The sequence below is a fragment of the Bactrocera tryoni genome, chromosome 4 (assembly GCF_016617805.1).
Source record: "Bactrocera tryoni isolate S06 chromosome 4, CSIRO_BtryS06_freeze2, whole genome shotgun sequence".
In the NCBI taxonomy this organism is placed as follows: Eukaryota; Metazoa; Arthropoda; class Insecta; order Diptera; family Tephritidae; genus Bactrocera; species Bactrocera tryoni.
This window is the reverse complement of record NC_052502.1, coordinates 60,479,028-60,551,116: the sequence shown is the minus strand read 5'-3', so window position 1 is coordinate 60,551,116 and position 72,089 is coordinate 60,479,028. Positions and strand designations below refer to the sequence as shown.

Here is a 72,089-nt window from a genome sequence, read left to right as displayed (position 1 = left end):
AATGGAACCGAAATAAAGCACATTGGTCCTGACGGAAAAACATTTGTACATCAAGAGAAAAACCAAGAAGTCAATCCAAGATATACCAAAAAGATCGTAAAGCACGGTGGAGGAAATTTAAAAGTTCCTGACTTGGACTTTGAATCCTACATATCTTAATATACTAAGAAATACAATGGAACCCTATGTTATCTTATGCCAGCAGATCGGATCTTTATGCACGATAACGATCTCTAGCATATTGTAAAGGTAATTTAAAAAAAACTTGATTACGCAAGGAAAAGTTCCACTTCAGCAAAATCCAGATCTAAACCCGATCGAAAACCTGTGGAATGAAATCAAAGGAAATATTGGGCAAAGAAAATTTACAAATTGCAACGATCTTTGGGCAGGAGTAGAGAAAACACGGAACTCTATTATTTTGAACAGATGGCAAAGATTAATATAGAGCATGCCTCGACGTTATGAAGCGGTGATTAAGAATAACGGTTATTCCACAAAGTATTAACCAGGGAAAATATAATATCAAAGAATTTCAGATCACTTGTTAATAATATTTATTTTGTCTTATAGATCTTTTAAAGTGCGGTTATTGTCCAAGTATATTTTGCTTAAGAATGTAAACTGAACCAAACATTATACATTTATTATAAGAAATAATTTTGAATAATTTAAGTTTTTAGTGAAGTAATAAATAGATTTTGTGCAATGTAACAGTTTTACTTTCTTTAACTGTGACGTTATTAAGTATTCAGGGGTGTTGTAGAACCCAAGACAGAATTGCTTAGCTGTTATACCATGTTCAGACCGACACTTAATCACACGATTTCGGCTGTTGAATGGATTATCCCACTAATCTTAAAAATTGATCAAGATTTCGCCATACAAAAATTACAGTTCCAAATCATTTCATTGAAATGATTTGAAACTGATCCACGCTAAATCTCTCTGTGCGACTCTGATTTTGCGCAATCTACTTGTCAGCTCTGGAAATCTGTTACATTATCACAGCTGATTTAGACACTACAAAGGGGGAAAAAAATGTAAAGAAACAAATTTTTTTTAAAGCAATGAATCTAATTTCATCTGAAAATCGACTTAACAAATGAAAAAATGCATCCATTATTTCTATTATATGGAAAATATTAAAAAAAAGCCGTCTTTTTATTTCAAAATACTATATGACAATCTTTTCTTTTGATAAATATTAAGCGATGTGAATTCTTGAATGACAATAACATCTGTTTTATGATCTTTCTAACGGCAGTGAGAACACTGTTGGGTTATGAAATGCTTAATGGTATCAGAATTGCTGATTTTCATTGGTGTAACGGAATCTGTTTGGATTTTCGTCTTTTCAAACATACGCAAAACCAATATTCGAATCAGCTGTTTACTAATGTGACAAATTTTGCAAATAAATACATTTGGAAGCAATTCTATTAAAGTTTTTAATGAGTTCCGATTTAAAGGAAGATTTTAAGAGAGAACATTTATGGAATGATTTTATCTGTTATTATATGCATACATATGTATGTATGTATATGTACTAAATACAAGTAGGGTCTTAGTAGCTTAGTAGTTGTCTAAAATTCACAATTATTAACAAATCGTTAAATTAATGAATTTTTTCTAACTTTTTATTGTTATTAACAAGCAAATAATTTGTTTTCCTTTAATTCCTTTCATGAATATATTTAAAATTTGAATAATAAGGAAAACATTCAAACGACGCAATTGTCTTTGTTCTGAAATTCATCTGTCAATATGGCGAAGCAAAATGTACCATACGAAATTTTTTCAATGTTACCGATTGGCAAACAGCCTTTAAAACAAAACAAATAAGTAGAAACTGATAGGTGAAGTGTTAGTAGATATAAAGGAAAAAATATAACCATAAAATTCATTATAAATCGGAAGAACACGCACTTTAAAAAGTTAAATTTTTGAACTTTAGCAATAACTTGAAATGCAAAGAAAGTTCAAAAATTTAACTAGTTAAAGTGCGTGTTTCTCCGATTTATAATGAAGGCGATACTGATTACGCGGGTAAACAAAAATATACTTGTTTTTTTGTGACAAGAACAGAACAACGTGTTTATTGTGTAAAAATTGCCACTAATGCAGAAAATAGCTACAGATTTCTTCTATCTCCTAAAGTTTTTTTTCTATGAGGGTTTTTGTTTAAAAAAAAAAGCATGTATATATTATTGTTATATTATTTTATTAAACAAAGAGTATTTTAAATTGTTAGTGTCGATGTTTTTCGACCATATTTTGTTTTTGGAGTATACCTTAAAGATGCCCAGCAGTAATCGGCAAGCAAACTGGCACTCCTCTTGCCTTGGTACTGTTTAGCAGAAATGTTTGGTGGAACGACCCCTAAATTTTCTGTGAAAAACCCAGTTGGGAGTCCAGAATGTGATTTTATGGGACATGTTGCAACCCATTTTTTTATAGGCTGTAAGTAGTTCATTCACAAGATTTGTAATTGTCAGCTTTCACATTTCCAAAAAAAATTTTAACAACGCTTTTAAAGGCCTCCAGGCTCGTATTTCAGTTTCATTGAGCATTTCCTCAAATGTTATATCTTTCATTAGTTCTCTTATTTGCCGACCCAGGAATATGCCCTCCTTAATTTTTCCTTCACTGACTCTTCGAAATTTTTGTTTCAGGTACAAGAACCCTCTTCCATTTCTGTCTTTTGCCTTAACAAAATTCTTCATTAAACCCAATTTAATATGCAAAGGTAGTAGTAATACCTTTTTGGGATCAACCAGTTTCACTGGTAATGTTTTTTGTCCCACAGTGAGTGCCTGACGTACTGCCTACTGCTCGGAATGGTCATGTGAATTTGCTGAATAGCCAGAAGTTACACGAAGGTAAATCAGGCGAATGCGGTGGTTTCCGCACGATTTTCAATGCAGAATGAGATGGTGCATTATCGCACTTCTTTCTTCAATAAATTCAGATGTAGTACCAATCGAAGAATTCACTTTTAGAGCCTCACAAAACGACCCGTATCTCAAATACTAATGAATGTTTTGATGAAATTTAGAATACATAGTACACCGACAAATCACAAAACCGAAAAATCGAAATACCTACAATCCAAAATGCCGACATGTGAAAAATATTTTATCTTGCCGCCCTTATTTCTATAGAAGCACAGATAGAGAATTCTACTAAGGGTTATGATCCTGAGCGTATTCGTGGCAGGAGGCCGCAGGGCTTGGACAACGCCAACATTTCTTGATTTGTCGGTATTGTGATTTGTCCCTGTTTTGATTTGTCGGTATTTTGATTTGTCAGTGTTTTGATTTGCCGGTGTTTTGATTTGTCGATGTTCTAAACTTTGAGATTTTGATTGTCGGCATTACGTTATACACCCTTATATATTCCTAATATGGGGAATCTAATAGACCGTCCATATACATTTTATCCTAATCTAAAATTTGGCGCAGAAATAATTTATTGAACTGTTAAGACATGTACATACATAAAAGCGAACAATAAAAGTGTAAGAATGTTTACAATTTGAAGAAATAGTTTACCCAAATTGTTGAATTTATGAACAATAATATTAGAGATCAAAAAATTTAAGTTAACTATGTTATTAGTATAAATCATGAGTCAAACCACAACTTAATTCTGGGCTTTTATTTTTGAATCCCAGCCATTAAGTTTTTGAACATTATAAAGATATAAGTAAATAAAACGAAAGAAAAAAACTAAATCCCAAAGAACATTTTCATTTGCTTCGAAGTTCTTACAGAATTGATGTAATGATTTGTGATTAGGCACAATAAGTAAAATGTAACAAAAAAGGACTGGTATCATTAAAAACAAAGCTAATTATATTTTAATGAAACACTTTTGTACATCAATACATTATTTATACATACATGCATTAGATTAAAGTTTTTGCCAAATACAAAAATGCATTTCAATTTCACTGGAAAAAATTAACAGATTTTGCCACTATGAAAACCCTAAACGTTTCGCCCAAATTTTGAGCTACACAAACCGGTAAATCAAAGAATTTCAATTATTGTAGAATTATCACACCAGTAAACAAGACATATATTTGTACGCTTTAAGTTAACACTAGAGAACAAACGATAAGAGTATACGCTCGATACTCTTCCTTCGTCTCGAATTATTTCCGATATCTTTTTATAAACACATCTCAGTAAGGAAGTGTGCCAATTGGTAGAACAATTTACTGAGCGATTCTGTACTGTCATAAGTCACAAATCTCTAAAATTGAGATTCCAAATTAGGGACAATTTTTGTGACTTGATACGATTTTGCAATTCTGTAGGCGACAGTAACAAAAATATGGTCGGCTTTAGTATACCATCCCACAATTTCAGGGTAAAAGTGGTATGGTTGGATAGGGCTGATGCTCCAGATTAAGAAAATGTAAAATTATAGCCGCCGCAAACTTATAGTTTTCGAGATATATGCATTTAAAGTTGAAAATTTCGCAAATTTAATTTTGCAATTTCTCGATTTATAGTAACTTACACTTCACTACAATATTTCTAAGCATTTTATATTTTACATAAATATTATTACACGCACAACAACAATAAGTGTTCCGTATTGTCAAATAATAAGTATTGCCATATCTACACATTTATCAAACGAATAAAAAACAGGGTTATATGTCAAATACATAAATCATTTACCTTTTCTTACTATATCATGAGTAAAAAGCAAAATAGGAGTTTTACTCGAAAAAAAAATCTGACACACCCTGATGTTGGCATACCCCGGTTTTGGATCGGCCAGGGTTATTTTTTTGAAGCGCGGCCGAAGGCCGCCAACGCAAAAGGAGTTCTACTCGAAAAAAACCTGACACACTCCGGTGTTGGTACACCTTGGTGTTGGATCGGCCAGGGTTATTTTTTTGAAGCGCGGCCGAAGGCCGCCAACGCAAAAGGAAGTTTTACTCGAAAAAAAACCTGATACACCCTGCTGTTGGCACACCCCGCTGTTGGCACACGCCGGTGTTGGATCGGCCAGGGTTATTTTTTTGAAGCGCGGCCAAAGGCCGCGAACGCAAAAAGAGTTTTAATCGTAAAAACCTGACACAGCCCGTTGTTGGATCGCCCAGGGTAATTTTTTTTCCTGCATTTGAGTTTTTCTTATTTATTTTTATTGTTTTCAATCGTTTGGGATATGGTAACACTTATTATTTGACAACACGGAACACTTATTGTTATTGTGCGTGTAATAATATTTATATAAAATATAAAATGCTTGTTTTAAGCAAATATCTAAATAATAAATATAAAATAAATATGTAGAAATACTGCAGTGAAGTGTAAGTGGATAAAAAGTACATAATATGAAAGAAAAAGTTAATTATTAGCGAAATTTTCAACTTAAAATGCAAATATCTCGAAAAAAAAGTTTGCGGCGGCTATAATTATATATTTTCTTAATCTGGAGCGTCAGCCCTATCCAACCAAACCACTTTTAATCCTGAGTTTGTTGGATGGTATACTAAAGTTTCCCCCAAAAATATTACATTTCATTATTTAAGGATGTATATACACTTGAAAAAAATATATATATGTCGATAACCAATGTTTATTTTTCTATATCAATATATCTATATTCGCTCAAGAAGCAAAATTACCAATAAAAATAAAACTATGTGTATAATATGAAATGTATGCTTTGAATTAGCAATCGTTATAAAGTTTATTATAATTTATTTATTATATTTTCATTTATTTATAATTTTTTTTTATTAATTATATATAAAAAAATCATAGAATTAGTATACTTTTTTGTTTATGTTATTTTTTATAATAAGTTTGTATAAAGATATGGCAAAAATTTTACCCGCCTGTTGAACAAAAACATGTCTTTTTGAGTTATTTTTAAATTGAAGAAATTTTTGCGAATTATATTTATGTTTAACTTTTTCGTGTTTGAGTTGTTTACAAAATATAAAAAATTGACAATCGACTAATATCTGTGATGATCTCTATTCAGTATATTCAAAATTGCAACCAAGAGCTCATTTTAGTTTTGCGATCTGCTAACTATGAGGTCACATATTAGAGACAATATATTGTGACTAAGGACTATAGACTGTGTTGTGAGTAGTAACTAGTCCCAAAATAAGACTTAACCTCAAAATGCCTCAAATAGTGATTAGAGACTACTTCCAGAATTCCACTATTAAATAATGGAAATTAAAAACGAAATTTTAACTTCAATTGTGAAAAATAGAACAGTTGGAATTACGCTCAGTATTTACCTTAAACTTTTCAAGTTTATGGTTTCTTAGATGTGTCTAAGAATTATAAAAACAGTTCGATCGAACTTCATATTCAGTTTGAAATAAATCTTTTTAATGAAAGTCTAATTTTAGAGATCGCAATCTATTTATTGAAACTTCTTTATGCCGCTTTTATATACTACTACATCTTATTGTTAATAGGAAAAAATAAATACATATATAAAATAGTATCAGCGGTCGCTCCTTTTAAAACGGCTCCTTCACCAACACTTTTAATTTAATAATATATTAGGAATAATAACTTGTCACAATTTGAGACTTTAATTCAAAATGTCTCAAATATTGACTAGAGATTGCTTACTGACGTCTGAAATGGCGTCGTGAATTTTTATACTCTTGCAACAAAGTTGCTAAGGAGAGTATTATAGTTTTGTTCACATAACGGTTGTTTGTAAGTCCTAAAACTAAAAGAGTCATATATAGGGTTATACATATATACAAAAGTGATCAGGGTGTCAAGTAGAGTTGAAATCCAGATGTCTGCCTGTCCGTCCGTCCGTCCGTCTGTCCGTCCGTCCGTCCGTGCAAGCTGTAACTTGAGTAAAAATTGAGATATCATTATGAAACTTGGTACACGTATTTCTTAGCTCCATAAGAAGGTTAAGGAGCTGCCTTTATGCCGCGATGTCCGAATTTGGTATCCCCGCAAAACTAATACGGCTGTGTAAGCTGACGTTGATCAATACGAAAAGCTCCGTCAGGATCGGGAAGGCCCTCTCCGAGCCGTTCGATACCAAACGAGGTTTCAGACAAGGTGACTCCCTATCGTGCGACTTCTTCAATCTGCTTCTGGAGAAAATAATTCGAGCTGCAGAGCTAAATAGAGAAGATACCATCTTCTATAAGAGTGTACAGCTGCTGGCGTATGCCGATGATATTGATATCATCGGCCTCAACACCCGCGCCGTTAGTTCTGCTTTCTCCAGGCTTGACAAGGAAGCACAGAAAATGGGTTTGCAGGAAACGAGGACAAAACGAAATATCTATTGTCATCAAACAAACAGTCGTCGCACTCGCGACTTGGCTCTCACGTCACTGTTGACAGTCATAACTTTGAAGTTGTAGATAATTTCGTCTATTTAGGAACCAATATTAACACCACCAACAATGTCAGCCTGGAAATCCAACGCAGGATAACTCTTGCCAACAGGTGCTATTTCGGACTGAATAGGCAATTGAAAAGTAAAGTCCTCTCTCGACGAACAAAAGCCAAACTCTATAAGTCGCTCATAATTCCCGTCCTGGTATATGGTGCAGAGGCTTGGACGATGACAGCAACCGATGAGTCGACATTACGAGTTTTCGAGAGAAAAGTCTTGCGAAAGATTTATGGTCTTTTGCGCATTGGCCACGGCGAATATCGCATTCGATGTAACGATGAGCTGTACAAGATATACGACGGCATTGACATAGTTCAGTGAATTAAAAGACAGCGGCTACGCTGTCTAGGTCATGTTGTCCGGATGGACGAAAACTCTCCAAAGTATTCGACGCAGTACCCACCGGGGGAAGAAGAGGAAGAGGAAGACCTCCACTCCGTTGGAAGGACCAAGTGGAGAAGGACCTGGCTTCGCTTGGAATATCCAATTGGAAAAAGAAACGACTGGCGCGCTGTTGTTAACTCGGCTATAATCGCGTAAGCGGTGTCTACGCCAATTAAGAAAAAGATAAGAAGGTTAAGTTCGAAGATGGGCAAAATCGGCCCACTGCCACGCCCACAAAATGGCAAAAAACCGAAAACCTATAAAGTGTCATAACTAAGCCATAAATAAAGACACCAAGTTTCTTGTGCATATCTCGGAAACTACTATAGCTATGTCATACAAACTCTATAGAGTCGTTTCCTTCAGGCATTTCCATATACAGTTCAAAAATGGAAGAAATCGGATAATAGCCACGCCCACCTCCCATACAAAGGTTATCTTGAAAATCACTAAAAGTGCGTTAACCGACTAACAAAAAACGTCAGAAACACTAAATTTTACGGAAGAAATGGCAGAAGGAAGCTGCACCCAGGCTTGTTTTTAAATTGAAAATGGGCGTGGCGTCGCCCACTTATGGACCAAAAACCATATCTCAGCCCCTACTCAACCGATTTCAATGAAATTCGGTATATAATATTTTCTTAACACCCTGATGACATGTACGAAATATGTGTGAAATCGGTTCACAACCACGCCTTCTTCCAATATAACGCTATTTTGAATTCCATCTGATGCCTTCTCTGTATAATATATACATTAGGAACCAATGATGATAGCGGAATAAAACTTTACACAACTACGGTATTTGAAAAATATGTAAATGACGGATAATGAAATCTCGATTATCACTTTATCATGCGAGAGTATAAAATGTTCGGTGACACCCGAACTTAGCCCTTCCTTACTTGTTCTACATGAACATTTGTAAGAAGGCAGCGACATAGCAATGGCCGGCATGTACACAAACAACACATCTGTCCATTTTGTATGTACACAATTTCGTTCTTACCATACCAATACCTTTAACTTCAATGAAATTTTAATATTTTGTTCAAAGTGAAATTTTTTTGCAAAAAAGAAGTAAATAGGTAAATATTTATGTTTTAAATTATCAATTGTTATTATAAATGATATAACGGAGCTATTTTATGCTTTTATTTGTAAAATAACGTCAAGATTGTTAGAGCTTTAAATAGTTTTACATTTTACATATTAGTGGCATCACTTCTCTCTACTGTCAACTCTACTGTCGTCGGCAAATATAAATATATTTTCAAGTTAGCGAGAGCGACATTTGACGACTTGCAGTCGTGTAGTCGTGCAGCTGTCTAAATAAATGTGTCCTTAAGAACGGGAGTGTTTTAATATTTGACAGATGTCGCTTGCGGTCTGTCGCGCTCTATGTGTTTAGCACTTGAATTGCGATATAAAAAATTTTAGTAGCCAGTAAACGGAAAAGATTTTTCTCTCTTCAAATCTCCAGATCAACAAATAAAATAACAGGCATTTGGGAGCATATTTCTCGAGAGGAAAAATTCTGCTGGCGACGTAGCATATGAAGATTGATAAAAACTAAAAAATAAACGATTCCGATTACTTTGGCGGAGGGGTAAAAAAACCGAATTTCCGTATAAATGGCGTATGTGCGGATAGGGGAGCTTCTCCAGAGAAGATATATCCAAAAATAATATAAAAATATCTTTTATTTTTTAAAATATTCACGATTAAAAGTTCAAAAATTTGCACTAATAACACATGGTATTTCTCTATGTTTCACTAAATTTTTTCACGTTTTTCACTCTGTATATTTAAATATACACTCTAAACATTGAAATACGTTCACATTTCGCTTTTATTTTGGTACATTTTACCTAAATTTATTAATTTAAAACTCACTTAGCACACTCATCGTTGAAAATGTTAGATTGTTTACAATTATGAGGAAAACAAGCCGTGCCACATCTTAAATAGCAAATATGTAGCATTTTTAACAAATTTTCTTTGTTTGCTTTTTCGCGTGATTCTTTTTTCTATATTAACTATAAAAAAATTCTGTCTACATATGTATATGTGTAATATGTGATTCATGTGACTGAAGTACTTTCGCGTAGTACTCCTTTCTGCGTTGGCGGCCTTCGGCCGCGCTTTAAAAAAATAACCCTGGTCGAGCGAATACCCGGGGTGACTGAAGTACTTTCGCATAGTACTCGTTTCTGCGTTAAAATAAAAAAAATATATTGAGTTTCGTTATAAAGTGGTTATATTTTTTGCTTATCTTACACTGATATTGAAACAAAATTTGAGTTTTCGTTATAAAATGGTTAAATTTTGGTTATTATATCTGTCAGCGCTTTCCATTTATTTTTACGTTAATTTGTATATTAGGTGACAATATATATAATACTACTAGCTGACCCCGCAGCCGTTGTCCTGCGTGAAATTATGTGTTTTGAAATGAAAACAAATTGAAATTATATTGTGTCGAAAATGATTTATTTTCGATTTTTCTACATTTTTTTTAATGTAGCGCAACTTAATAAACATCATTTTTTGATTTCTGTTTTGGTGCATAAATATACAGAGAAGATGGGTTTCCAACTCGTCAACACGCCACATATATCTGGCCGTGTGAAAAACATAGCATTTCCCGATTTCCTTGTGTCCTGTTGATTGTCAACGCAAAGGCAATTTCCCTGGAAATTTTATACGTTGGAACTGAAATGGCTGTCCCTTGTATTCGATAACTGAGTCATAATCAGTCGGGTTCCATTACACAGTTTCGGTGCATGAAGATTGTGAAACGTAATAATGACAGATCCAAATGTGAGACGCAATTTGGAAATTCCACTGGATAATTTACGGTTTCGTCTTCCTTGCCAAGACGATCGATGCACTCGTATATGAGCGCAAGTCTCCACCAATCTGCAATATTTAACATTGACATGAGTTCTGAATGTGAATTAGACAAAAGTGGCGAATATGGTACGATCCATGTGTTGTCAACTTCGATGTGTTGTTAACGTCGATATTCACGCCTCTAAATGCTAAATGTTCTACCATTGTCGTCTGGTGAGCGACGCCGATACAGTGAATATCCATCATTTCCCATTTCCGTTTCCGAAAGAAAAGCACATGAGTAGTGTTTCGTGCATTTATTGTCAGACATACAAACCAAAGTGGGATTGTAAGGTTCGCAAGATCCATGAACCATATTGGTTTTCACTACTTCGTATAATTCTGGATCTATCTCTGAATCAGAAATTTCCGCTGAAACGATTTCATCAATTTGATCTGGTGTAATCACCATCCGCATCCATAGAAGAATGTGTGCGTGCGGCAAACATCTTTTTTGCTACTCAACAGAATACATTCAGCATCTAACAGCACCATATATACCATAGGTTGCTTCAAGATAAACACCATCAAACATCGCAGCTATTGTTTAATAAGTCGTGCTGTGATATCGTTACAATTCTAGCTGATTGACCGCAATCCATAATTCCGCACGTATGTCATCGTATTTTGGGAGTACTTCTTGGCTTTTCTTGGGCTGCCATACGTTGATGACAAAAAGAACGCCGACCAATATTAGCGCGACCTCTTCGTGGCTTCTTAACAAATTTCAATATGCAATTGATCACATTGTGTGAAACACACCTAAAGTTTTCACTGAATAATTTTCAATAATTTTTCCTTTGGATAGCCGGAATAAAAAAGCAAGTGACCGCAATTGAACGATTCAAATAATTTACAAATCAAAATATTGAAAAAACAAAACAAACAAAAATTGAAAAAACTATATATGGAAAATGTTACTTTTTGGAATTGTTCAATTATCCGACTTCTCCTCAAGAAAAGTATAAGGTATTCTGTTTCTAAACCTTTCCCGATCCACAACAAACAACAACAAAGCAAGCTTTGAAATCGATAGCATTATTTTTTCTCAAGCTTATAAAATTTTTTTGAGAAATTCATAATTTTGTGAAATTATTAAATTGTAAATCTATAATTTTGAAAAGAATTTGTTCTTTTTTCAAACGTTAACTTTATAAGTATCTTATAGCGATCTCTCGCTCGCAGTTATGGCCGAAAGGCCGCCTCCTGGAGGAGGCTATTATGGGATTCTGGATATGGGTTCCCCAGCCAAAAAAAAGAAAAGCACGATGAAAAAGGACTTAAATCTAAACTACCCGAAGATTTTTCCTGCTCTAACTTCAATTACGGAAAATCTATATAATAATAAAAACATTGACTCTCAAAAATTTGTAACCATCAAAAGTACAAATAATGAAAAGCCGCTAAATAAATACAATATTTTTCTCTTAACAAAAGCGCTAAATGGTATAGTTAGTGAGAATAATAGAAAACTAACAAAGTTTACACGTGATGGAAATTTACTCGTTTTAGTTAACAACAAAAAAACCGCAGACTTTTTAATAAAAACAAAAAATCTATCAAATATATGCCAAATTACTTGTGAATATCATACAAAACTTAATACGATGAAAGGTGTGATTTTTTCTCCAGCATTAACAAACCTTTCAGAAAAAGACAACTGGTCTTACGGATCAAAGTGTAATCGAAGTTAATAAAATTAAAAAAATAACAAATAATGGATATGTAAATACTCCTTTGCATATTCTATCATTTGTCTTATACCAGCTTCCTAAAGACCTAAAAATTGGTTTCGAAACAATTCAAATCAAACCTTATATTCCTAAACCCATGCAATGCAAAATATGTTACGTTATCGGTCATACAAAAAACAGGTGTACCAACACTCCTGTTTGTCCCACATGTGCCTTACCAGAGCACTCAGAGGTAATAAAGTGCACTCAAATTAAATGTATTAACTGTAATTCTCAGCATAAATCAATAAATAAAAAATGTCCAACTTATCTAAAAAAGCAAGAAATCCTTAAATATTCTACAATAAACCGAACATCAATTAAAGAAGCAGTATCTTATGTGAATAACAACTTTTCACCAGACTACTTCACAAAAGAAAACCCAATAGAATCAGTCGACTTAACAACAGAAGAATTAATCAAAACGAATCCAACAACAACCAAAAACAACGTAAATTTACAAAACAAAACTAATAATTATACAAAACCTATTGCTGACAACACAACTACAAAACAAAAATCCTATAAAAATCAATTAAAATACTCAGATTTTATCCTATCAACAACTCGTCCCAGCAATCAAAATAAAGAAAATCAACCTGAAAATAACTCAAGAGTAACTTCTATTGGCTCAATAAACATACCCATATCATCAAATTGTCAGGAAGAAACCAAATCAACTATAATGCAGGTAAACAAATTTAAATACATATGTATAATTACATTGCCAACACCAGCAATTTTACCGAAAACAATAATGACTCACAGAATATGGATACAGACATCAATGAGATTCTTTCTCAATTTCATTACAATAATCATGAAAATATAATAACAGATTCTATTTCTGAATAACTATCCTCATATCTCTGTGTATATTTTATAATGAAAGTTCTTCAGTGGAACACTAAAGGCTATTGGAACAATTACAATAATTTGGAGATATTAATAGCGGAATATCAACCTCATATTATAGCATTACAAGAAACACATATCAATGCGGCTTTGAAAACAACCAAATGCCCAAAAGGGTATAATATTTATCTTCACAATACGAACATGTCAAATAAACAAGGTATTGCATTTCTTATCCGCAAAAATATTCAACATATTTATGGTGCAAATGGCACTAGTTCGAATTTTCAAATAGCTTCAATCCAAGTGAAAACTAGTGTAGAAATTAAATTACAAAATATTTACCTACCACCAAACATTAAAATTTCTTTCAATGAGTTGAACAATTCAATTGATACTAATTTTGCGAACAATATTATATTGGGCGATATAAATGGGTGGCATCCACTATGGGGCTCTCACAATACCAACTCCAGAGGAATAATGTTTGAAAATTTTATACTACAAAATAATCTGTGTATTCTTAACAACGGCAAATATACTCACTATTCCACTCATCATACTTTAACTGCGATTGACATCTCAGCATGTAGCCCCAATTTATCGAATGAGATAAATTGGGACACGGTGGACGATATGTCCGGTAGTGATCATAGTCCAATAATACTCAGTTATAGGGAAAATTATGCGAGTACTATCCATAACCCTAGATACAAAACAGCAAACGCAAACTGGCTTCTTTTTACTAAGAGATTAGAACTAGAAGTAAACCGATACCCGTATACTGATAACGTTAATAAAGAGGCGTCTAACATAACGAAAGCTATTAGGCGAGCAGCCAATGTAAGTATTCCGCAATCTAAACCATACAGGAAGAAACATAATACCTGTTGGTGGACAAAAGAGCTACAAGAACTTAGAAACGAAAAAATTAAATACTGGCATGGTCTAAAAACAACTTAACCTTACAAAATTTGCTCAATTATAAGAAATGTAATGCTCTTTTTCGCAAAAAAGTAAAAGAGACAAAAACTTGCTCTTTTGAACAATTTACGGCTCATATCAACCCAAACACTCCAACACAAAAGGTTTGGCGAACAGTAAGAGCTTTTAAGGACAATCCCACCTCTTGTTACATTCACTCACTTAAATCTTCTACTGGAATTATAACAGATGTACTCCAAATTGCAGAAATATTTGCCACTTATTTTGCATCGGCGTCTGCAGATGTACAATTTCCAAGTGAATACATTTCTGAAAAAAATCGTGTCCTCAAATCGGTATACAAGGTGAATAAAATTTCGAAGTCTGCTTGTAGTCTTGAAGAAGAAATTACACTGTTTGAACTGGAAAATAATCTTAAAAATACTAAAGAGAATTGTCCTGACCCGGACAAAATCACCTATGCAATGATTAAAAATGCACCTCTGGTTCTAAAAATTCGTTTAATTAGTTTATATAATTTAATCGTCAAAACTGATGTGTTTCCTCACTCTTGGAAAAAATCAAATGTCATTTGTATTCCAAAGAATATGAATAAGAAGGATGACTACAAAAATTACCGTCCTATCTCGCATTTATCATGTCAAACTGTTGGAAAAAATAATATCAAAACGTATACAATTTTTTTTGTTTCAAAACAATCTAATAAGTAGAAAGCAAACTGCTTTTAAACCTAGGTCAGGCACGTTAGAGGCAATAATTTACCTAGACCACTTTCTAGCTAGTAATTTATCAACTCGAAATCACTGCTCTGTCATAAGTGTTGATTTTACAAAAGCCTTTGATCGTATAGGTGTCCACTCTATACTCAATCAACTTGATCAATGGAAAGTTGGTCCAAGAATCTATAACTATACAAAAGCCTTTTTATCAAATAGAACTTTTATGGTCAACGTAAACGGATATAAATCAAATTTAAAGAAATTAGAAAATGGAGTACCACAGGGTTCTCCCCTATCGGTGACGTTATTTCTAATTGCATTTGAAAAAATAAATGCTTTAATGGGAAAAGTTAATAACATATCACACTATTAATACGCGGATGACCTCTATTTTGTTTCGAAGATTAATGATGTAAATACTTACATTCATGATTTGGAAAAGTTATCTACTTTATTTACAAATTGGCCCTTAACATCGGGTGCTTCTGTTAATTTTGAAAAGTGTTAGCACCTACATATATGCAAGAAGCGGAACTGCAATCTTCCAGATCCAGTATTTCAAAATCATATAATAGAAAATGTGCGCTATTTTAAAATCCTTGGAATAACCTTTGATCAAAAACTGACTTGGAAATACCAAATTGAAGACCTATGTCAAGACCTCTCAAAACGTATAAATCTACTCAAAATCATATTCAGCATGAAAAGTGGTGCACATACAAAGTCTCTATTAAATATTATAAAAGCTTTGATATTGGGCAAAATCTACTATGGCCTTATTATATATGGCAAAACATCCAAACGCTGTCTGCAGAAAATCAAAAAATATTACCACATGGCAGCGCGCATAATTTGTCTTGCGTTTCGAACAACTCCAATTGTAAACATACTTTTTGAACTGAAACTCCCTACTATTGAAGACTGCATTTTTAAATTAACTGGGAATAAAATATATAACTGCATACAAAACTCAGATAACATCCTGTACAAAGCCTTTAAGGCTTTAGCTCACTCGAAAAGATACTTAAAAATTAATTCTACAATCTCGGAAATCTTCAAAATGGCTAAGAAGATGGATATAGATTTTTCGAAGCTAAAAACTTACAAAGTTTTCAGTCCTCCCTGGAAATCTGCAGAATCTCTTTCCATCTCCAGTGGTTTTACCAAAAATAGCACGAACCCACTTGCTTTAAGGCAACTACATGCAGAGGAAGTGCAAAAATGGAAGCAAAAGAACTGGCTAATTTGGTACTGTGATGGTTCAAAGAAAGTTGAAAACACTTTTGCTATTACAACAGAATCTAAAGAACTAATCAAAAATGGACTTTTGCCTAGCTACACCGCTATATTCACCTCGGAAATTACAGCAATTGAAGAAGCTGCAAAATTAAAACCTAAAGGCTGTAAACTAATAATATGCACCGATAGTCTCTCATCTATAAACGCTTTAAAATCTGCAAATATTAGTGATATTCTCACACGTAGGGTTAAGGAGACTCTCATACGAGGCAAAAATATAAAAATTTTATATACGCCAGCGCATGTAAACATTACGGGTAATGAAAATGCCGATCAATTAGCAAAAGACGCACACTCTCATCCTACTTTTTTATTAAATAACTACACCGAAAAAGATATTAAAAGGTGCCTCGCAAACTTCATCAAAAAACAACGTGTCTCTAATTATGAAAACAAAATTAATGCTCATTATAAAACTATGCACCAGTTATCTCAACAGCATGGCAGTAAATCGAATTTTAAAACAAAACACCAGCAACTTGTTTTGATGACACTTAAACTCGGCCACACAAAATTAACGCACGGATATTTACTTTCAAAAGATTCACCACCACTTTGCATGAACTGCAATGATACCCTGACCATGCAACATCTAATAAACTGTTACAATGACACATCGCAAAATGTTGATTTGCATACCGCTATAGCCACACTGGACTACGAAAATATAAGAAAACATCTACCTGCTATATTATTAAAATTAATTTAAAATTGAAATGTTTATATAAGTAAATTAATATGTACAAAATGGGACGAAGGCCTAAGCAGCCAGTTCCTTTTTTTTTTTAGTATGTTTGTAAATTGATTTACAAGTCATATTATAATAAATAAATAAATAATTTTTCCTTTGGATAGCCGGAATAAAAAAGCAAGCGACCGCAATTGAACGATTCAAATAATTTACAAATCAAAATATTGAAAAACAAAACAAACAATTTTCCCAACAACAATTTCAAGACGAAACATCATAATATACACTCGCTTTCGCCTAGGGCACACACGGATAACGCACAAGTATCTTTTTCAAAGAGGCAGCCCACAAACTTGCCAATTCTGCAACGATGAGATACTTACTATCAAACATATCGTCACAAGCTGTACTGCAGTAAACTCAATAAGACAATCTATAACAAACCGCAAAATAGAAGAACTTCTTACAGAAGTAAACGAAGAAAACATGAAGAGATTTATATGCATTATAAGCAAAATTAGATTGTACTTTGAAATATAAATGTTTTACTAATATCAAACCATAATAACGTAAAGCTGATGGCTTAACCGCTAGTGCTATATATATAAATTGTAATTATATTACTCTTTGTATAAATTAATAATAATAATAATAAAAAAGCAAGCGACCACAATTGAACAATTCAAATAATTTACAAATCAAAATATTGAAAAACAAAACAAACAAAAATTAAAAAAAAATGTCTATGGAAAATGTTACTTTTTGGAATTGTCCAATTATCCGACTTCTCCTCATTAAAAGTATAAGGTATTCTGTTTCTAAACCTTTCCCGATCCACAACAAATAACCTTTCAATTTCAAGATTGGTTCAACCGTTCTCTTAGTGTTACTAACAAACAAACATTCATTTTTATTGTAACGTTTGAATGGGGAAAAGAAAAGGGCTGTTTTTAGGGGTTTTCCGGAAATTACTCGAATTTTTCTCGCCGTAAAAACCATCTTTGAGCTTCAACGAACATTTAAGAAAAAGAATTGGCCAAATTGGTCCAGGCGTTATTAAGTTATGAGCGTACATACATTTCGACGATTCATTTTTATTTATATACTTAGATTATATAATATTATTATACAATATTACTATATAATATTACTTATTTGTTTATTAAATTAAATAAAGAACATATCCACATGAATGGATAGAAGAATTTTTGGGAAAAAAAGGCATTTTAGCGAATTTCCTTTTTATCACATGGCAGCGCTCCATTTCGTCGTAATTTTTAGCACACACATGATGTTCATTAGGAGTGTAAAATATAATTTTTAAAATAAAGATTTCTTCGGTAAAAAGACTGTTAAAAGTGTAAAATGTGGATTTATTTAAAAGTTTATAGTTTAATTTAATTAATTTGAAATGAAAAATGTGAGTAAAGTGGGTTTAATGTGGTAAAATAGCTTATTGAAATGTTCGAATTTTGGGAATTTTTGAACTTTAAGATCGAATATCTCGTAAACTAAGCGTTTGCGGTACCTTCAACTCGCGGCGCCAAAGAAATCGGAATTGTGCCAATTTCTCTTTTTGATTTATCTTAAAATAAATTCACTCTTTTACAGCTTTTTTGTTATTATTAAGTTGACAAATAGCTAAGCAAAAAATCCTAACAACAGATTCGAAAGCTATTACTGGGCTAATATATTTCTCAATTGGGCAACGAAAAAATATCTCCTCTGACCAAATTGTGAAACACACAAGCTGACAGATAACGCATAGCACAAGAGGAGCTCCTACAGAGCCATCAATCACATAAGAGGGGTTGATACGCCCTACGCAGAAGTTCCTGGAAGGAACCTTGGTGGACGGCAACTCAGGGGACAGCATCCTGTAATGGTAGCTAACATATAAGTTGCCCAGGAGAACCTGCTCCATGAAGCGTTAACCTCGGCTGTCATCCCCTAGCGCTTCTATAGTAGTTCGGATCGATATTGATTTCTTCTGTATTTCAGAGCCCCTAGCCAAGCCTAGTGGATTACTGCAAGCTGCCCTTTATCCTAGGGTGCCACGCGAACGCTCACCACACGGAATGGGTCGGCATGGACGGAGTGAGTGTATCTAAAAAATATATTATTAGTAGTAACCTAGGTATTGAGAATGTGGGTTGTGTACCCAAAGCCGATCACCAAAAAGTGTAGTTGTCCTTGGTGGTCCAGTAGACTCTCAGAGCTTAGTAAAACAGTACTTAGCCTTTTAAACAAAGCTAATCGTTCTGCGAACTGGGAGGAGTACTAATTTAAACTAATTATCTACAATAAAGAGATTATGTTTGCGAAACAACATAGCTTTATAGCTTGGTTGTGTATTGTGTATTTCAGAGAGACAGGTCGGGACGGCGAAATTCAACCGCACATAAACCAGATCACTCGGATTGGGCAGTCGTAAGACATTAATTTACAACAGACTCTTAGGCTAATTAACTTACATCTTTCCTATTAAAAAGAATGGGAAAAAGGCGAAAGCGTGTAAAATAAGGTCGAAAGCGTGGAAAACCACACGCTTACATGGGAATCAGACGTTGCACGCAGGGTGGAATATTGTCCCCCATATTATGGAATCTAGTTGTGGATGAGCTTCTTGAGTTGCTAACCAACAATGGGATCCGTTGTCAAGGGTAAAATTTGCAAACAAAAATTAATAGTATATACTTGTATGTACTTGAAACGCAGATCTTAAAGTACATATATTTTTGTAAAGGTTTAGCTAGGTTAGATAAACAAATCACAAATAATCACACTTGGACAGCTAGGGACACTTGTCCGTAGTAATACTCATATCGAAAAGCGCTTTGTGTTTGCTACAAGTTTATATGTATAAGCGGCTAATATGGATTCCAGTCAGTTTTGGGGTCGTACGTGATCGTAACGCTTCTTTGTAATCTGCCATGATGACATAGGTTAACGAGTGTATAAACGTATTCGTTCGTTCAAAATGTCATTCGAATGAAAAATGCAAATTGTAATAGACAAAATTTACTAAAATATGAAATTTTTTTTTAATTTTATATATTGTTTTTTTTTATAATTTTTAGCAATAAAGAGCAAAAACAAGAAACCAATGAATGGAATATCTCATTAAAAAAATAAAAATTTGCATGAACAAAATTTGTGTATTTCAGTTTACATAAATAAATTATTTACAGGGTTAAAGATATACTATTTGCATTTTCAAATTAAATTTAATAACAAATACTTATTTTGCCTCTTTTCTTTTTTCCGATTGCCACGAGGCGGTTCCCTTCTCCGGTGTCTATTTCTTGTGTATGATCAGAATCGCAATTTTGAGGGTCATAACTTATTTTAAACTTTACGCATATTTTATGTAATGCCGCACAAACGTTAGTAAATCTTGCTATTTTCGTGGGATGATACCCTCCTCTCTTGCTATATCATATACTCCTCCATCGTCTTTTTAAGATTACAATGCTCCGTTCAATAAAAATTTTGTTATTGAGGTTTCATAATTTGTTGTTTTTTTTTTATACCCACGCTATTGCTACGTTCTCTTAAAAAAAGTCGGATCCATTTAGGTATTCAATTATTTTTTTAGTTTATTGAAAGTTTGCAACAGTTTCGACAGTTCCACAATTATTGTGACCTAAAAATACGATCCAAAGCAATGTGGATTTTAAAAAGTATTGTGAATAAAAAACAAATTACGATCCGTTTGTTATGGTATGCCATAATCCCAATCACCGTATACGATTGACGTATCACGGAATTTTCTTACGTAAGTTTGCCGATCCGTGCACGAATGTAACAATTCGATCCCTGGTTCGTAGAACGTGTGACAACCGAGATGCGTCAACCCTAGTCTGTTGAAATTTGGACAGTAGAAAAAAACCTTTCTAGACCTGTCATTTTCATCTTTGCAAGTTGCGTCCACCACAATTTTTAGCCTAAACAAAGTCTCTCCACTGGGACGAATGTGCGCCGAAAAGAAACTAATATTGGCTTTACCACGATAAGTTAAGGCTTTTGATGGGATCTCTCATTGCTTCACTTAAAGCAATACATGATAACTGACGCATTTCTCACTCTGACCCGTGTATTGAGCCTCCAGGACAGCTTTCGATCAAAGATGAGTCCCAAGTACTTACCCTTTTTGACAGTGTGAAATCCTCTATCTCTTCGTAAATAAGTTCAGTTTTATATGAATTGGCTGCTAAGCGGTTTCTTTCCACCCTGTTGACTCTAACATTGAGGTATTCTTGGGTAAACCGTAAAATTAATCGAGGAATTTTCGTTTAATCATTCCAGTAATTTCAACTTCATAGGCTATTACCAGATCCAGAGAGAAGAAGACAGATCCCACCATTTTTGTGATCTGCTGAGTTCAGATGATGAGTGAATGTTGGGAGTAACAAGTTTCCAAGTGTCTTGCTACTGAGGAAAGAAAAGTTATCGGGCATTCCTTCCAATTATCCACATGTGCATAACGACTATGTGAAGAGTGGTCAGTGACAGATTGAGAAACTTGGTGAGATATTTCCGTTGACTTGATCGAGCTTACACGTACCTGTGGAGAAGTTAAAATGATTCATGTGCTCCACGTATCAGTTTATACTGATTTACCATTTGCCAATCATTGAGGTCATCCAATTTAGCTTCATTAAAATTAATAAAAGGTGCCGTCGTCGTTAGAAATAAAGTCGGAGGATTTATGCTATTTACCAGACCACCACTAGCGATGATAATGGCGGGCGAGCTATTACAGGAGTGTATAATTCTGGATCATTGTACACAATATCGAATCGTTTATCTATTTTGCCAGCTCCATTCTTTTACGAGCGTTTTACAGGCTGGAATGTCAAAGATAGTGATGTATGTTTACACTAAACGGTTCTCACCACGAAGTGTTGCTCATATGTAAGAGTGATAACCTGTTAAGAAACATGTAACTTGGGGGATTTATATATATTAAATATTTCGCGCTGAACTTCCCCTGACAGCTTTGCCTTGAAATTCTAGGGTAGTACTGGAATTAGATCGGGAACATTTTCGCGCGATTATGTTTTACAACTTTTGACGTGCTTATCTCAGCAACAGTGCATCGATGAACTTAATTCAATTTTGGGCGATGAGGCTCCATCAAAGAAGCTTTATTAATGGTATTGTGTATCCAGTCCAGGACGTAGATCACGAGGCGAATTACTTGAAGGTCGTTCAAAATCATTTCCGGAAACGATTAAAGCTGTGCGCAAAGTGATATAGCAAGTCCGTCATGAGACCCATCGTGTGATCGAGACAACTATAGACATTCAATATTGCATGAACAATTCATTGTAGAAAAATATTTTTCTCGTTGGATCTCACACAATTTGTCTAACCCTCAAAAAGCTCGTGTAGATTGGTCAAGAGAAATTATAAAGGAATACGATATCGGTGATTCGAATCACGTCTATGACAAAATTATAGGTGATGAATCGTGATTTTACGTCTGAGACCGAAAGTAAACAGCAGTCGAATGTATAGTATTAGTGTTTCAAATTGGACCGAATCCAAAAAAAGCTGTTGGCGCCCGATCCAATTCCAAGCAAATGGTTGACTGTTTTTTTAAGAAAAATTGAACACGTCGCAACCATACCACTAGAACAGTGTCTTTCAAGAAATCAGGAAAACCAACCACCGAAGGCGGATCTCTCTTCACCACAACAATGCGAGCTCTCACACATCAACTGAAACAAATGCATTTTTGAGCACTCAAAATATGGATTTGATGAGTAAAGTACCGCAAAGTCCTGACTAGGCATCGAATGACTTCTTTCTATTCCCGTACTAATAAAATAAACTCAGAAGCCAACGTTTGGCGACATCTGAAGATGCGGTTGATCCGTTTAGTACACTTTTTGATAATTTTTATTTAACAATACAAATCGTGGTTTTTCCTTCAAGTCCAAGTGCAAACTTAATTTATTTCTTTCTAAGAAACCAATTGGTGAGTCTGACAAAATATGAAAAAGTCAATTACATTTTTCATATATAAAATAATGGCAACTAAAAGCATGGTTAGTTAAGCATTGCCTGCCTGGACTATGAGTTTATGATATACATAAATCAAACATATTTTATAATGACTTTCAAAAAATGGCATATCAAGCTTAGGTTCCTTGAATTAAGGGCTTACGGACATATGGAGTACCACTTCGGAATTTCTCGCACTTATTTATGGTACAGTAAATTGGGTATCATTGGTGGGAGTCTGAAATTGACTAAACTGTTAAAGTTAACATGTGAATGTGTTAGTGTTGAAGAGATTTCCCAATTTGCAAATGGAGAATTGCAAAGAATTCATTAAAAAAAACTAATTGAATTACTATTTTTTGTTATATGAAATACGGAATTAAAATCCAAATACGGGATTAATAAAATAATCTCTCTTACCAGATCAAAAATTTATTTTCCCAACATCTGGATTAAAAAATTAATTTTTAATCCAAAATTTTGTAATAACACAATTCGTAACCCTGGTTATATATGTACATACATATGTACATAAATTTTTATCTGTTCATAGACACCAAAGCATCTATCTTCTGCTACCGCAAGGAGTCAGGTTGATTTCATGTTTCGGGAATTTTAATTTGTCGTCTTGGCTTATATGAAATGTGTTTAAATTAGGTTAATATATTTTGGCCATATTAATATTGGAAGTTATTTTTGCGATTAACAACCGTTAGATATATCAATACACATATAATTCTATACAAAAATAGTATTTATGAATGCCCTTTGGGGTTATCTATCAATTATAAAAAAATGTGTTATAAATTTTGCTGTATTGCGACTCTGCATTGAGGCTGCTACAAAGGACGGACTTATCAAGTAACCTTTAACACTTTGAGCCCCGCGTGTACCACCGGTGGAAATTTATGTTTTGACGATTTGGGACAATGTGACCACCGGTGGTTACAAAAAAAAAAATGAAAAAAAAAACAACAAAAATGCATTTGGTTTATCAAAAATAAATATCACAAGGTCACCTCAATCGCAAAAAATCAATAAAACTAAGTAAACAATCAATAAAGCAAAAACAAACAAACCAGCTTGTCAACTAAAGCACAACCCTTCGTCAGCATGCGGTCCACCGGTACAGAAAAAAATTACCACGGGTGGGCACGCGGGGCTCAAAGTGTTAAAACATAGCATCTACATCTGCAATACACGACAAACTTTATTCCTCTCTTAAAACTTTCGGCGATGGTAAGATGCTAACTGTTGTTGCACATTTTTTATGTAATTTTCATGATAAGAAGAACAATTTTCTTTGAATAGTATTAGTATTTTATTATACAGAGAATCTTTTATTAGATAAAAGATATATTCATACTTTTACAAATATATTCAAAGAGTTCTTAATTACCTTTTAGTATACTCTTTAATTTATACTTCGTAAAAAAATTGCACTAAGTTTCATTTAACAAATCGGTCTTCTTTTCCTGCTTTTTTGTGTACTTCCTCAATATAATTTTGATCTAATGAGTGGGACATGCGGCAGATAAATTTACATTTTTAGAAGCTAACGATTTTTTTTTGAAAGGTTTAAAATTTGCTAAGATTTAACTTTTATTTCAGAAAAAATATTCTACTCATTTACGTAATGTAAACAACAAAATTTGACGAATTGACAAAAATATATACATATATCAGATCCGCACCAGAATTTATATAAATAGTTAGAATAGAGTAAAATAAAGTAAATACGGAATTTTAATATTCGGATTTTCACTAAAAAGTAAAAAACAGGATGCGAACTTTGGAAAATACTATAAAATATGTTACAGATTAAATTTTATATATTTTAAAATCGTTTTTCCATTGATGCTAAAGGCACTCATTGTTAGCAATTAGAATAAATTAACTTGTTGTAAAAGCATTTGATCAAATATAAGTATTGATTAGGCGTTTATTATTTATTTGTGTTAAATAAATACCTTAACATAATATCGGACAATCATATTACTACAATCGAATACACACGATTCGTTTATGCTAAATGTTCATTTTTATAAAATTGTGTACATAAATACTTTTATAATGATAGACTGGTATAACTTGTGATGTGCAATTACCAAAAACAAAAAATAAATAAATATACTCGAATGCGTTATAGCTCTCACGGAGTGAATTTAAGCTTTCCTGAAATACATTAAATATCTAATCAACAAGTGCAGTATTTTAAAGATGTCATTAAGAATGACTGGTATAGACCGAAAGCATGTATTTATTGTATTGAGCAGCATCCCTTCTTTGCATTTTTCTTTTCGTCAATTATGATATGACTAGCCGAAGATGGACCAGGTACTACTTTTTTTGAGACTTGAGCCGAAGATGTTCCATTACTATCTGTAGTTATTGGATGCTTTGCAGCCCCAGAAGCTTGTACACTACTTGATTTCGTTCCATTTTGTGCCGCTTGACTTTGAGTAATCTAAGAGATAAAGGAAATTAATATTTTTATTAATTTATCGTATATATATTATATGAGGTGAATTGAACATATTATCTAATTGCTGGAATCCTTTTTGTTAAAGAAGTGCAGACTCTAGATGATAAAATCTCGCACCCGAAATATTTAGATATTTTAAAATTATTTGATTACAAAAAATGTGGCGTTTGAAAGTAATATGAAGACAACGCTATAAGCAACACTATTTATAGGACTAGAGGAAGATGAAAATCGATTTTGTAAATATTTGAAAAATAGTTACTAGATATTAGTTATAAATTAATTTTCGATATCTTTTTTATTATAATTAAAAAAAAGAAAACGTTTTTAACTGAGTAAGAAAAAGTTTATGAAAATGTCATTAACTATATTTGGGTAATTGTACGTTTTGAAATGAAAATGGAACATCCATCAAGCAAGACTACGAATATTTTAGAACAAAGTTCAATGCATTAGGAAAAAACATCGAATTTGAATATACAATATATAAAACTTACTTTTATTTGATCAGAAACGTCTTCTATTATAGTATTGCTGCTTTCGTCTTCATGTTTTGAATCGCCATTTCTAACAATGTCCTCTTCTGTTGGTGTTATGGGTTTTCCGCCTACAAAATAAAAAAAAGTGATATCAATAAAATAAAATTATGTACTTCATATTGAATTTAACACGATTAAGATGTATACACAAATACCCGTCTCAGACTTATGATTTTTGAGATATTTGAATTTAAATATTAAAACTAATCAAAATTTTTCTGTTTAAAATATAAAGGGACAATGGATCAAATGGAATTTTGTTTCATTCGTATAGAATATATATCATATATTGTTTAATAAAAAGAGATAAGTTATGTATTATTTCGCGTATAATATTTTTCTGCATTGGCGGACTTCGGCCGCGCTTCAAAAAAATAACCTTGGTCGTTCCAACACCGGGGTGTTTATAGTTATTTTGTGGCAAATTTCTTTTACACACCTTAACGTATTTCCCTGTTTTTGATTCTTCCAAGTTGCAAGAGTATAAAATGTTCTGTTGCGCCCAAACTTAGTACTTCCTTACTTTTTTTTAGATTTTTAATTAATATTAGTTTCTTTAGTCAAATCGTTTGCTTTTATCATTTTAAATTTGCCAAAGGATGAACTATGAAAAAGTAAAAGAACCCTTATGAATTACTATTGGTTACAAATGTATTCGTCCAAAATTTAAGCCAAAACCTTTAAAATTTGTAATGGCTACTGGTTTCGGCAGGATTAAGATCAATTTTTTCAAAAGTTCACTTTAAATTAGATTCAAAAAGAGCTCTCTTTTAATTTCACTCTATTTAAATAAAATTTCTGAGCAAACGGTTGTATGGGAGATATATATGCATTGGGACAAAAAAGCACCCGAAAATTGTAAATAAATTTGCAGGTAAATGATATTTCAAAAAAATGTATTTTGCTAGGACTGTACTTAATTACTATGCCAAATATAAGCCCGATCTTTCGATCAGTTTGTTTACGTCAGCTGCTTAAGTCGGTACACTTCAGTAGTGCAATTGTTCCAAGTTTTGTATTTCTAACCAAATTTCGTGAACGGAATCATTGCGAATGTTGGAAATTGCTTACGGCGATTCAGTTTTATCAAAAACACAAACAAAAAGGCACAAAAGGCAAAAAACGAGCCGAAACCAAAAAAAAAAAAAAAACACGACAAAGCCGCTCAAAAATCAAGGTGGTGCTCATTGTTTTTTTGGATACTCGTGGTTTGGCGCATCATGAATTTGTTCCGGAGAGACAGACGGTCAATAAGGAGTTCTATTTGTTTGCGGCATCCGTCGAAGGCCATTCCAAAAAAGTGTTTCGAGGATTGGAAATATCGTTGACATATGTAAGTGTATTAAATCTGGTGGGGACTTCTTTGAAGGCGACAAAATAAATATTGATGAATTATTAAATATTTGGCAAATGTATGTATGTTAATGATTATGCTATCTTTCAGATTTCGACAAATAATCAATTCAATACAATATAAAAATACACATATGTTTGTGTTAAGATTTATTCAGAGTTCTCAAAAACTGACGAAAAAATGTGTATACTCTGAACAGGGTATATTAAGTGACCCGCGAAGTTTGCAATAAGTTCTGCTTGTTAAAACGTCGTGGATTCTATAAATTTTTGTTATAGACTACGCAATAGGATCACCAAATTTCAATTTTGCAAAGGCCGAAAAAAATGAAAATACTATATTTCATCTTAGTCTTCATTACAAGTATGAAAGATATTTTAAATTGAAATTAAAAAGAAAATTCATTTATCATATAGGTTAGAAAGGGCTAAGTTCGGGTGCAACCAATCATTTTATACTATCACAGTTTGCAAGAATCAAATCCGGAGAAATATCTTCAGGTGTTGGTCAAACTCTGTATACATAATGTTGCGAACAAATTGATTGTTCAACGAATTGGTGAATGAATTGAAATCAAATTTGATATCTTATTAAGTTTACGCCTTATAATAGTAAACTCACTTAGTTTAAGTACTACATTTTACTTCGCGTCAACACAAATTATTTTAAAATCAGTTTCAATGAGGCTAAATTAAATATGTGGTGAGTTATATGGAAAACGTCAGAGAAAGGTCTGTGCTGATTGCATAAACTTTTGAAATTATTCAGATATACTCGATAATATGGTTCAAGTAATTCAATAAATATATAACTCACACATTGGCCGACATTTTCGGCATATGCTTTGTATAGAATAACGACTTCGCTGATGACTTTCGGCATTAAACTTTAGTATTTGGAAATATATGTATATACAAATATATTATTTGGTTATTTTAAATATTGGCCAATATATACGGTACAAAGCCAGCCGGAAATTTATATTAGGTATATTGGAGATAGGGGTTGATTGAACCGATTTTATCTATTTATGGTATTGCTATATATTATTAATAGAAAAAACATGCTCTCAGAGTTTCAGGGTAAGTTTTCACACGACTTTTTTCATTTGAGGCATATATATATGTATATATAAAAGAAAGTCGTCTTAGTTACACCATTTATAACTCAAGAACGGCTGAACCGATTGGGTTAAAAATTTGTGGAGAGGTAGTTTAGCACCAGGGTAAGGACATAGAATATTTTTCATTTCTTTATATTAGAATCCAATACAATTCATAAATATGTACAAAAATTATATTTCAAATTATAAGCATTTGTTCCAAATTCATGTTTGTAGGAATCATTTGAATATTTAATATCTTAAAAAAAAAACAAATTACAAAAACAATAAAAAATTTTCACATCTTATATTCTTATATACATATAAAAATGAATCGCAAAATGTGTTGCTAAGCGCATAACTCAACAACGCCTGGACCAATTTGGCCAATTCTTTTTTCTAAATGTTCGTTGAGGTTCAAAGATAGTTTTTACGGCAAGAAAAATTCGAATAAATGCCGGAAACCCCCTAAAAACAGCCCTTTTCTTTTTCTCATACAATCAAATAAATGTTTAGTTGTTAGCTAATGCTCGAGAACGACTGAACCAATCTTGATGAAAATTTCAGAGGTTGTTCGCTGTGGATCGGGGAAGGTTTAGAAATAAAAAAAAATTATGCTTTTCGTGAGGAAAAGTCGGAAAATTGGATAGTTCCAAAAAGTAACTTTTTTTGCTTTGTTTTTCAATTATTTGAATCGTTCAAATTTGTCGTTTGCTTTCTTTATTCCGGCTATTCAAAAAAAATTATTGATAGTTATTCAGTGAAAACGTTATGTGTATGTGCGCTAATATCGCTCGGCGTTATTTTTGGCGTCAATATACATTGGGAACCCAAGGTACATGGCCGAGTACTCCCAGGATGCGATGACATACATGCGTAATTATGGACCGCGGTCAATCAGCCAGCGATCGACACGATGTCAGAGCACGACTTTTCAAACAACAGTTACGATGTTTGATGGACTTTATCTTGAAGCAACGTATGTGTGGTGCTGTTAGATGCTAGATGTACTCTATTGAGTGGCCAAATAGAGGTTTGCTGCGCGCACACATTCTTCTTTGGATGGTGGTTACACCAGATCAAATTGATGAAATCATTTCTGCGGAAATTCCTGATGCAGAGAAAAATCCAGTGTTATACGAAGTGATGAAAACCAATATGGTTCATGGACCTTGCGGACACCACAATCCCACTTCGGTTGTACGTCTAACACTAAATGCACGAAACACTATCCACGTGCTTTTCTCTTGGAAACACAAACTAGAAATCATGGATATTCACTCTATCGGCGTCGCCCACCAGACGACAATGGCAGAACATTCAGCACTCAATTTAGAAGAGTGAATATCGAAGTTGACAACTCATGGATCGTACTATATTCACCATTACTGTCTAATTCACATTCGCTCTAATGTAATCGATAAAATACGTTTGTAAGTACGTCACCAAAGGAAGCAACATGGCGGTTATTGGTATTGAACGATACGGTCGATACGTGAACTGCAATAAAGCTCTTTGTAGGACATTTACTTTTGCAATTCACGAACGTTTATAATACAGTACAGCCAGTGGAAACATCGCCAGAAACAAAATTAACATTGACGAGTTTTTTCTCAACTTTCGTCAGTGATCCGTTTGCGAGAACATTGCTCTATTCGGAAATACCCTGATATTATACATGGAATGCATCGTCGAAGAAATAGTTGCGCAAAAAGCTAGGCCAACCAGTAGATGGACATCCAGGTGTGTTATCAACTAATGCATTAGGATGAATTTACACAATCCACCCGAAAAACGACGATTGTTTCTACCTTCGGTTGCTATTGATTAAGTTTTGGAGAAGTAAGGCAGAAATTACAATTGCTGGAACATGTTTATCACTGGAATACAAATGAAGTTCGCACATTTTTCGCGATAATCCTTTCGATATATCAGTCTTCAAATCAATTATGGGATACGAACAAAAATGACATTGCCGAAGACATTTTACATCGTCTTCGCTAAAAATTGGAAATGGGTCGATTCCGGTTGATACTTCCGGTGGTTTGATATCAATGCCATCCGCCGTTTATCAATTCGCGAAAGATGTACTCATCACGAATGATAGGGCATTGGCAAAATTATCGTAACAAAGATTCCTTAAGTGCACGCGCAATGTTAGCTGCCAGAAATACCGATGTTGTTGACTTAAACCGGAAAATTCAAAGTCAAATTCCGGGAGACTTGCGCTCATACAAATCGATCGATCGTCTTGACAATGAAGATGATGCCGTCATTATCCAGTGGAATTTCTAAATTCTTTGCAGAGGAAACTGTGTAACGGAACCCGATTGTGACGCACCTATGGAATACAACGGGGCAGAATGCTTGATTCCACGAATTCCTTTGAGTTCTAACGATTTCCCATTTTAGTTCAAACGTATTCCGTTTCCAGTGAAATTTGCAGTTGAGAGGACACAAGGATAGTCGCACAGCGTGAGGCATAGGAATGCTATGTTTTTCACACGGTCGTGGCGTGCTCACGAGTTGGAAAACCATCTTTTGTGTACACCGGAACAGAAAACAAAAAATGTTGTTTATCAAGCTGCATTACATTGGAAAAAAAAAATTGTCAAAACACATAATTTCACACAGGACAACGGCTGCGGGGTCAGCTAGTATGTATGTATATAAAAGAAAGTCGTGTTAGTTACACCATTTATAACTCAAGAACGGCTGAACCGATTTGGCTGAAAATTGGTGGAGAGGTAGTTTAGAACCAGGGTAAGAACACAGGATACTGTTCATTTCTATATATTAGAAACCAATACATTTCATAAATACAAAAATCAGATTTTTCCTCAAAAATATTACAATTGCTAAGTATTTGGAATACTAGAAAAGAACTGCAACCAAATACGCAGTGAAATAGATTATAACTGGGTCAGTAATCAGTCGTTGAGTATGTATTATACAACGTGCATCCCAAAATACTGATGTCATAACCTTTCCAGCCGACTTTTTCGTCTTTCCACGCCTGAGAACCGGTTCATCATGTGCAGTCTGCAGAATGACTGTCTATTGGACTCCAGTGGGAAGTGATGGTTTTGTTGGATTATGAACTTGCGAGGCACCTATTTGCACAGAGCTTTCGCCTCTTTAGGGCGTCATTGTCCTCGGTGCTTATTTCGCCTGTTTCCAGCTTAGCAAATATCTTTTCAACGGTGGATTTCCCTGAGCTCAAATTCAACAGTATTTTACTCCAAAAAAGGCAATTCTTTATTAACACACGGAATGCTTTATGATCCATTTTTTTGTAAACTAATACACATTGCTTCACAAAAATGCTATATCTCATTAACTATTAGTTATAATCCAACTAATAGAAATCATATATAGATGGTAGTAGTAGTATTATTATCAAGTATCAGCCACAGTGAAGCGTGGACGGGTCCTCCAGTAAAGCAACAGGAATTCCGAAAATCTTTATTAACGCAATATTAAGGTTTGCCGCCATTTCAATTAATCTCTTGATAGTTGACTAACATTTTCAGACCATATTTTGTATGAAACTTTCGAATTGTGGCAGCCAAGCTTTCGTTATTTTTAAAAAATTGGTTAATAATGAAGACACGTGTAATCGTGCAACGCTCCATTTTTACTTTTAGGGTTGTCATCACTTTACAACATAAATGACGGCAATTCAAACCTTGCGTTAACTTTGGGACACCCTTAATTAAATACATAGGGACTAAGAGAAGTATTGACCCGACTCAAGCCATTTATGACATACGGCGACAATATTATTAGAAAATAAATTTTCGAACTGCAATAACATTTCTAACAAATTGACCTTTATTTTAAATAAAGAGTTCGCAATGAGAACTGGGTTCCCATATTCGCTATCTGGGGGCTTGAATGGTTATGGTTCGATTTTGGCAACTGTTAGAACAGAGAGGGGGAATACCTTAAAGACACTATTTGTGCAAAGTTGTCTCCCAATATACTCATTGGTGGTTTGTATACCGGAAAGTGAAATTATATGATGGAATCTAAGTTGTGTTATATGGGAAGTAGGCGTGGTTGTAATCCGTATCGTTATATAGGGAGTGGGCGGGTTTTGCATTCATCATCATAATTAGTACTGTGCAAATTATGGTGATCTAACTTTAATGATTTGATTGGATTTGGAAGATATATATTTAACTTTAAACTATAAACAATAATTTTATTTTTTATACACATTTGAACATTTAATTTATAGCATAAAATAAATACGGTGTTTGCTCATTTTACTAAATCTTTCTATTATTTCTTCTGGTTCCACAGTAATGTCCTAGTTTATGTTAAGGAGTGCTAAGCCGTTCAATTTTTTTGGTAGCCTCGTTGTTCTGAGCCAAGTCTTAATTCGGCGCAAAGAAGAAAAGAATCGTTCAGCGCTAGCGTTTGTGGCTGGCAAAGTGCAGAGTACGTGAAGGAGAATATGAATCGACGGATATATGTATGTATATCCTTATCGTAAGTGCTGAGGGTTTCTAAGGCAAAAAGCGTTTGTGTTCTCGTAGTCATTTTCGTCCATTGTTGTTGAAAAAGCGCTACTTCTGCTTTGAGCTTCGTTTTTTTTCAGTTCTTTGTTTTCGGGCAAGATTTTCCCAAAACGTCTAACTACGCATTCAATGATTACAGTTAAATCCTTTTCTTCCAAATTTAGGTTAAATTTTGGTTACACCGCCTTTTTTAATCTTGCATGACCGTGTCAATGAGTGGAATGTATGCAGAAACCCTGTAAAAGTCTTCACAGCTTTGAGATGCGTGATTGTTTCGATGACTCTGACGACCACATTTTCTGGTTTATTTCACTTCAACATCTAATTTTCAGCCATCAGTGTAGCATTTGACATTTCTTCGTGGGTTCAGTGTTGCAACCAATGTTGTTATGACGTTTGATGCTTTCGCAAGGTCGATTGATTCGTTCTGCAGAATCACACTATGTGGCTGCGTCAGTGACAAAACATCACTGAGACAGATAATTCAAATAATAAATTCGAAGTTGCACAGTACTGTGACTAGATTCAACGCTTTTACTGCCGCGTACTATTCTTCCATTCTGTTATTTTTGGCAGTACTTGAACGATTTCTTGAAGGTTGATTGTGAATTGAAGAACGGCATCATGTCTTTGTCTCACAAAGTTGCAAAACTTTTTTGGCCCAAGAATTGAGCTAAAACAGTGTTACTTTTCGGCCATGAAACTTGGAAAAATATTTTGTAACTTCTCTGAATATTTCAGATATCTTTCCAATTAAACAATTTGAACGGATTTCGAAATCCTCCTGTTCATTTCCTGTTTCCTGGGAAAAACATGGTATCATGGTTTGTTTTCATAAACATACAGACAAATGTGCCAAAGAAAGAATAAAGGTACATACATATGTATGTTTGTCCTGTGTAAGCATTGGTTTATTTTGCATGTCGGTCTGTAGGCAAGCAATAAATTTTATAAACTTTGTTGAAAATAAGATGAATCTGAAATCTCTCAAGCCTTGGGTGAACAAAACTATTACATATATTCTGTAGCATCATGTTGCAATAGTATAAAAAAAATTTCACAAGGGTCAAAATGAAAACAGATTTTTAATATAATAAATTATATTTAAAACAAAATTTAAAACTAATAGTATGTAAAACAACCAATTATGTCCATGCAGCGTTTGGGCAAAGACTCTACTAAAATTTGCATCTCTTTTTCAGCTCCTATACTATACACCTTTTACCTTTTACTTTTTCCTATATTCCATATTGTCTTTAGTTTTCATTAACGCGCCTACGTATTCTTTGAATACTTTCCAAAAATTTCAATCTGCAGATTGCGATTTAGATTACAAAAGCTCACAATATTGCCCAAAAAAACCTATTGGAAGTATAAGGATTGATACCAAAAGAAGCTCGACGGATGAATGCCATATGAATTAACGTAAACAACCTCATGGAGCTAGTTTTCATCTGCGAATCGATGCTATATGGTTACTGGTGATGAAAAGAAATTCACTTAAACGATAACGGTAGCGATATTGAATTCATATTAACCTTGGATTAAATTGCAAACGTAATTCTTCTCAGACGAAAGTAGTTGAAGTCCATAATACAAAATAGGAGTTAGATTGCCTAAGCTTAAATTCACTTGAGTAGAGATGAAATTCGTAATAGGCGTATAAATTCTATCGATTTGCGAGAATATACATATAGTTTTTAGCTACAGCCGAATATTGATCGACTTGGTTAATATTTTTCTGGAATATTTATTTACTTAAACAACGAAGGTAACAAAAAATGTCGTCCTAAACTGAAGAACACATTTGTTTCCTGATGTATATTGTATTATGAAGTATAAGAAGATTTAAAAGAAGACCAAATGAGAGTGAAATATCTGTAACAGAACTCTATTAAAATTTTTAAAGAGTTAACATTAGTGACCTCGCTAATGAATCATATAAGCTCTATCCATGTTGGTGGTATCAATACCTTTTCTTTCGCAACACCACTAATATAACGTCCTAAATTCATAATTAATTAGAGGTTTTAAGGGTGTATTCTGGTCTAGAAATTTAAAAAAAATCGATTTTTTTTTATATTTTCAAAGTTTAACTATTCAAGAATATGTGTACAAGAGGATTTTTCAAAATTCCAGTTATTTTCGGAGATATATGCATTTTTCTGACCCGGCATCCAAACTGGTTCGGCCGGAACTAATCGAACAAAAGACATTACGGGAAACTTTAAACGCATTTTTCTCAAACCTGACTTTTTCGGAACGATACCCACGATTTCTCATGTTCTACTGGACCGATTTACTTGAACTAGCCCCATCCCCAAATTTTTATTTTTATTATTTTGGTTTCAAATAACTAGGAAGGTTTAAATCATGGGTATGGTCACGTGGAAATTTTTAGAGACCCCCACTTCGTCAGCTCATAATTTTTGAAATTGTTTACTTTTTTTAGTTAATTTTTTTCTGTACTCTTCTAAAATTAACAAATAACTAATAAAAAAAAATGGATAGTAAAAATATTAATTGCCTTTTTTTACGACACTTTAAAAATTACCTGAAATTCATGCTTCTAGACCAGAATACCCTCTCAAACAACCATCTGTAGACTAGTATTTATTATATCAAAATTACAAAATACCTCTTATCATGTTGACTATTTCATCAGCTTCTCTAGATAAATCCCCACCAGGTCTAAAAGGATTATCCCAACCAGAGTCGGCACTAAAATTAGAATTTAAAACATTAAGTAAGTTTTATCATTTTTATTTTGTAATTTTTAAATCACCTTTGCTGTCGATTATAATTTGGTATTGTAGTTACAGTTGCCATTTTATCGATAAAATCAAAAACTGATTTAGTGTATTATTTAAAATTTTTTTTTGGTTCCAATGATACCAGTTGAGTCACTTGCAATGGTATTTCCGAACTGTGAACATAAAAAATAACATTTAAAAATCAGCATAATTGACATGTTACAAAATTTAAAGAAAGTACAACAGCATACATACACCCAGCGAAACAAAAAAAGCAACAGCTACAGTTTTTATTGGAAAATTCAATCTAAACGGTATTTGGTATTGCCCAAATTTCCACATAACGAGCATTCGGCCTTGCAGGGAAACTTTTTAGACATTTTGCTTTACATTTCGTCAATTTCAAAACATTCGTTTGTGTGAATAGCTCTTGTATGTAATTCATGTTTTCTTTTAAACGAAAAAAATTATGCCTAAGCAAACCCAGCTTTCTTTGTCACAAAAAATTATTTCGTTAGCTGATCAAAAAAAATATTCTTATATATAAAAATAAGTTGGGTTTTTTGTTTCTTCGCTATAGCTGACTAAACCGTTGCATGAAATGAAAAATGACGTGAACCACTTTGAAGGGAATCCAATGGGGATAATTAAAAAAATCAGCAAATGTTCATTTAATCGACTTACGAGCGTTAATTTCCAAAAAGTGACTTTTCCATAAATTTTTTTTTGTTTTCCAATTGATTTATTTGTAAATTATTTGAATCGTTCAATTTCGGTCGTTTGCTTTCTTTATTCGGGATATTCAAAAGGTAAATTATTGAAAATTGTTCAGTGAAAACTTTATGTGTGTTTCATAAAGTGATCAATTACAGATTGAAATTAGTTTGAAGAAGTCCGCATTCTTTTTGCCATCAAATGGCTGTGTATGGCTGACAATAAATACACGAAACACTATCAACGTGTTTTTCTTTCGGAAACGCAAACTGGGAATGATGAATATCCACTGTATCGGCGTCGCTCACCAAACGACAATGGCAGAATGTTCTGCATTCAATTTAGAGAAGTGAATTACGAAGTTGACAACACATGGGTCGTACCATATTCGCCATTATTATCTAATTCACATTCAAAACTCATATCAATGTTGAGTATTGCAGTTTGGTGAAATCGATGAAATACTTTTGCAAGCACGTCAACAAAGAAAGCAACATGGCGATTATTGGCCTTGAACGAGATGAGATCAGCAAGTATCAAATGGGTCGATGCGTGAACTGCAAGGAAGCATTTTGTAGGATATTTACTTTTGCAATTCATGAACGTTTTGCGACTGTTGTGCATCTCGCAGTTCATTTGAAAAAGGGCAAAATAATGTATTTCAACCCAGAGAATACAGTATAGCCAAAGGGAACACGTGCGGATAAACGTTAAAATGGACCCTCGTTAGGGCCCTTACGGTTAAATTGCGGAAAAATAAACCCAAAACAATGGTTGGATTGAGGCAAACAACAGATAGTGATTCAAAGCAGTAATCGCCGAATAATTCAGCACTTATATGAATCCATCCCAAAAAGAGTTAAAAGTGTCGTAAACGTTAAAGGTGGCTCCCAAAATTAATAAAGAGGTGTAAAAGTAAATTTCTGTTACAAAATTTTATTAATATGTGCATTTATTAATTTAAAGTAATGTATTACTCCAAAAAATTAATATATACATATATATATATGTATTTTTAGTAAAATATTAATGTCCATTATTTACGAAGGAACTGAATTAAACACTGTATGTTTTGATAATTTTGCATATATATTCGTGAAATGTAGTTCTTAATGTTTTTTGGAGGATGGAGTCATGTGTAGAAGTTCACGCAAGTGAGGAAAGTTCTCTGATTGCCATTCACTTGGGAGTGGCCAAAAACGATTCTTTTACATATGGCTCAAGCAGCTCACGACTTCCGGTCTTTGAGCAAATATCCTCTGGGTAGCTAAGAACATCCGTTTGAAGGCGAGCTAAAGTTAGAAGGCGAAAGATCCCCTCCGCAGGGTTGTGCGCTGGATTTGGGACATAAAAAACGCACCCAATGAAAAAAAAACAACAAGCCACGGATGCGCCACGCCCCGACGGAAGAGAAGGACGATGTGACCAAAGATGCCTTCTATGAGCGCACCTACTAGAGCTGCCCCCGCCACGATATAAAAATCTTGCTTGGCGACTTTAACGCCAGGGTGGGTAAAGAAGGTATCTTTGGCACTACGGTCAGTAAATTCAGCCTCCACGATGAAACATCCCCAAATGGGTTGAAGCTGATCGACTTCGCCGGAGCCCGAAATATGGTTATCTGTAGTACTAGATTCCAGCATAAGAAAATTCATCAAGCCACCTGGCTGTCTCCGGATCGAAAAACCACCAACCAGATCGATCATGTTGTGATAGACGGAAAACACGTCTCCAGTGTTGAAAATGTGCGTGCGCTCCGAGGTCCTAACATCGACCCGGACCACTATCTTGTTGCAGCTAAGATTCGCACCGGCCTCTGTGCAGTAAAAAACTGTAAACACAACAGATAGCCGAACGATTTTCTATTCGAGTTGTACTCCTGCTCGCTGAGAGCACTCGTCAACAACTCGGTATAAGGGAACTGTGGGACGACATTTCAAGCTCCTTACGTACAGGTGCAAGCGAAACCATTGGTTTTCGGAAAATGCAAAAGAACAGCTGAGAGAAAACAGACAGCCTACCTCGTAACGTTACGATCGACCACAACACGTGCGGGATGGGATAGATACCGACAGTTGAAGAGGGAAGCGAGACGCATTTGCAGACAGAAAAAGGAAGAGGCCGAAAAGCGTGGGTATGAAGAGCTTGATAAGCTGGCCGACAGAGGTAATGCTCGAAAATTCTACGAAAAAATGCGGTTTCAAGAACGGAGCATACTCTTGTAGAACCCTCAAAGGTGATCTAGTCACCTATGCCCAGAGCATACTTAAATTTTGGAGGGAACACTTCTCCAGCCTGCTGAATGGCAGTGAACGTATGACGCCAGGAGAAGGCGAACTCGATTCCCCAATCGATGACGATGGAGCAGACGTTCCGTTGCCCGACCATGAAGAAGTTAGCAATTACCCGTTTAAAGAATAACAAAGCAGCGGGGGCCGATGGATTGCCGGCCGAGCTATACAAACACGGCGGCGAAGAACTGATAAGGAGCATGCATCAGCTTCTTTGTAAAATATGGTCGGACGAAAGCATGCCCAACGATTGGACCTTATCAATGTGGTTTTACACCTGGCAAATCAACAGCCGACCAAATATTCACCATGCGCCAAGTTTTGGAAAAGACCCGTGAAAGGAGAATCGACACACACCACCTCTTCGTCGATTTCAAAGCTGCTTTCGATAGCACGAAAAGGAGCTGCCTTTATGCCGCGATGTCTGAATTTGGTATCCCCGCAAAACTAATACGGCTGTGTAAACTGACGTTGAGCAATACGAAAAGCTCCGTCAGGATCGGGAAGGACCTCTCCGAGCCGTTCGATAACAAACGAGGTTTCAGACAAGGTGACTCCCTATCGTGCGACTTCTTCAACCTGCTGCTGGAGAAAATAATTCGAGTTGCAGCACTTAATCGAGCAGGTACAATCTTTTATAAAAGTGTACAGCTGCTGGCGTATGCTGCTGATATTGATATCATGGGCCTCAACACCCGCGCCGTTAGTTCTGCGTTCTCCAGACTGGACAAGGAAGCAAAGCAAATGAGTCTGGCAGTGAACGAGGGCAAGACGAAATATCTCCTCTCATCAAATAAACAGTCGAACACTCGCGACTCGGCTCTCACGTCACTGTTCATAGTTCAGCGAATTAAATCATGTTGTCCGAATGGACGAAAACACTCTAGCTCTGAAAGTATTCGACGCAGTATCCACCGGGGGAAGGAGAGTAAGAGGAAGACCTCCACTCCGCTGGAAGGACCAGGTGGAGAAGGACCTGGCTTCGCTTGGAATATTGAATTGGTACCTTGATAAAGTTGATTGAAAAAGATAATGTTGCAAATCAGATATCACATCCTATTAATATGCTCACGAGAATTATCATGTGCTATTATACAAAAGAAAAGAAGCAAACAAGTATCGACCGCTTTTTATACCCTGAACAGGGTATATTAAGTTTGTCACGAAATTTGTAACACCCAGAAGGAATCGTCGGAGACCCAATAAAGTATATATATAAATGATCAGTATGTCGAGCTGAGTCTATTTAGCCCTGCCCGTCTGTCTGTCTGTCCGTCTGTCTGTATATATACGAACTAGTCTCTCAGTTTTTAAGATATCTTTTTGAAATTTTGCAAACGTTATTTTCTCTTCAAGAAGCTGCTCATTTGTCGGAACGGCCGATATCGAGTCACTATAACATATAGCTGCCATACAAACTGAACGATCGGAATCAAATGCTTGTATGGAAAACTTTCACATTTGACAAGATATATTCACGAAATTTGGTATAAAATAACAATATAAGGCAGCAATATAATCTCCGAAGAAATTTTTCAGATCGGTTAACTATAGCATATAGCTGCCATGCAAACTGAACGATCGGAATCAAGTTTTGTATGGACAACTTTTACATTTGACAAGATATATTCACGAAATTTGGTATATGTTAGTTTTTAAGGCAACAATGTAATCTCCGAAGAAATTGTTCAGATCGGTTAACTATAGCATATAGCTGCCATACAAACTGAACGATCGGAATCAAGTTCTTGTATGGACAACTTTCACATTTGACAACATACATATATTCACGAAATTTGGTATATGTTATTTTCTAAGGCAACAATGTAATCTCCGAAAAAATTGTTCAGATCGGTTAACTAAAGCATATAGCTGCCATACAAACTGAACGATCGGAATCAAGTTCTTGTATGGACAACTTTCACATTTGACAACATATATTCACGAAATTTGGTATATGTTATTTTCTAAGGCAACAATGTAATCTCCGAAGAAATTGTTCAGATCGGTTAACTATAGCATATAGCTGTCATACAAACTGAATGATCGGAATCAAGTTTTGTATGGACAACTTTCACATTTGACAAGATATATTCACGAAATTTGGTATATGTTATTTTCTAAGGCAACAATGTAATCTCCGAAGAAATTGTTCAGATCGGTTAACTATAGCATATAGCTTCCATACAAACTGAACACATAGTTATTAACAGAAATGCACCTGTGAAGGGCATTTAGCTTCGGTGCAACCGAAGTTAACGTATGTATGTATGTATAATGTGAAAAAGTACAACCTAAATATAAGTTTCAGTTTTGTTACAAGTAAAAGTGAGTCCTGCAAATAAATTGAACGTAGTATTATATAACCAAAATTATGTTTATTTCAGAGTTTTTTTTTCAAATTCAAAAACCCTTTGGATAAGTTAATATTTCGGAACAATAAAACACTCTTGGGACATTTTGGTTAACTTTTTCATGATTCTACTGTATTATTAAAATAAACTGTAAAAAACTTTAAAATTACATTGAAAGGGTTATTAAAGTTTCCGCGGACATTTTTCATTTTCGACATCAAAATTACAAAATATTTTGAGTGCGGCTTATTTTCGCTGAGTGCATGTATAATTTTACAGCTTTTATTTATTAGAAGAAATCGGCTATGACGTACATTTTATTTTGGAAGTAAGAAACGAAAACGAATAATAAATAAAAATAAGTAAGCTTTAGATAACACTGTGGAACATTTTTGGGATTATTGTCCGGGGGGTGAGAAATCCCAAGTCAGGGTGATGGTACTAGGTCAGTATAGTAAAACCCCCAAAGGGTTTGGCGTTTGTTCTAGTACCATCACCCTGACTTGGAATTTCTCACCCCCCAGATTAGCTGTTGTACTGTGTAATGATAGGAATATAGTAGTACCAGCATAGAAGTTAAAAGAATTGACAATGTTAGCAATCCTGTTATATGGTCCGTTCAACATGTAATTCTTTTTGTACGTCATTAATTGGACAAATGGTAACACATTATCTACATTGACTTCGAGCATACTAAAGAAAGGGATTGGATTGTTCATTCCAGTAGAGCGAGATCATCGCGAAGAGTTTTATCTCAATCGGCTCGGAAGATGCTCCTTGGTAAGTTAAAAGTGTATCTTGGCGTTATTAAATTATCATTAACGTATGTGACCGTTGTGCTAATGTCTCGTATGATGTAAGCGGCGAAATGTATACAGAACCCACATTAATATCGAATTCAATATATACTTTTGGTTTTAACGCTCTGATTAGTTCTAGGTTGCAGTAATCAATGGGTATTAAATCAACATGAAACATTTCATTAATAAAAATAATATACGTTTCACAGTGGCGGATTTATCAGCAGGCTAAGTGGGCTGTAGCCACCCTAAGGTGGACAATTTTTAAGAGACTGCTAATTTTGATCACACAGAGAAATATTGATTTACAGTCAAAGCTCTCTCAAGCGGACACTGACCGTCGCAGCGATTTTGTCCGCCTAAGGGAGATGTCCGCCTAATAGAGCGCTTTGAGGAAAATTAAAAAAAAAAAAACAAATATGTAGAATGTTCCCTCCACTAAGGAAATAAATATGTTAATACATTTCAAAACATTTTGAATAAATTTTTATTATTAAAGTAAAGTATTCATGTATTATATAAGAAATTCAGATTTATAAATCATAAACTTAAATGAAATTAGTATTAGATATTAGTACATATACAAAATTTAAAATTTGTTTTGTTGTTGTTTTTTTCCTTTAAGGAGAGCACATTTAGCGATGCCATTCTGATTAATATTTACACACAAGTGATCGTTTTCAACTAATGTTTATCAAAATAGTACAACATGAAAAAACCCATTTCTAAAGTAACGGTTAATCGGAGTAGCTGCGGCATTTTTTGTCTATGAACAAAATACGGGGAATCACAGCTTAACCTGAAAATATAAAGAACGACAGACTTCAAGCGACATCTGTCAAATATTAAAATACACACGTTCTTATGGACACAGTTATTGAGACTGCTGCACAACTACATAACTGTGTCCATAAGAACGTGTGTATTTTAATATTTGACTGATGTCGTTTGAAGTGTGTCGCTCTCTATGTGTTCAGAGTGTAACGCACATTACTTGTCTGACGCATGTTGCTAGCCACGACAGTGAAAAGCAAAATGTTTGATGAAGTATGGGAATATGATTTCTGATTTGCTTGCTTATAAATTTGTACATAGTTATGAGAAAACTGTATAACAATTTAGGAGAGGGAAGAGAGCAACTCACCCACACAAACTCTAAATTATGGTTGTATGCGTTTGCCGACCAATGATTTAAAAACTGGATAAAGCAAAACAAATGGTGAAGTTGAGAGAGTCGCTCATGGGAGATATTTCGTAATAAAAAAAGTGTCCGTCCAAGGGAGCGACCGCTTAAGGGAGCATGATTCCTTCCTGAAACAAGGCGAAAATTTTGGGAACAAGAAATTTGTCCGCTAAAGACAGCTGCCCGACGATAGTCTCTACATGGGTATTGCTAAACGCTTTGTAAAATATATTTTCATCATCATGCGCTTTTAGAATATCTACCGTTACTTCAGAACCAAAAACACTGATCATAAATATTGAAGACTGTCGCGGATTTCTTCTTTGTTGGCGTAGACACCGCTTACGCGGTTATAACCGAGTTTACAACAGCGCACCAGTCGTTCTTCCTATTCGCTGTTTAGCGCCCATTGGAGATTCCAAGTGCAGCCAGGTCCTTCTCCACCTGGTCTTTTCAACGGAGTGGAGGTCTTCCTTCTTATCACATAAGGCATACTTGATGGTAATACTGTAATCGATTTTTATTAGATTGGTAAGTTAAGAGCTTAAATCATGGATCTGAGATTGTTGGGCATGATTCCGATCAAGTTCGAAAGTTACTCATTCTTTAAGTTTTTTTAAACCCTTATCTATATACATATATAAAAGAAAGTCGTCTTATTTACACTATTTATAACTAAAGGACGACTGAACCGATTTGGTAAAAAATTGGTAGGGAGGTAGCTTAGAACCAGGAGTCGGACATAGGATACTTTTTATCTCTTTATGTTAAAAGTCAATACAATTGATAAATACCAAATTAATATTTCAAATCGTAAGCATTTGTTCAAAAGTCTTGTAAAAATCATTTGAATTATTACTTCAAAAAAGAAATAAATAAGTAAAAAATAACAATACAGAAGTAATGCGGGAGAACACTAATTTTCGTATGCATGCATACTTAGTATATGGGTTATACTGATTGTTGCTCCTGAACAAGGCAGTTTGTTTTTAGTACGAGCCCGTCAGATATTTTTATCACAACAAAAAATGCCATTGACATTTTGATCGTCAAGGCATTGCGGCTCCTTACTTGATTATGTACGAAGAATGCAATTGCATTCATAACAAACCTAGCGCAACATCCAACATAAAAAATAGCGGATTAACTACAGTGTTGATAAAAATATCTATTATAATTTGAGATATACAGAAATATTTTCGAAGCATTGCACAGAGCAGCGGAATATTTAAACGGAAGCGATTCACTGATTTGATTGCATTTCGCCGTTTTCCAATTAAGCAAATCTCTTTACAAAGGTTGATTTCCTCGGTCCAGAGCCCAGTATTCAAAAAGCAATGCTTTATTTAAATACGAAAAGCTTTTGATCCATTTTTTGTAAACTAACACAAGTTGCTTCACCCAATATGCTGTATCTCATTAACTAATAGTTCCTCAGTTGCCAAATTTGTATACCTATCTTTTAAAGATAAGGGCTGACTAAAAATCATATAGATGGTATTAGTAGTACCATCTTAGTATCAACCACAGCAAATCTCGACGGGTCCTCCAGTAATTAAAACAAACTTTGAATAATTTCGTTTTAAGTAAATATTTTACATAATAATTATTTGATACTTTAGTCTAGAATTTTAATAATCGCTATTTAAAAGGAAACATATTTCTTAAAAATAGATTATACTTAACAAAAGAAGTATGAAAATTTGGCAGAAGGCTTCCAAAAAAGAAATATGGTTTACTTTACTTAAAATACGTTTAAAGTTAACGATGTTTTTTGTTGAATATTCTTTAAAATAAATTTAATGCCCCTTTATGCCAAATAAAATTATTGTTTTTGCCCTTTATGTAAAAGCAAAAATTTCAGGACTAAACGTATTTTAGTTTGTTACGTCATAGTTAAAGGACTTAATTTTGGTAAAACTAAGCGTAGTAGTTCTATTCGTATTTGGACGCTTAGAAAACGTCAAGAGTTTTATATTTCAAGTTCATTAAGCATTAAGGTGCCCATTATATCCCCCCAAGTTGATTTGTTCCTTCAATTTTCAGGTTTTGCCAAAAATCATTTTACTTTTCCCATATATTTACAATGGGAGTATATACACTTCACTTTTTCCCATATTTCAGTATTGTGTTTTGTAACCGAACATTTTATACTCTCCTAATTTCCAATGATCCAGTCCGAGGAAATAACTACTTTACGGTGGCAAAACTTTATATCAAAAACTATTGCTAAGGGATTTGGCACTCATTGTTCGACGAAATCGAAAATGTGCCTGGTCCCTAATTGGGAAGGTGTCCAGCTGATTAATATGCACGTAAAATTAAAGGCTGACCGCCGTCCTAAAAGAATGCGATTGACGGGACGAGGACGGAGACGAGTAATTTTTTGTAACATTTACTACAGCGGCCTTATAGAGGAACGCAGATTCGGTTCGGCGAGCCCTGGTATTCACTCCGGTGGATAAACGTCTATCCACAATCCGCATCAGAGCTACATTTTTCAACATCTCCCCAAATGGGTTGGGGCTGATCGACTTCGCGGTTTTCTACTCGTCTTGCCCTCATACTCTCATCAGCAACTTAGTATAAGAGAACAGAGGGACGGCATTTAAAGCTTTTTACGTACAGCTTCTAGCGAAACCATTAGTTTTCAGAAAGGTCTACAGAATAGTTGATACGATACGTGTCACAGTGGAGAGAAAACAATCTGCCTACCTTGCAATGTTGCGATCGACCTCAACACGAGTGAGGTAGGATAGATACAGAGAGTTGAAGAGGGAAGAGAGACGCATATGCAGAAAAAAAAGGCAGCCGAACTGCGTGACTATGAAGTAATATATTGGCTGATGTTCAGAGTATACTGAAGTTATGGAGGAAAACTTCTCCTGAACAGCAGTGAAAGTGTAACAACTGAAGATGGCGTATGCCCGACGATTGGAACTTAAGTTCCCACGACAGCCGGTTCTACGCACCGGAATTGACTCGGATTTCATCCGACCAATGGCTGTTTATTCGGTGATCTAACCCCGTTTGGATCGGTAAGTGTTAATCTGTGTTTGTCGTCATTGGAGCAATGCCTTGCAGCTGCTCCGTATCCTCCTGAGTCGTGCTGGCATTGAGTCCAACCCAGCCCCGGAGGAATTTTTCTGCTGCGTTTGCGCAAAAAGGCTCCAACCAAACTCCACCTCGGTCAGGTATAATACATGCAATGGATGGAGCCATCTTAAGGCCTGCTCAAGCCTTAAGACTCACAGGGAGTGGACCACGAGTTACGTGGCCCCATGTTGCCTACGCAATACTACGACACTAGCCTCTATGGCTGTGCAATCTGAACATAGTTCGCGCCGCCATTCACCCCGAGTGACCAACAGAGGACCTCCACGGTCCCCAGGAGTTCAAACAGGCAACATAGCTCCCACTTTGACTTATCCTCCCCTCTCCAACCTTTATCCCGCTCCAATCCTCGTGCGAGAACCAATCACCAACTTTTGGTTCTTCGCACAGTCTGTTCCGTGTGTCAGACCGTCATACGTCGGAACGTCACATCGATTAAGTACAATTCCTACACTGGCTGGTGTCACTGACCAATCCTCTAATACCCGATGTGTGGAAAGTCGGGAGAGTAGTCCCACTACTGAAACCTGGGAAACCCGTCAACAAAGAGTCCTATCGTCCGATAACTCTCCTCTCCCAGTAGTGAAGACACTTGAGGCCTTGCTACTCCCGACCTTCACTCACCACCGAAAAGTGCACAGCACCACCACTGCACTTAGCGTCATAAACGCTCAGACAGTTCGTGGCCTCAACCACAAGCCACCCTCCGAGAGAACGGTCCTCGTAGCGTTGGACCTGTCAAAAGCTTTTGACACGGTCAATCACACAACTGGACTCAGGACTGAAGAGATGGACCATGAATTACCTGAGCCGGTCCTCAATCATCCGTAGTGTTTCGAGAAGAAAAATCTAAACTGAGAAGAATTGAACAGGGGGTTCCGCAGAGTGGTGTCCTCTCCTCGCTACTGTTTAATTTTTACATCTCGGAACTCCCGCAGCCACCAGAGGGGGTTTCCATAACCTCGTACGCAGATGATTGTACAATATTGACGTCGGGCAATGTAATCGATGGCATGTGTTCGAAGGTAAACAGCTACCTCTCCGACCTTTCTCGTTTCTTCACTGCACGGAAACTCACTCTGTCCCCCACCAAATCCACAGCGACCATTTTTATTAACTGGACGAAGGAGACTTGAACTTAATATTGCAGTCGATGACGTCAAAACGACTGTCAATAATCCTAAGATTTTAGGTGTAACTTTCGACGGTCTATGCTCCTTCTCTCCCCATACGACCGCGATTATCGCCAAGGTACAGAGCCGCAACAAAACCTCAAGTCGCTAGCCGGCAGCACATGGGTAAAAGACAAAGAAACGTTGTTGGCAACATACAAGGCAATCGGCCGGCCGGTCCTTAATTACGCAGCACATATATGGTCGCCTGGATGCAGTGGCACGCAGATGAGGAAACTTCAGACCTGCCAAAATACTGCACTCCGGACCACTACAGGATGTCTCTTGATGTCTCCGATTGAACACCTCCATAGTGAGACGCGCATGCTCCCGGTTAAGGAGCATAACGAACTCCTCTCCAGGCAGTTCCTGCTGGGATGCTTTCGCAGAAATCACCCCTGCAGCCATCTGCTTGGAGCGGAACCGCCTCCTAGGAGCATCAAGAGGTCATTCCTGGATTACGTCGACGACGTCGTACAGTACGCCGACCGGACTTCGGACGCAACTAACTTTCGACAGGTACTGACCGCCATTCACAGTGGAGCCATCAACACCTTCACCGACTCCCTTCCCGTGAATGGCGTTCTTGGAGTCAAACCACCACCCATCGCAGACGAAGAGCTCCAGCTGCCGCGAGAAACGCGAGTGACCCTAGCGCAGCTTCGTTCTGGATATTGTAGCAGGTTAAACTCCTACTTATCCAGAATAGACCCTGACATACCAAATGTATGTCCTGCCAGCAACGAGTCTCCGCATGACACTGACCACCTCTTTGCATGCCCCACAAACCCTACCCATCTAACACCCTCCTCCCTTTGGTCCGACCCCGTCGAAACAGCACGTTTCTTGGGCCTACCGTTAGATGACCTCGACGACAACACAAATGATATTTACCATCCCAACGGGGATTGAATCTCCGTTAAAACAACAACAACAACAACAAACATTCATTCGGTTGTATGGGAAAAAGAAAAGAGCTGTTTTTAGGGGTTTTCCGGCAATTATTCGAATTTTTCTCTCCGTAAATGGTTTTTACCTTGAACCTCAACGAACAATGAAAAAAAAAAATTATCAAATTTGGTTCAGTCGTATGAAAGTTATCGGTCGGACAAACACTTGGGTGTGCTCAGTTCTTTTGCTTGAACTCCTTTTAGTGTTGGCGGCCTTCGGCCGGGCTTCAATAAAAAAAAAACGCTTGGTCGGACCGACACCTGAGCATGCTCAGTTTTTTTGCGTTGAACTCCTTTTTGCCCGATCCAACACCGGGATTTATCAAGATAATGAGAATTCTGAAAGATTTTACATTACTCATCACACGATAATGAATTTAGTTATGACGTCATAATCTTTCTTTTTTCTTATTTTTATTCCATTACAAAATATGGTAACACTAATTTTCTTCTTGTTTACAACCACTTTCTTGTTTTATGAATAAATGGATTTTAATTTAAGTTTGATATAGAATTAAAGTTATTTTTGCACTATTTAATATAAAATAAATGGTTAGAAACGATTTAGTGAAGTGTTAGTGGATATAAAAGATAAAAAAAAATCATTATAAATGGAAAAACACGCATTTTAAATAGTTGAATTTTTGAACCTTAAATGCAAATAACTCAAAAACCATAAGTCAGCGGACACTATATGTATATATATTCTTGATCTGAAGGACCTCCTCTATCCGTACATACCCATTTTAACCCCGAAATCCGGGAATGCTATTCTAAATCGCAGCCATTAAATGTTTAGTATATTGTATAATATATAAAACAAAACACTTCTTTAATACCCCATTTAATTTTCGATTGTACAAGGCACCACCCGCTTTTTTTGCTAATGATAAAAGTATACAAATTCATACACACAAACATAATACGATTGTGAGCTATGACAACATCAGAAAGCTTGTAATTATTGCTCTAGGCTATGACAACATCATAGCCAATTGGTCTCATTTAATGCATAAATATTTACACACGCACAAACGACAATTTTACGCGTATGTACCATATAAAACATGCACTATTTCCTACAAAGCACAAAGAAACACTTAACTTTAAAATGAGAATTACAATACTCAAAGCAAAAGCGGTAATCTTCACATCATAAAATTCTTAAGATCGTTTTTGTCAATTATTCATAATCATAATAACCTTTCTACTAAATTTGCCAAATTTTGTTATTAAATACACACCAACCGCACTTACACCCAAATAATAACTCGCCAATAAGATATAGATAATGTTGCAATATTGCCACACCTTCAGAAATTATATTATTGGCTCCTATTTAAACCAAGCCATAGAGATCAAATCTGAGGTACAACTTCTTACACCGTTGCTCGACATATATATGGTGTACAAACAAACCTGATTGTTTGTAATCATATTATCTACAATTGCTTAAGTATTTCATAATTAGTAACGCATTATTATACGCTGAATTGTTTCAATTTATTTATATGAATATATATAATACTATAATGAATTTATATACCTATTCAGTTTGCGAATTCTCTCAACTGAATTAAAGTTACAGTACATCAACCAAACTAATTTTTAGAATAGTGAACCACTAATTTCAATCGAATAGTAAAAATTTAACAGATAAAAGAGTATCTGAAAATTATTAATGAAAAATTAAAAAAAAAAACAATTAAATTACTACTCATGAAGGGGCGAATATGTATTAAATTTGATGTACGTAAATTACAATGAGGGTTACGTAATATTAAAACTGATATGCTGCATAAGAAAAAGAGTCAAATCAAATCGCGGCAGATTCCAGCAAAAGTATTTTTGATGATGACTTTCTGAATGTTCTAGCGGCAAAATTTTGATAATTTCTTTTTATAGGGGTCGCCGGAGCTATAAATAAGAAATTCTATCCCCGAAAAATGATGAATTAGAAATAAATATAAGTGTATATCATCGAAATCACGACTCCTATATAACCTTCAAGTGAACGACGATTGCATAAACCTACGACATACGCAAAAACGTCACATTCGGTAAGGGTTACTTACTAATATTTTCCTACGAAGGATGGCTTGATGTGAGACTCTCTCATTTTTCCAATTTCTCTCCCTGAATTTAAAATTAGAGTATTTTTAACAGCTGATATTAAAGAAGGCGGGATGTCCTAAATAAATCCGCATCAAGTACTTGACAAAACCCGTTCGAAATATTTGCGTTTAATAGCCCTGACAGACGACAGCGCTAATATGCATTAGCGGGCTTAAGTTACATTTATTTGCGCATTTGACCCATGTGAATGCAAGTTTGTAATGCACAATAAATTCGTGCATTTGGCTGTATTTAGTAGGCAACATTGGTTAAAAATGACAGATTTTTGCTATTGTTTGACAGATGTCGCTTGAAATCTGCCGCCTTGTTTGTGTTTACAGCTTCAGAGGTAAACAGTTTTTATATTGCTAATTAAATTATGAGCAAGTATATTAACAAAAACAAATTTTAATATTATTAGATGGCGGAAAATAATTAACGCAAAGTTTGCTATCCATTTTTCCAATATTCTTAACTTTTTCGCACACTATTGTTTCACTTTTTTTTTAATAAATGAACAAATTTCACTATCAGCTGTCTAAATGCACAAGTCTGCCGTCTGTCACCATAAAATTGCAATGCGCATTAGCGTTGCTTAAGGCGCAATAATTTTGCTCGTATTAATTTTGCTCTATAAAACGTTATAGCCCTGACAGACGACAGCGCTAATATGCATTAGCGGGCTTAATTTACATTTACTTGCGCATTTACCAAATTTGAATAGGCAACACTGCTCAAAAATGGCCGATTTTTGCTATTTTTTGACAGATGTCACTTGAAGTAGCAGCATAAGAGGTAAGCAGTTTTATATTGCTAATTAAATTATGTGCAAGTTTTTTAACAAAAACAAATTTTAATATATTTAGATGACAGAAAATAAACAACGCACAGTTCGCTATCCATTTCATTATTCTTAACTTTTTCGCACACTTTTTCCGCATTACCATCAGTTATTACTTTTAATTTCACTCTATTATCTTTTAACGCGGTTAATAATAAACGAATTTTTTCGCAACATTTATATTGATTTTCCAAAAATACCAAATTTTCTGTTTATAACTTACCCTCTTCTTTATTGGCGAGTTAACAACAACGCGCCAGTCGTTTCTTCTTTTTGCTACGTGGCGCCAATTGGATATTCCAAGCGAAGCTAGGTCCTTCTCCACTTGGTCCTTCCAACGGAGTGGAGGTCTTCCTCTTCCTCTGCTTCCCCCGGCGGGTACTGCGTCGAATACTTTCAGAGCTGAAGTGTTTTCGTCCATTCGGACAACATGACCTAGCCAGCGTAGCCGCTGTCTTTTAATTCGCTGAACTATGTCAATGCCGTTGTATATCTCATACAGCTCATCGTTCCATCGAATGCGGTATTCGCCGTGGCCAACGCGCAAAGGATCATAAATCTTTCGCAGAACTTTTCTCTCGAAAACTCGCTACGTCGACTCTTCAGTTGTTGTCATCGTCCAAGCCTCTGCACCATATAGCAAGACGGGAATTATGAGTGACTTATAGACTGTGGTTTTTGTTCGTCGAGAGAGGACTTTGCCTACTCCGTCCGAAGTAGCACCTGTTGGCAAAAAGTTAGGTTAAATGTCTTTTGAAAAGTTTATTTATTTATTTATAACATTAATACATTATTTAAGGTTGCATATGCTTGTCTTCTAAATCACAATATCGAAAACTTCTACGAATTGTTTCTACACTTGTCATTTTCAGTGCAGGTTCAAAAGGATTCGCTTTGACCATCTTATTAGGCGCTTAGCCTCTATGTCAGTTAAGGCCTTGTGTTTCAGGGTTCTATTTTATAAATTAAGGTATTTAGAATCGTTTTCGGTGAACAACGAATTAATTTTTATCCTCTATATACGTTTTGCCTCTTTTAGATAAGTTTCTTTTTATAAAATCACAGTGTCTTTTCATCTTTACTATCATCAAACCATAAAAAGTTCATTTCTAGCAATGGATGGCATGTAATATAAGGCCTTACTATAATGTGAAGAGATAGATAGATTATAAATGAGGTAATGCACCGCGACCTAGGGTCTATTGTGCCCTCTCCTATATCACATGTCTTCCCCTAGTTCCAGCAGCCTGAATAGTTCCAGGAGTTTGCTGGGCGCTACTGAGGTGATGTGATCCCTGCCAATGTATATGGAACCCACGGCCTTAAGTCTTCTTCTGCAGATCGCTGTACAATCCAGAATTAGGTGTGCTGGTGTTTCCTGTTCCAGCTCGCAGGACCGGCAGTTAGCGCAGGGGACTATGCCCATGTTGGACAAGTGCTTCCTGAACTTGCAGTGTCCTGTGTGGATCGCGACGAGGAGGCGGAATTTCTCACGGGGGAGGTTACTTAGTTCTTTGAACCTGGAGAAGTTGTACCCCCCTAGAAGCAGCTTGGCATGGCGCATACCTACTGCCAGCTGCCAATACCGTCATCTCTCCGTTCTCTCCTCCGTGCGGAGCAGCTCCTTAAGAGTGTGGGATCCCACCGCTAGGCCCGCTGCCGCAGAGCGGGCCAGTTTATCGACCCTCTCGTTTCCTCTATTCTTTTATGCGCTGGCCAATCCAGATTAGGTGCACCCGGTTGGACAATGATAGGCGGTTTAGCCTTTCTATGCATCCCTCTACTAAAAGCGATTTGATATCATATGCTGAGATCGCTTTTAGTGCCGCTTGACTATCGCTGAGAATGGCGATGCGCTGGTTGCGCTGAAAGATACCTGGGAAGCATCCAATTTGTATGGACAGCTTAGTACGCGGTCCCGCAATACCTGCCCCAATACCTTCCGATGTTTTTGAGCCGTCAGTGTACCACTGGATGGTACTGTCTTCCAGCAGCATTTCCAGCATGGAATCACTCCACTCCGTCTTGCTGCCCAGAGTAACACTGAAGTTCTTTTTGAAATTTATAATCTTCGTGGTGCCGTCCTTTGGGAGGAGGGCTAGCGTTGTACTTTTCGCTAGTGCCTCCATCTGTCGAGAGGACATTAGCTTCCCCCTTCCGCAGCCCTCTGCGGACATTAGCAGCATAATGTGTTTTGCTACTTGTTTGATGCAGCTGTGTGAGCTCCAGTATGACTTCCAGTGCCCCCGTTAGGCATGTGCGCATTGCCTCCGAAAAACAGACACAGGCAAGCCTTTGCAGCTATGATAGTCTCCGGACCACTGAAGACTGCGCTGCCTTGGCGGCCCAGGCAACCGCTCCATAGGTGACAATAGGCCCTACAATCATGGTATACAGCCATCTAATGACACTTGGCTTGCATCCCCAGGATCTACCGGCCAGGCGTCTCCATATCATAAGTGCTTTAGTTGCTTTGGACAGCGTTAAGTCCAAATGCCTACTCTACCGTAAGGATGAGTGAAGCCAAGGTATTTGTAATGTGAATAAGTAAGCTTAAGCCAGCGTAAGCAACTGTCCGAATACACATAAATTGTATTTTTCAACTATAATGTACTTTACATCAAGTTTCGTTAAGTTTTTTCAAACGTCATTTGCTTAAGGAAAATGCGAAACAGTTCACATTTATCGTACGGAATCAACTGTTTTCGTTTTTTTGTCAACAAAAACATCATTTTGAATTTGAAGATGGAGGACGACGAATGTTTCATACAAAATTTAATCGAAAATATTGAAAAAAATAAATGTTTGTACGACAAGTAAGATTATTTTTATTTCAATCGCGTGTAGATAAAAAAATCGGTGTAGTCAATCCTCTTCATTTCTAGGAATCGTACAAAAAACCATCCTTCTTCCTCTTTCTGTTTATTTCCCTCACTGAACATGACCAAACTCTTTAGAGAGGAATTTAAATTTCATATTACCGAAACGAAAATGCCGTCGGCATATGTGCAAATGGGATATGCTGTCTCTTCGAGATTTTCGTAGAAATGAAAACCGCTGTCAAACTGCTGAAGTGACAGCTTATAGCTTACGATATATGGCAAACTATTTAGTATTCTATATCAAGTAAGCAATGAGCAAAGTGATGTCTCCACAGGCAATAGGCACGGCAATACAGGCAGTATTCCATAAATTCTATCCAGTCGAGATGCCCCATAACGATCGGCAATATTGCTAGCAGTACAGATTCTTGCAATCTTAAGTGTACGATTACATGAAGCAACTTTTGTTGCTGATTCTCGAGCGATTCTCTTTTGCTGTTGCCCATTACTTTCACACGAGCAACTTGTGTTGCGCAACTCTGCTCGAGTTTTTTTCTCATTCTCTTTCACTTTACTTTAACCCATTGTCTACTCTTTACTTTAACCCATTGTCGCTTCTTTTTCCTTATAGGTATTTGGGCCACTCTATCACATACATATCAGCTCTGTCAATTAAGAAATACATTTTATTTATTAAAACGAAGATATATTACCCTTCTTACTATCGTCTGAATCAATTTGTATGGCTTCATCTATACATTTCACAATATCGTTAATTAATTCGATTTTTTCGTCATACTCCATTTTTTAAAATATTTATATTATATTATGTATATTTGTATACATATTTGCAAATTACTTACCAAAAGATGAAATTAAATTTTTAAATATATTCAAAATATTAATTTCAAAAATATATACGCAAATGCAACTATGTACTACGAAAGAAAGAACACGAATGCCGAAAAACGTCGCAGCGAACTGTTACGAATAAGAACACAAAGCGAGTTGCTGAACACGGGAAACTCGGCGCGATTCTCCTCTCCTCGTCGCCCCCTCGCCTATAAACCAAGAGTTGCCGCAACAAAAGTTGCTTCGTGTGATAAGGCTCTAAATTGCCTGTGGAGAAGCTCATTACCGATTTCGAGACGTAATCTATTGCTTGTCGAGATGAGATAAAAACTAACGCCAATCCACACTGTGATGTGTCGAATGGATTGAAAGTCGTTTTAGTTCATTTGTTATGACAAGAGTTGTTTGATGGAAATTATTAATAAAGACTGTGCGGACCAGTCCTGGGATGAGAGTATGTTAATTAAATCCTATGGCGAATGTGTAAATCTTGGTAGCGAAGATGTGGCAAAATACATATCTAGTAACACCAATAACGGAGCAACAAAAATGTTGAAAACTGAACAAAGTCCTTTAACAGAATTTAATGTTGGCGACTACGTTAGATCTACTTACCACGATGATGGTTGTGATTATGAAGCGAAAATATTATCGAAGGACGGATCTAATGATACATGCTTGGTGAAATATATTGGTTACGATAATGAAGAAATAGTTAATCTGAAGGACTTGTTACCGTCTTGGGGGAAAAAGGCACGTCGTTTACAGTTTCAACAGGCGAACGCGCGGGGACGGAAAGATATTGATAGTACTGTTAGTAGCAGTAAGAAAATGTTAACTGATATGTTACCCCCTCCTCCACCTTTACCGCCTATGCTTACACAAAATATTGGTGATTCGGAACATTTATCAGCTATGTTAATGTCCTGGTATATGAGTGGTTATTATACTGGTATATATGAAGGCATTAAATTAGCAAAAGATAAAAACAAATAAGTCTGATTAGACCATTAATTAAACTCATATAATTAAAAATTGAATTATATTAAAATGATATGTTTTACCTTTTCATTGAAGTAACGACCTATTCTGTATTTTTAATCAAATCGTTAGAAGTATATGAATGTATGTACATATATAAATGTCATGAAGACAATGTAAACTAAATATAAAGAGATTAAATAAAGCAATTCATAACTGAGATCATAAGGAAATTGTTTGTACAATATATTTTACCTCTCCAATTCAACAAAATATAAATGTAAGTAAGTATGTATGTACTTATATTAAATGATTATTTAAAGGCCGTTAGAACTTAACTGACAGGACTGCTAGCCAGAATTTGATCGACAATATGTTGAAAAATGATTTCCCAGTATTTGATTAGCAACCATTTGGAAGTTATGTTCTGGAACACTACTGGGCACAATTCCGATTTCTTTGGCGCCGCGATCTGAAGGTACCGTTGGATAAAGGAAGTCATCCTGATTAAAAAAAAATCACATCCTGGGAATACTCGGTCATGTGCCATGGGCTGTCAATATACATACTTATGTTGATGCCAAAACGAACGCGACCTCTTCGTGGCATCGTAACAAATTTCAATCTGTAATTGAGGACTTTGTGTGAAACACACATAACGTTTTCACGGAATAAATTTCAATAATTTTTTTTTGAATAACCGGAATAAAGAAAGCAAACGACAAATTTGACAATTGAAAAACAAAAGCAAAAAAGTTTCCTCACGAAAAGCATACGGTTTATTTATTTCTAAACTTTCTTCGATCCACAGCGAACAACCTCTGAAAATTTCATCAAGATTGGTTCAGCTGTTCTCGAGCATTAGCGTTACTAACAGTATTCATTCATTTGTGTGGGAAAAAAGGGCTCTTTTTAGGGGTTTTCCGGCAATTATTCGAATTTTTTTTCGCCATAAAAACCATCCTTGAGCCTCAACGAACATTTTAAAAAAAGAATTGGCGAAATTGGTTCAGGCGTTTTTGAGTTATGCGTCAGCATTTAAAATCATGTTCGTTTTTATTTCCTTTTTAAAATCGTATTTGAAAATTTATTTTCTTCATAACTTTTTTTTCGGAAAATTTTCCAGAATTTTCTTAAGTATTCTCCTTGTTTGGGCGGAGACCTCTCCGAATTGGTGGTAATCACCGAAATCGGTCCAGGCGTTCTCCAGTCATAAGCGTGTCAAAAAGGTCTTGCGGTATTTTCGCTAGTTGGCGCTGAAAGCGCGTAGTTCTAGTTTTATTCGTCGCATCGGGTCATGCTATACCTTTTTGGAAAGTTCATTTCACGCATCAACACGTGCTTGATTGATTGTCGTTTCTTTTAAGTCGTTCGTGAGTTATAGCGTCGCAAACATGGAGCAAAATAAAGAGAAAATACGGCATATTTTACAGTACTACTACGTTAAAGGCAAAAATGCATCTCAAGCCGCCAATAAAATTTGTGCAGTTTATTGACCCGATACAGTTTCCATTTCCACCACACAACGAAGATGCGCCACGCTCCGGAGGACCTGTCGCCGAAAATTGCGATAAAATCGCTGAATTGGTCGAAAGAGACCGGCATAGTAGCAGCCGTAGCATCGGTCAAGAGCGGAGCATGAGTCATCAAACCGTTATAAAGCATTTGAAGAAGCTTGGAGTCACTAAGAAGCTCGATGTATGGGTGCCACACGAATTGACGCAAAAAAACATCTTTGACCGTACCGACGCATGCGAATCGCTTCTGAATCGCAACAAAATTGACCCGTTTTTGAAGCGTATGGTGACTGGCGATGAAAAGTGGGTCACTTACGATAACGTAAGGCGCAAACGGTCGTGGTCGAAAAGCGGTGAAGCGGCCAAGACGGTGGCCAAGCCTGGATTGACGGCCAGGAAGGTTCTTCTGTATGTTTGGTGGGATTGGCAGGGAATAATCCACTATGAGCTGCTCCCCTATGGGCAAACGCTCAATTCGGACCTGCACTGCCAACAACTGGACCGCTTGAAGGCAGCACTTATGCAGAAGAGGCCATCTTTGATGAACAGAGACCGAATTGTCTTCCATCAGGACTGCGCCAGGCCACACACATCTTTAATGACGCGCCAGACGCTCCGGGAGCTCGGATGGGAGGATCTTTTGCATCCACCGTATAGTCCGGATCTCGCACCAAGTGATTACCACCTGTTTCTGTTCTTGGTAGTCTGTAGTTGGCCACAGGAGAGTCCTGTGAAAATTTCTTCTCCGAGTTTTTTGCCAATAGGGAAGCGAGCTTCTATGAGAGGGGCATTATGAAGTTTGCATCTCGTTGCGAACGCGTCATCGAACAAAACGGCGCATATTTGACTTGAATCGCATTATTGTAACCAATTTTATGAACAATTGAAAATTCAATAAAAATACCGCAAGACTTTTTTGACAACCTGAAATATTAGTAAATATAAATCAGATATTATACATATACATATGTATGTATAGGGAAAAAGTGTTAACAACTCAATCATTGTTGGAAAGTATTTTTTATTGTAGTTAATATAGAAAGAATAATCACGCGAAAATACAAACAAAAAAAAAATCGTTGAAAATCTTACATATTTGATATTTAAGATGTGGCAACGCTCGTTTTCTTCGTAATTGTAAACAATCTAACATTTTACATATTTATTTATAATATGCTAAGTTATTTTTAAATTAATAAATTTTACTAAAATAAAAGTGAAATGTTAACTTGTTTCTATGTTTAGAGTGTATATTTAAACAAAAAAAGTGAAAAATTTGAAAAAACTTAGTGAAACATTGTGAAATACTATGTGTTATTAGTACAAATTTTTGAAATTTTAATCGGGAATATTTTAAAAAATATAAGTGTTATCAACATTATTTTTGCATATTCCTCCTCAGGAGAAGCTCCCCGATCCGTACATACCCCATTTATACCGATATTGGTGTTTTTGGGTAACATTTAGATTAGCATCCCCGGATTTCGGGGATAAAAAGGGTGTCACTGGAAAGGTGGCGTTCTCCAGATCACGAAAATATATACATTTAGTTGCCGCTGACTTATAGTTTTAAAGATATTTGCATTTAAAGTTGAAAAATTTACAACTTTTACATTGATTTGTATATTGTGAGTAACATTTTCACTTATATTATGCACTTTTCACTTACTAACACTTCACTATAACGTTTCTGTATATTAATTTTTTTAATATTTGTTGTAAATAAAGCTTTATTTTAATTATTTTATTTTAGTTTTCCGCGCCGCGCTTCAAAAAAATAACCATGGCAACCCTTTTCTTATTGTGCAAATGCAGAGAATTGTAACTAAAATAAAATAATTAAAATAAAGCTTTATTTACAACAAATATTAAAAAAATGAATATACCGAAACGTTATAGTGAAGTGTTAGTAAGTGAAAAGTGCATAATATAAGTGAAAAAGTTCCTCACAATATACAAATTATCAATGTAAAAGTTGTCAATTTTTCAACTTTAAATGCAAATATCTTTAAAACTATAAGTCAGCGGCAACTAAATGTATATATTTTCGTGATCTGGAGAACGCCACCTTTCCAGTGACACCCATTTTATCCCCGAAATCCGGGGATGCTAATCTAAATCCCAGCCGTGTTTTTTACCCGATCGCCAAAGTAATCGGAGTCATGCCGTATGTACGGATAAAGGAGGTGCTCCAGATCAAGAAAAAATATGTATATACATATGTATGTATATATTTAGTTGCGGCACGATTCACAGTTTGTGTGTTTACATTCATGACAAATACCCATGTTGAATATTTTAAAAAATATAAGTGTTATCAACATTATTTTTGCATATTCCTCCTCAGGAGAAGCTCCCCGATCCGTACATACCCCATTTATACCGATATTGGTGTTTTTTACCCGATCGCCAAAGTAATCGGAGTCATGCCGTATGTACGGATAAAGGAGGTGCTCCAGATCAAGAAAAAATATATATATACATATGTATGTATATATTTAGTTGCGGCACGATTCACAGTTTGTGTGTTTACATTCATGACAAATACCCATGTTGCCACATATTGTGTTGTGAAAAACTATTCAAAAATTTTTCCGTTTTCTATTTTTTTTATTTATATAGATTAGGGGTATTCTCTTGCTCTTGCAAGATTGCAGATTGCAAAAATACTATACCGAAATATACAAGAGCAGGAGAGCACCCATTGCAGAATCTAGTGATATATGAATGGCTAATTCGGTCAATTTGTTGTGAATGACTATTAAGCATGGCTATTGTGAATTGGCGCACCTTCTGCATACATTTTTAAGAAAAAAAACTGTAACAAATCTTTAAAATTTAAATAGAAATAATAAAATCCATTTAAAACTTATCTTCCTCAACAATTTAACGACGTAATATGTCTTTATGTAAAATGGCAACTACAACAGGGTTGCAATTATATTTTTGCGTGTCATTGCACGCAAATATACATAGGGGCATAGGGGTCTGACATATTTTACAGCCCTTGCAAATATTTTTCTGCGTGTGTTTGTTGTTGTGCCGTTGTAAATCTGCAATTCTTGCACCGTGCACCGGGTTTTGCAAGAGCAAGAGAATACCCCTATTGTATATCATATATAATTTAACAAATATAGATAGAGATAAGTTATATATTTTTTTTGTGCATTGGCGCTTGTTGTTGTTGTAACGGTTTATCAATCCCCGTTAGGATGGTAAGGGTTATTCATGTTGTCGTCGACGTCATCTAGCGGGAGGCCCAGGAAACAGTGCCGGATTAAACTTGCGCGGGGCTTGTATCAAATTCTGTCAAGGGGCCCTTGGTTTGCTATAGGTTCTCAAGTTTAGGGTACTAAATAAAACAAAATTGTTACAAATAGACTAGATTTATTATAGGCAAATTTAGAGATAATACTTTCAATATCGACTTCTTCAAGCAAGTCCTGCTCTATTTTCAACAAATTGAGATGATTAAGACGTTCTTTGCCCATCGTGTTCCTTAATTCATTTTTAATACGTTTTAATGTTGAAAAAGAACGTTCGCCATTGCAGTTAGAGATCATGAGAGATAAGTAAATTCTCAAAGCTATTTCTAAGTTTGGGAAACATGATTCTAAAGAATTATTTAATAAAATATAAAGTTTATGATTTTGCTGTTCCAGAGGCTCTTGTTTCTTGCTGTCAATAACAGTAGCCACATCTGATATGCTTTCATTTAGTTAAAGCAGACATTACGTTATTAATAATGACAATAAACACCTCAAATTGGAAATGTTGTCCAGGTGTTTGATTTTCAACAAAGTCGTCGAGTGTAGTAGAGCCGCTGAAAAGGTCGTATTTTGTATTTCGCTTGATTCGTCGTGATGTTTGTTGCTGGTATTCTTCACAGAAAGTCAGATCTTTGACTCTTGCCTCAATACCTGAAAAAGTGGATCGCATTGCTTTGACGTAGCGACATAATGATTCATAAAGGGCGTATCATTTTATTAAAGTCTTGATCAGACGAATGCAGCGAAGCACTAGTCGCTAGCAAGCGTTCTAGGACTTTGTTCCACGTAATTGTCATTATTCCCGTTTCTAACTTATTCATCGTTGTCCGTAAGCTTTATTACGGCACTCCGCTTTTGATCCACGTTATTGAAAATGTCTTCCAATACTTGCTTAATAGTGATAAAACCACATAAAATTGCCTTGCCACATAAAATTGCCCTAGTGTCCGATAACCGTTTCAAAATCGGAATTTTTGAACTAGAATCTTTAAGTGCGTTCGTAAGACGACCCCATCGATAGGTAGAAGCGGAAAAAATGTAGAGAGGTTTTCAATGAAATCGAAGAAAAGTAATGCTTCTGTACAGCAGTCTGCAGCTTAGCAACCAAATTTAATGAATGTGCAAGACAGGGAATGTATTCTGCATACTTATTTATTTTCTTAATTCGGGCTTGTAAGCCGAAGTATTTCCCACTCATGTTGCTGGCGTTATAATAGCTTTGCCCACGACAATCTTTGATATTAATGCCACTCTCACTCAAGAAATCTAGTAAACTTTGAGCGAGTTGTTCAGCAGTATGACCTTCCATGTCCAAAAACTTAACAAATCTTTCCACTGGTCCAGATGGCAGAACATGACTTGAGACACTGAAACACCTTGCTCTTAAGGCTGGACTGAACTAAAAATGTTTGCCCTGTTAAGAGGTCAGCGTCCGCTTGGAAAAAGAAATAACTAGATAGAACATTTTAATTACCGTGTTATTTCTTATATCGTTAATCAATTATTTTCAATAAAAATATTGTATAGTATAGGTACTAGTCTAAATATATCGATTATAATATTTATAATTAAACATTAGAACATTAAAGTTAAGAAGTTCGTAAAATGCCTACTTATTTTTACGATTTAGCGTGACGAAATAGAGTTTTAGATTTTCAGGTGGAAAGAGGAAGTGAAGCATATCCTAAGCGCGTCGCGTTTAAAGCATGCAAGGATATTTTACGCTCCATCTAAATTGATATTTTTTTAATTACGGTCAGTTGGAGCGTGACGCCCCCCGATTCGCGGGGCCCGTAGCATTTGCTACACTTGCTACGTGGCTAATCCGGCACTGCTAGGAAACGTGCTGTTTCGACGGGGTCGGACCAAAGGGAAAGGGTTGTTAGATGAGTAGGGTTGGCAGGGCATGCAAAGAGGTGGCCAGTGTCATACGGAGACTCGTTGCATGCAGAACATACATTAGATATGTCGGGGTCTATCCTGGAAAAGTGGGAGTTTGTGCAATTCCCACGACAGCCGGTTTTACGGACCGTAATTGACCCGGATTTTATCCGGCCTAGGGTTGTTTTTTCGGCGATCTAACTCCGTTTGGATCGGTAAGTGTTAATCTATGTACATTGGCGGTCTTCGGCCGCGCTTCAAAAAAATAACCCTGGTTGATCCATTCGAGGGTGTTCAGAGTTGCTTTGTTTAGAACTTCTTTCTGCGCTAAATAATAATAAAGATTATAAACCGATTTTTTTATTATTTTTTCACTACACAAAATGTGGCAACATTAATATTTGTAATAAATGTAAAGTAACAAATTTTTGAAACTGTGGGTGCACTAAATATTTTTTAAGTATAATCATTTTCTTAAAAAATGCACAATAAATGTAAAATTTTGATATATTTCAATGTGTACAGTGTAATTAAAAATATGTTAATTGAAAAATGTGTGCAATTTGAGTTAAACATAGTGAATTAGCGTGTATTACTTTCAAAAATTGTTGCACTTTAAATAAAAATATCTCGAAAACTATAAGTCTGCGTACTATCAAACCTTGGTGGAATCGTAATATTGCCACTAAACTAATTCGTTTCTACCCATTTATTTTATTTTAAATAGTGCAAACATAACTTTTATTCAATGCACACAATAACAAAAAGGTTGCATTGTAACCAATAATCAGTGTTACCCTATGTACATATTTTACAAAAGAACCAAAAAAAAAATAAGAAAACAAATAATATAATACCCCAATGCCAGGAAATAAATAACACAGTATTAGTTTTCCCCATATTTTTCCTTTAATACTTTTTTTATTCTATTAAAAAATGTGGTAATTTTTTGATTGCTTGCAACCATTTTATTATTGTATGAATAAATGGATTTCAACAAAACTTAAATATGGAATTCAAGTTATTTTGCACTATTTAATACAAAACAAATGTGTAGAACCGAATTAGTGAAGAGTTAGTGGATATAAAAGTTAAAAATATAGGAGTAAAACTCATTTAAAATCGGAGAAATACGCATTTTAAATAGTCCAATTTTTTGACAGCGGCAACTTCTTCTTATTTATTGGCGTAGACACCGCTGACGCGATATAGCTGAGTCAACAACAGCGCACCAGTCGTTTCTTCTTTTCGCTACGTGGTGCCAATTGAATATTTCAAGTGAAGCTGGATCCTTTTCCACTTGGTCGTTCCAACGGAGTGGAGGTCTTGCTCTTGTTCTGCTTCCCCTGACGCAGCTTTTGGTGCTGCTCAACGTCAGTCTACACAGCCGTACTAGTTTTGAGGGGACACCAAATTCAGACATCGCGGCGCCTTTTCGTGCTGTCGAAAGCAACATTGAAATCGACGAAGAGGTGGTGTGTGTAGATTATCCTTTCACGGGTCTTTTCCAAGATTTGGCGCATGGTGAATATCTGGTCGGTTGTTGATTTGCCAGTTTGTTGTTTCCGTCCGACTATATTTTACAAAGAAGCTTCTGCGTGCTCCTTAACAGTTCTTCGCCGCCGTGTTTGAATAGCTCGGCCCCTGCCGCTTTGTTGTTCTTCAGACGGGTAATTGCTATTCGAACTTCTTCATGGTAGGGCAATGGATTTGCTCTGTCGATTGGGGAATCCTGTTCTACATCTCCTGGTCTTATGCTATCACTGCGATTTAGCAGGCTGAAGAAGTGTTCCCTCCATAATTTTAGTATGCTGTGGGCATCAGTCACTAGATCAGTTCTGGGGGTTCTACAAGAGTATACTCCGGTCTTGAAACCTTCTGTTAGCCGCCACATTTTTTCGTAGAACTTTCTCTTCATACACATGCATTTCGGCCTATTATCTTTCTGTCTGCAAAGGCGCCTCGCTTCCCTCTTCAACTCTCGGTATCTATCTCATGCCGCACGTGTTGTGGTCATCCGTAACGTTGTGAGGTAGGCAGTCTGTTTTTTCTCCTCTGCAACACGGTACTCCTCGTCATACCAGCTGCTCTTTTGCATTTTCTGAAAACCAATGGTTTCGGTTGCAGCTGTTCTGCAATGTTAGATTTAAATGCCGTCCCACAGTTTCCTTATACCGAGTTGTTGATAATTGCTCTCAGAGAGCAGGAGTGCAAGTCGAGTAGAAAATCGTTCGACTGTCTGTTGTGATTGCAGCTTCTCGACGTCGAACCTGCCTTGTGTTTGTTGACGTGCGTTTTTTGCTGCGCAGAGGCGGGTGCGAATTTTGGCTGAAACAAGATATGTGGTCCGGATCGATGTTAGGGCCTCGGAGCGTACGCACATCTAAAATACTGAAGGCGTGTCTTCTGTCTATTAAAACTTGATCGATTTAGTGGGTGGCTTTTCGATCCGGAGACAGCCAGGTGGCTTGATGAATTTTCTTATGTTGGAATCTAGAACTACAGATAACCATATTTCGGCTCCCGGCGAAGTCGATCAGCTTCAACCCAATTGGGGATGTTTCATTGTGGAGGCTGAATTTACCGACCGTAGTGCCAAAGATACCTTCTATGCCTACCCTGGCGTTAAAGTCGCCAATCTTGATTTTGATATAAAAGGCATCTTTGGTGTCATCGCCCTTCTCTTCCGTCGGGGAGTGGGCGCAGATTAGCGATATTTTGAAGATATTCGCATTGATGCGGACTGTGACTAGACGTTCATTCACCGCGGTGAATGACAGTTCCCGGCGACGGAGTCTCTCTTCCACCACGAATCCTATATCAAATGTGCGCTCCTTTATTTGGCCACTGTAGTAAATGTCACAAGGACCTACTCGTCTCAGTCCTTGTCCCGTCCACCCCTTTTTTTGGACGGCGGTGATGTCATCGTTTGCCATGGTTGTCATCAAAAGTGGGGTCTCTCATCCGAGACTTGTTGTTCTTTTTCATTGGGTGCTTTTTTTACGTGACGGGTCCCAAATCCAGCGCACAACCCTGCTGAGGGAATGTTTCGCCTTCTCACTTTAGCTCACCTTCAAACGGATGTTCTTAGGCTACCCAGAGAATACTTGGTCAAAGACCGGAAGTCGTGAGCTGCTTGAGCCATGTGTAGAAGAATCGTTTCTGGCCACTCCCAAGTGAATGGCGATCAGAGAACTTTCCTTACTTGCGTGAACTTCTACACATGACTCCATCCTCCTCAGCGGCAACTAAATATCTAGAAGGAATCTTAGTTAGTTTTTAACCAGAACGTGATAGCTGGGAACTCTAAAATCTGTAAGCATAGACGAAGTTCCGACGGTGATTCTTTTGCCACGTATTATCATTATTTATTATAGGCATTTGCGTTCCAAAGTAAACTGTCTCCCTCTTCTTCAATACAGTGTTTTAGCTGATTGGCCCACATGGTGATCGTTATTTATGTCCTCACGACTACTCGTGCACTTTGCTACTGTATAGGCAATCGCCATAAACTTGTTTCATCAATTGAAACGTTTCGGTAAAAGTTTTACCAATTTTAAAACAAAATTTAATGTTGGCTCTTTGTTCGAAGCTCATTTTCGCGCCGATAACACAAACATACTGACACTTAAAACGCATTAACTTCACTTCCAATCTATGAAATGTCATGAAATTCTCACTTGACAATCGATAAAGATAGCAGATGCCACCAGGGAGCGCTAGATTCAAAAAGTCCTGTTTACTTTGGAAAGCACCTTGTGTATATATAAAAATTAATTACCGTTAGTTTGTCTCGCTAAAACTCGAGAACGGCTTAACGGATTTATCTTATCTTGGTCTTGAAATGTTCGTGGAGGTCTTGGGAAAGTTTAAAAGGTGAGAAAAATTCGAATAAGTGACGGGAAACCCATAAAAACAGTACTTTTCTTTTTCCCATAAAAAGTTTATCTTTTATTTAGAAATGTAGAGTCAATTTGAACTTTATTACTATTCAATAAAATTCATATTAAATTACAATCCCTCACTGTTGTCGAAGGTGGATGTGAAAGTCCGCGCGAGAAGCGAATCGATAATATTGGGCGAGAACGAGCGATGAACCACTGCATTTTTTTTATATGCAATCGCTCTAAAGATGTCATCGTATAAAAGACATATTGGAAGTTTGCGGAATCCTGTTTCGCGCATGGTCAATTATACATCACGTGTTCGAGCGCCGAAAAATCTTTGCTTATTTACGCACCACAAAACAAAACAGAAAATATGACTTAACAGACTGTATCAGAACTGTGATTGTCTGTTAATATCAAATTGAAACCTTATATTTATTATTATTATTATTTATTATAATTGAAATTACAATAAATGTGAAAAACTCTAGCAACTAGGGCTATCTGTTACTTTTGGTTAAGGGGCTATACCAGTGTGACACTTTCAAAAAAAAAATTTTTTTTTTTGCTTTTTTCGATAGCTTATATATTCAAAAATATCCTGTGAAATCGGCGAGGTCGTATTTTAAATAGTTTTTGAATGGCAGCGTTCTAAATAGCGACCGCTCAGAGGTGCAAACATATATAAGTGAAACTTTAAACGCGTTTTTTTCGAAACGACATTTTTCAAATTTGCTGACATTATAACTCAACGAGAAATTAACCGATCGACTTCAAATTAAAACTGGATATAGTTGAATACATTTGCTATACAATAGACTACGATCTTTTGATTTGCTGAAAATTGTCAATTTGGCATTAAAAAACGACAATTTTTTCGTAAAAACGATTTTTTTCAAAATGGCGCCATTTTCTTAATTTTTGATATTTTTCAAAGATCGTAGTCCATTGTATAGAAAATATATTTAAGTTTAATAAACATTTTGAATTTTTTTGTTTCAGCTACTCAATCGACCGGAATCATGCCAGCAGTTGAGGCACTTTTTTGTGGCACTTCCGCAGACAGCACATTACTCCGTTATTTTTCAATATTTTTGTAAATTTTTTTTTTTTAATATAGCTAAAAATATACTTTATTACGTCCATAGAACGTCGAAACATTCAATCTAGTACTTTCTTTTAAAAAAATTCACGAAAATCGCCTAATTTTTCATGCGTCACACTGGTATAGCCCCTTAAATAATATTTAACTTATATTAATTTATGAATATTTAAAAGTTTTAAATAATTGAAAATATTTTTGACTTTGTCTTCGTTTGGGGTGTTTAGTATAGATATGGGATGGCTGTGACTCCTTCTTCATCAAGTGAAGATGTGTAAGACGGGTGTGCCCAAGGCGTAGTCTTATATTGTTCATTACAGCTGTGGTATTGGTTGGTAGTCTTATTGCGTGTTGGTATGGATTTAAGTTTTTGTAATGACCAATTTCTTTGCTCCATTCGTATAGAAATTTTTGGTGAAGGTTTTGTAATATCTCACTTTCGATTCGTTTTTTTTTTGGAAATGGTATAAATAGGTGAAGGGGAGATTTCGAAGCCGCTTTGGCTGCTTTATCTGCTAGCTCGTTTCTTGTTATATCGACATGACCTGGGATCCACATGAGCTTGATGCTTTTCTTTAAGTTTATTAAGGAATTCCTAATAGTAGATATTTTTTCTGAGTGGTTGTTGAGGTTATGAATTCCATGCAGTATTGCTTTGCTGTCTGTGCAGATAATAAACTTATTGCTTTTTTGGTGGCGAATTGCAACGCGCTTAGGACAGCTTAAATTTCAGCCTCGTAGGGTGACTTTTGATCTTGTCAAACTCCATTTGCTATGAGATCACCATTTTCATGGACTACTGCAAGAGATGTTCCATTATTATTTTTTGACCCATCCGTAAATAGAAATTTCCAGTGGTTGTTTTTTAATGGAGCGGCCGCCTCTAGAAATGCTTGCTTATAAATAAGAGGGCTAGTTGAGTCTTTAGGATATACAGAAAGTGTGTTGATAAATGATTCGGAACATAGCAACCAAGGGGGAGAGATATGTTTCCCTGAGTTTTTGATTACCCATTTCTGTGTTTGTTTTATCATATAGAACATCTCCACAAGACTTGATTTTATAGATATGGTATGGATAGCTTTATTTCCTTATCAAAAATTGTGTTATTGTTAGAACATAGAATGTTAACAGAACGTGCTCTAATATAAGCGACACGATCTACTAATGAAAGAAACCCACCTTCGGCTAGCAGATATTTGACAGGAGTTGTCCGAAAGGCCCTAAGTCTAAATCGGACAGCAGCATGATATGCGTCCATTATTTTAGTAAGAGATGATTTGGAGATAATGCAATCCATAGTAAATTTTTGCGAGGATGGTAAGCTTTGTAAAATTTGTGAGTGTATTAGTGTGGATATGTCTTTTTTTTGAGGAAAGGTATGTTATTATATTGAGTCTGGAGACGAGATCTTTCTTAATGTACATATATACAATGTTTGTTAAATGTGTTCCTTTTATCAAAATATAACCCTAAAATCTTAATATTATCGGTATTTTCTATTGTAATATTATTGAATTCAATACCTATTCACCTGCAAATATGTTTTCTGCAGGAATGAAAATGTTTACATTTTTGTAAAGAAAGTTTGGTGCCAGGTCTTCTTGACTAGATGTGGATGCTATTTAATGTACATATGTTGGAAGATGGATTGGATATCATTTGGATCTTTTTTGTTGCACATAATGTAGAGGTCATCCGCATACAGACAGAATTCAATGTTTTTTGTTCTTTAAGGATTGTGACGATATCTTCAAAAGCAATCAAAAAAGGACTTCTGGCAATGAGGAACCTTGAGGGATTCCGTTTGACAGAGGGAATAATGGAGAAAAGAAACCTTGTAAATAGCCTGTTTTTCAGGAAAGCTCTGTTTTTAAAATAAGTAACGTCATTTGTTATTCATCGAAAATAATAATAAAACTTCATTCGTACAAATAATTTTTTGATTATTACGGATTTCTTTTGTTTTTTTTTTTTAAATTATCAATTGAGGGAGTACGAAATCTGTCGGGTCATCTGGAGTATCATATTTACATTACTGGATATTGAATTACAACAGTCGTATTTTCAATGCGCGCGGATTTGAAAGCTCTGAGCTTTATTTACCGTTGGTGCCAGTGAGTGAGTGGTGCTAAGTGAGCGAGAAATTGTATAAATTTGATTAATTACAATTTACGATGCCGAGGAGAAGACGACCTAAGTCAGGTCTGTTAACCACACGTGCGAGATCTACCTCACGTGCTAACCGCAATGATGACCAGACAGAGGCAGATCAAGAACATAGTCGTATTGCTATGGCGTTATTATGTGAGTGACAGTGAAATAGATAAGCTTAGAATGCAATAAGTTCGTGCACATCAAACGCTACAACAGAAAGCACAAAATAATGAAATTGACCGAATCCGCAGAGACTCATATAAATATGGAATATTGAAACTCTGTGAAGCCGTACTTACGTAAATGTGTTAACAAAAGAAGCGATATGGCTGTTTTTGCTGTAACCAATACATATGATGAAATATCACAGTACCAGATAGGCTATTTGGCATATCTTTTCATTTGCGATCCATGAAAGATACCCTACAGAAGTCCATTTGTCGATCGATTAAGAAAATGATCAACGAGCTTTAATTAATGAATCGAACGCGGCAGATAGAGTACGTCCACCGTCGATAACATTGGCAAGTATCTTCACAGTCTGCCAAACTGATGTTTTTGCTCGCACTTTGCTGTGTGGTGATATGCCACGCTAATACACATGTAATGCATCATCGATATCGTTTTGCGTCGAAAACAAGGACCACAAGTTGAAAGATATCAAAATGGATTTGCTTCAGACGCTCTGGGTGGTGGAGGAATGTCATCCATTACATTTACTTGAAAATGATTCGCATTGGGATGATACGCTCAAGGATTCCGTAATATCCTCATCGCCACATCAAATTCGTACATTGGATTCGATTATCATATCGACATGTTTCCTCTTGAATCCAAAAGATTTGTGGGTTAAGTAAAGAGATAACATGTCTGAGGATATTTTGAACCGTGTGCGCCGTCAAACTTTGAATTCGAAACTACAAATGACTGCAGAAATTTACAGTGAGACATTGATCATGATAGAAGATATGTGTTTATTGTTGGCAAATAACGTATTCTCTCTTTGGGAATGACAGCACGTGCATTAAACCTCGATTAACAAAGAGAACAACAGTACGACATTGAAGCATTGGCCGAAACAGTTTGTACAAGAATTGCGTGGGATAATTTGATAGAAGCTGTGAACAGTGGATCTGGTGGAATTTATTTCCTTGATGCTCCCGGTGAAACTCGAAAAACGTTCTTAATTTTATTGCTTTTAACGAAAATCAGATCGCAAAGTGAAGTTGCTCTATCGTTGGCTTCATCTGGAATAGCTGCGACTTTGCTAGAAGGTGGGCGAACTGCACATTTTGCCTTGAAATTACAATTAAACATTGAAATTACCGAAGCACCAATTTGCAACAACGCCAAAAATAGCGCAATGGCCAAGATCCTACAGGTATGCAAATTGATTGTTTGGGATGAATGCACAATAGCCCATAAGAGGTCATTTGAGGTGCTGGACCGAAAGTTGAAAGATCTTCGTGACAGCCAAAATGTTTTCGGTTGGGCTATGATTCTGTTGCCAGGTGATTATCGTCAGACTCTTCCAGTTATCACCTTATCAACCGTTGCTCATGAACTAAATGCACGCCTAAAATCATTGAATTTGCAACAGTATGTAAAGACACTCCAATTAACAACTAATATGCGAGTATTTTTGCAAGAAGACGAGACTGCAAATGTATTTGCGAAGCAGTTGTGAGACATTAGAAGTATTAAATTCGAAGTGGAATAAATGTAAAATCCGAACTGCGTAATAGTTAGTTGCTGGAAAGATTTGCGTGTTCACAATGCAGTTTTCGTGAACTATTTTCTCCACGCATTCACAGTAATTAAACCATCTGTAAGTACGCTAACCGCAACTTAGTGAAAACGGTGGTAAGGCTGAGCTCAGGCTACTATTGGGGTCACAGGTGGCGTATAGTGGACGGCCTACGCTAAGTAGGTTAGCTGCAAATAGTAACACGCAGCCCCTGACCAAAAGCTGCAGGAGAGGAGGGCTTGGCTCAAAATGCCTCACGCGCCCAATGAACCTCCCGCGAAGAGGAGAGAAGATGCCGCCTTTAAATAAGCGTCCACAAAATGTGCACAGAAGACGACGAAAAACCCTGGGCAAGAGCCCATCAGAATTGAGGTCAGTAAGATTCTGATTATGGCATGAAAAACGGAAACGGATCAGATTGACAAAGAGATGGTGGGGCAGTATTCTGTCACCTCAGTAGATAAGAGTGATATCTTACCGAAATGGCTGGCAGGCTAATACTGCTCTCACCTTCGTCTCGTTAAAACCATGGCAGGTGTTCAAGTACGTTCTATGCACATCACCATAATTTTTTTTACCGTACAGGTTCAGTTGAGCATAAGCTCTGATAAGGACTTGGGTCAATC

At 35.8% G+C, this 72,089-nt stretch overlaps 3 protein-coding genes across 7 annotated transcripts in view; 1 reads left to right on the top strand and 2 right to left on the bottom strand.

The window, feature by feature from the left end:
- LOC120773821 (myb-like protein D) overlaps positions 1 to 4,096 on the bottom strand; it is a 30,008-nt gene extending 25,912 nt beyond the window's left edge. For all 3 annotated transcript variants that reach the window (XM_040102929.1, XM_040102930.1, XM_040102931.1), the window contains exon 1: positions 3,906 to 4,096. The gene's annotated coding sequence lies outside the window, so the exon portion shown is untranslated. The remainder of the gene's footprint in view (positions 1 to 3,905) is intronic.
- Positions 4,097 to 24,872: 20,776 nt separating this feature from the next.
- On the bottom strand, positions 24,873 to 49,585 carry LOC120774514. 3 transcript variants are annotated; one of them, XM_040104208.1, is made up of 5 exons: positions 49,496 to 49,585; positions 35,747 to 35,887; positions 35,600 to 35,682; positions 25,938 to 26,047; positions 24,873 to 25,422 (listed from the first exon to the last, which is right to left on the bottom strand). In XM_040104208.1, exons 2-5 carry the CDS (start codon positions 35,788 to 35,790, stop codon positions 25,216 to 25,218), a joined length of 444 nt encoding a protein of 147 aa, XP_039960142.1. In that variant the 5' UTR covers positions 35,791 to 35,887; positions 49,496 to 49,585; the 3' UTR covers positions 24,873 to 25,215. The 3 variants fall into 3 exon arrangements, with proteins under 3 accessions (XP_039960142.1, XP_039960141.1, XP_039960143.1); XM_040104207.1 differs by having other exon boundaries at positions 49,398 to 49,543; XM_040104209.1 differs by having other exon boundaries at positions 49,415 to 49,543.
- Positions 49,586 to 55,232: 5,647 nt separating this feature from the next.
- LOC120775884 (survival motor neuron protein) lies at positions 55,233 to 56,136 on the top strand. The gene has a single exon (XM_040106261.1). The coding sequence runs from the start codon at positions 55,331 to 55,333 to the stop codon at positions 55,916 to 55,918; it is 588 nt and encodes a 195-aa protein (XP_039962195.1). The 5' UTR covers positions 55,233 to 55,330; the 3' UTR covers positions 55,919 to 56,136.
- Positions 56,137 to 72,089: the final 15,953 nt, after the last annotated feature.

Bases quoted from the DNA above. Each gene is read 5' to 3' on its own strand.
- LOC120775884 (XM_040106261.1), top strand. From the start codon at position 55,331: ATGGAAATTATTAATAAAGACTGTGCGGACCAGTCCTGGGATGAGAGT.
- LOC120774514 (XM_040104208.1), bottom strand. From the start codon at position 35,790: ATGGCAACTGTAACTACAATACCAAATTATAATCGACAGCAAAG. The intron at 35,683-35,746 runs GTGATTTAAAAA...TTCTAATTTTAG, and splicing joins AATTATAATCGACAGCAAAG to TGCCGACTCTGGTTGGGATA. The intron at 25,423-25,937 runs GTAAGTTTTATA...TTTATCTCTTAG, and splicing joins ACGTTTCTGATCAAATAAAA to ATTACTCAAAGTCAAGCGGC.